This window comes from Amblyomma americanum, chromosome 3, assembly GCF_052857255.1.
Source record: "Amblyomma americanum isolate KBUSLIRL-KWMA chromosome 3, ASM5285725v1, whole genome shotgun sequence".
Taxonomy (NCBI): Eukaryota; Metazoa; Arthropoda; class Arachnida; order Ixodida; family Ixodidae; genus Amblyomma; species Amblyomma americanum.
The window spans coordinates 109,158,746-109,230,681 of NC_135499.1; the positions used below are offsets into that span (position 1 = coordinate 109,158,746).

Consider the following 71,936-nt stretch of genomic DNA (forward strand, 5'->3'; position numbering starts at 1 on the left):
CATTATGGACGCAAAAGAATTCTCAGTTATAAAGAAATGCAGATATCCATGCAACTATATAAACTGGAAATTGAAGAGACTGTAGCCTATGTATCAGGATGGAGTGTTCTACATGGTCGTAAGCTTTGGCGACGTCTAACGTAACCAAAGCCGCGACCAGGCGTTGACGACGAGCAAGGAGAATTCTGCTCTCAAGATCAGCATGTACATTCCATATCAAATACCGTGGCCGGAAACCGAGTTGGCACGAGCTGAGTATAGTTTTGTGGTCCACAATGGCTCACACCCGAATTAGTAACACCTTTTCTATCAACCTTACCACGTTTTATGTTAAAGAAAGTGGCCTAATGTTATCCAATTCATAGCCTCCACCCTGATTTTTAAGTAAAGGGATCACCTTGGACAGCTTCCACACAGAAGGCATCCAAGCGTATTTGAGAGAGTAGTTTATTAGGTGCAATAAGGAGTTGGGAGACTCTTCAAATAGAATCTTGAGCATCTTTGCAGTAACACCATCAGGACCAGGAGCAGCAGCTGGCAATCTCTGGACAACTTGTGAAAGCTCTGATAGATTTACTTGTGAAGCCTTATCATTTGGCACGACTGGTGCAAACAACATTGGGCGCAAAGGTAGTAAAGACGAGAACCGCTTTTGCAGGCCTGTGGCAATTAATTCAACCGCCTGGATAGCTTCTTCAGGTAGGTGACATAACTAATGACTGAAAATTTTGAGAGGACATGAGCTGTTTCCTAGACCGTAGAAAACCGAATAGTGCAAGTCGATTGCCCGCCTTTGACAGATAATCGAAGTGTTATGAGTTATATTTTCACTTTTGACGAGAAATTGTGCGTTTAAAGGTGGCTGCAATAAATTTATAATCACTCCAGTTAATCGGGCACTGGTTATGAAGAAGCTTTTTCTATGCTACCTTCCTCCGCCTGTAAATCTCTTGTACAGTCCGCATTCCAGCAGTTAGAATTCCCTTTTGTTGGCCTCACCAGGAACTCCGACTTTTTACGGCTTTCCTCTATAGCCAGACATATGCTTGCTGACTGGTCGGCCTCGGCGATGTTAGACACTGAAGCAAGGGCAGAGCGCAACGCCGTCTGAAATTTGTCATAATTTACATGTGACCGCAACTGAGAAGACGCCGGAGTTACATGACATATGATGTCAAAATGAATAGGTATATGGTCACTTGAGGTGCCGCTATCAACAGTCGACCAATTCGTTACGCCAAATTCCAGGACTAATGAACGTGAGATCTAAAACAAATTGAGTGTGTGAGCGAAGATAAGTGGCCGATCCTGAATTTAAGCACATCAGGTTGTGATCAGAAACCCAGTCCCAAAGGCGGTTGCCGCATGTATTAGTCCTAAAACCCCACGACACATGGTGAGAATTGAAGTCCCCAGCCACGAGAACTGGGTTTTTACAGTTAGCGAGTAAAAAATCCAGAGGTCTAACATCCTGGACACCATTGGATAAATAACAATTTGCTATTGATAATGCAGAGCACCCAGGAAGTAAAAAGTCTAGTGCCAAAATCTCAAAGTCAGGAGACATTTGTTGAAAAGATACCATATTCCTGTGGCAAAATTTTGAAGAGACTAAAGTTAGTAAACCCCCTCCTCTAGAAAGGCGATCTAGGCGAAATGAACGGTAATTTTTCATATGAAAATGTTGGTGGGTTTAAAGCCACGTTTCTTGCAGAATTATGACATCTGGATTAAGCTGGGTAGAAATGCAGTGTAAATCTGTGGAAACTGAAAGAATAGAGCGACCGTTCCACTGCACAACTCGCAACGACGCTATGGTTGCGAAAGCCTAGCAGCAGCAACTGCCGGCTCCAAAATGGTATCCTTGGGTTTGGTGTCAAGCTGCTGCTTCTTCGATTTGGGCTGGGTGCACAGAGAAGACAACGAATGAGACATGGGGGACCCGCTGCGCTTAAGAACTCGCGCATCAGGCTCCACCATCTCGGAATCATAGATTATACCAACATCCCTCGAAGTACCCGAGGTAGGTACAGCGGAAGGGGCAGAAGTTAGTTCATGGGGCTGTGATGCTACTGGAATTGTAGACCGGATAAGAGGAGATAGAATTGCTGTCGAAAGAGGTGCCAAACCGGCCTGCACGGCATGTGTAAGCTGAGTCGCTAGAACGTTTGTAAGGCACTCCGACACACTTGCGACAATCTTTTCTACCATTTTAGACATGGAAGCCTCCACAGCAGCCGCAATTGCCTTGGACAGCGTTGAGTCTAACATGACACCTTGCCGAGCGGTCACACCGGCATAACCGTGGGCGCGTTCTTTGACCTCTGAAATAGCGTCACGGCGCGAACAGCGTTTTCTGTCAATTATCTCCAGAATTTGGATTTCCTGAGCTTGAGAGGGGCAATGTGAGTAGTTTGCAGAGTGGGAACCACCGCAAAGACAACACTTCTCATTCTTCTCAGTGCAGGGGCTCGTTGAATGACCATCCCCACATTTGAAACACCTCAAGTTGGATTTGCAACCGCCGGCGCTATGTCCATAGCGCCAGCAGCTGTTACACTGCAGAGGCCGAGATGATAACGTATCTACCCGAAAAATAGAGGCCATGCCTTGATTTCAGAGGGGCAGGAAGAGCCGGCAAAAGGTAGCAACCACAGATTCAGTGGGCATCCGCAAGTTGTTTACATACCGCTACAGCGGTGCACAGCAACAACACCTGCAGCCGACCGAAGCTCAAGAGTCTCTGCCGGAGACAGGGAAGAGTCTACGCCTCGTACAATACCTTTCGTGCACGCCAGATGGAAAGCGATGAAGGAACTTACCCGAAGGGAGGCAAAGGATGAGGAGTTTAGCAAATCTCTTACACAGGCGAGGTCTGACGATCTGCACAGAATCCCGCCGCGTCCAAACTGGCGTACCTCTGAGATCGACCCATAATGAGAAGTCTCCGACTGGAGAGCAGCCCGAACAGCACCAGGGTTGTTCATCTTGATTACACCACCATCCTTAGGCACCAGCACGACAGGGATACTGCCGACACCACTGCGCAAAAAAGCTTCCAACGGCAGGAGATCAGGGGACAGAGAAGCTGACTAGAGGGAGCTCCCCTGGCCGGGAGACTGGGTGGACATAGCCCGGGCTAACTGCCTTACCGCGCAAAGACGCAGAGAGAAAAGGCCACAACCAGCTACCCGAAACTTAGCCGATCGATCCCAGCAGAGCAGAGCTTACGATCATCTCAAGCAGCGGTGACTTCTCTTGTTGTTGTTGTTGTTGTTGACCTCACACAATGGCACATACCCACAAGGGGGATTGGCCATAACCAGGCGGTGACTATTTAAATGACCAGTTGCATGTGGCAAGCATGGGATGACCTACTCTTCTTCCCAGGGCGACATCCCAATGTCGTCTTCATCGGCGTACCCTGTGTGCACACAGATGATTGTGATAATAACAATGTTTCATTTGCATCTTGCATATCAGATGGTAACGTGGCGGGAAGAATGCTGCATGCAGGCAGCTTGACCATCCCACTGTTCCTGGTTTCTTTATACCGGCAGAAGGCGCACATCGAAAATATATGCGCGGGTCTGGGGACTGGCATGAGCTGAGCCACAGTCGCTGCCACGTGCAGGCAGATGAGGGTTGAATGATGTGAGAGCAAAGATTGAAACAACAGACGCGCGTCGCAACAACCTCTCCCGCCCACGCACCGACGCTGGCTGTAACAGATACCCCCAGTTCCCACCCGCCCCACTGCTGAATAAAAGACAGTACTAACCCTTTGTAAAGCAGCACCGTTACCCTTACTAGAAAAATATGCCTAAAGTGAGCACGTGCAACAAGAGCGGAGGAGACTTTCGAACAAATGTGTTCGAAACAGCTAGGACATGCTAAATAGCAGGCTGGTTAACTAATATAGAATTGCTATCTTTTTAACTAACTCTGGAAGGCTCTTTATGTATTGAGTGGCGTGTAGCCCATCGTAAGTAATATCCATATCAGTTTTTATAATTTCAAAAACGCGATTACCCTCGGCGCTATGGTCCAACGAATTTTGGATATTCTGACAACTTCCGTGCACTGCAGAGGTTGCTTTCCCTGCAGGTTCCTTGAAAGCGCATGATTTGGCGCCATATAGCCGAAATTTGTTGGTTCACAGCTCAGAGGGTAACCTTGTTTTCGGAATTTTAAAAACTGATATGGATACTACTTACGGTGAGCTATATACCTCTCAGTAATTAAGGAGCCCAGCAGTAATAGTTAAAAAGTTAACTTTTCAATATTAGTTTACCAGCATGCTAGATAGCACATTTTAGCTATATTCTCCTGTACTCCACTCCTGAGAATGCTATGTGGAAAAAGGGCTCGTCTAACTCAGAAAGCCTATCTTTAAAAATTCTGAAGTTTTAGGTGAAACACCCTGTTAAGCGCCCACTTGCAACTGATAATGTGTCATTTTCGACACACCGCAGGATGCATTTGATAAGCGGTACAAGGCTACTGTGCTGTGGTGCAAAAAAAAATGTGGTAAAGATTGAATCTTCCTGTTGAGAAAAAAAAGGATAGGAGAAAAAAAAACCAAAACAATAGCAGAGCGTCGTTTCGATCCACGGACCTCTGGATTATGGGCCCAGCACGCTTCCACTGCGCCACTCTGCTGAATGGAGGATGTACGCACTAATCCACTGCAAAATACAGGAGGGAAGGCCGATACACTCCATTGTACAATAACTTTTCATGTGGGACTTCATCGAAGACCTTCGAGAAGTCCAAAAGCAATGGAAACGACGGAAATGGGCGCTGCACAATGCTTAGCCATCTCCAGTTCATAAAACCTCGTGATGCTTGGGCAGAAAAAAAAAGAAAAAAAATGTAGCAGAGCTTCGTTTCGATCCACGGACCTCTGGGTTATGGGCCCAGCACGCTTCCACTGCGCCACTCTGCTTTTTTTTTCTTTATTGCCTGGCTTTGGCTCATAACATTTACCCAAAAAACACTCAACAAAAACCACACAAAACACTATGTACATAAGACACTGTCGTGGTCAGCCAGCATGAGTCTGGCTTCGTCATTCTAAAATTCACGAAGCATACAGAGAGGCTCTAGCCTCGAGAGCCACTCTGGAGGCTCCGCAGCGGCTTTCTGGATGGCCAGAAAGCAGTCCATTTTTTCCCAAAAATAAATTCGGGCAGGTCGTGCGTCTTTGTCACAATAATAGCCTGCCATTCTGGAGCGCCATATACAGTGGAGGCCCAAGAGCATTATGAGATCAAATGGTACCCCATCCTCATTGTCAGTGCTTAAATAACGAATTCCCTGCGCGTCAAGTGGTAGCTCTTTCTTTATTGTCCTTTGTAGCACATCCCAGAAATAAACCCCTTCCCAGCAATGCACAAAAACATGGTCTATTGTTTCCGGCTGTTTACAAATTAAGCAGTTCGATCCCCACTGTAAAAAGAAATCCTTTCCCTCCAAAATCTTTTTAACTGGCAGTGTCCCGGTGTGTAACTTAAAAAAGAAGGTCTTTACTCCTGGTGGCACCTGCATTTTCTTCTCCATTTTTAAAACATCAGCTCCCGGACCTCCACTGTACATGTCCCTTTACATGGGCTCTGGAAAAACAATATCACAAAGATCGTGGTACAACTTTTTTCTTTTAGTTTTATACAAATAATCGCTGGAAAAACGCGCTGAAAGAAACCTAACACTTGCTACAATCTCTTTGTAGTAACCAAAAATTCCACCCGCGACCTCTTCTGTGGAAACAATAAACTTGGGCAGCAATCGCCGCAGCCTCACCTGGCACACGGTGCGCAGGGACGGGTCTGAGACATCGCGAAAAAACAAGAAGCGGTTCACCAGCTGCCTTAAAAAGAGGTGCCCTAGCCCCAGGCCCCCGTCTTTTACCCGCCGGAAAAGGTTTGTTCGGCTGCAACGTTCCCATTCCGAACCCCATATAAAGACGGCAAAAATCCGGTGTAGCTTTTGAATGTTCACCCTAGAGCAATGCAAAACTTGCATGACATACCAGAGGTTGCTAATAAAAAAAAGATTGCAGACTGTAGCTTTGGCGAAAATTGAGAGATTGGTGCCTTTCCATTTTTCAGCTCTGTCACGTGCTTCTTTCGTTTGCTGTTTCCAGTACAGCTCGCTTTCGCGATAAGCATCGAGCGGAACGCCCAAATACTTGCCCGGGGTCGTCGCCCACGGTACGTTGGCGAAATGGTCCGGGTGGGATGGCCACCATTTATGCCAGAGTCCGAGGCATTTGGACCAATTAACCCCGCAACCGGTGACTTCACTGAACTCGCGTACACACTCGACAGTTTCGCTTATGCTTCCCTGATCAACCGTGAATACAGCAACGTCGTCAGCATACGCAAGCAGCTTAACTTCAGCAGCTTGTAACCTAAAGCCATTAATACTATTGTTTTCTATTATTTTCCTACACAGCGTTTCGATGCAAATACAAAATAAGAGAGGGCTGAGGGGGCAGCCCTGACGCACCGAACGCTGCACGCTAATGGGAGCCCCCAAACACTTGTTAACGATCAATCTTGTCGTGCAGTTTCGATACGACAGGACTACACCCTCGCGAATAAATGAACTGACATTCACATGGTCTAAAACGGAAAAGAAGATTTCGTGAGGAACACAATCAAAAGCTTTTTCGAGATCAATCTGAAGCATGGCCACTCGCCCATTAATATCATCGCAGCTTTCAAGTACACTGCGCGCTTTGTGAATGTTGGAAAAAATCGATCGCCCTTTTATTCCGCATGTCTGGTGAGGTCCAACAATATCCGATATCACTGTTTGCAGTCTTCGCGCCAATACCTTCATAAAGATTTTGTAGTCGACATTAGTGAGTGCTATTGGTCGGTATGCGGTAACAGATTGCAATTTCTCTATATCATCAGTTTTCGGAATGAGTACTTTATGGGAAGTCCCAAAAGACGGAGGCAAGAAGTTTATTTTATAGGCTTCATTAAACATTGTACACAGCACCGGGGAAATTTCATGCTTAAATTCTTTATAAAATGCCGCACTGAATCCATCTGGTCCTGGTGATTTCCCGAGGTTTAATTAATCTATCGCTTGCGCTACTTCGTTTTCAGTTATTGCTAGTTCCACTTTCGTTTTCTTTTCTTCGTCCAGCTGTGGCATTGCACCAAGAAACTGATGCTTAAATGCGACTGCGTCTACCGGATGCCATGAAAAAAGCTTCTCGTATAATTCTTTAAAGGCTGCTTTGATGTGGTCAGTGTCTGCCGATAAGATACCCCCCCCCCCCATTCTATTTTATCGATGTGATTACTTTCAGCGTGGGTTTTTTCTAGACCGAGAGCACGTTTTGATGGCGCTTCGCCAGCAGCTGTGTCTTCCGCCCTCGCCCTCACCAGTGCTCCGCGATAACGCCGTTCATCCATGAGCTCTATCTTTTGCTTGGTTTTCCTGACATCTTCTATCCATTGCCCATACGCTTTGCTTTCCTGCTTCAGCAACATTTGCAGCAGTGCCCTTAACTCAGCTTCGTCTTGTATTTCCTTATACCGGATACAAGTGGCCCTTTCTATTGCTTTGATTTTTAAAGATTCTTTGCTTAGCTCCCACTGTGCCAAATTTTCAGGTTCTTGCACGGGTTTATTTTCCCTATTTCATCCTTTACTGCTCGGTAGTACACATCGTCGCGAAGAAGCGTGTTGTTTAGCTTCCACATATCCCATGATAATGCCTTGCTTCGCTTGACACTTCCGAGGCAGCACTCAACTAAACAGTGGTCTGAGAAGGACACTCCCAGAACTTTGTACTGGCTGTATACAGGGGCAAGGTCAACTGATGTAAAAATGCGGTCCAGCCGTGCATGGCTTGAGGCCTGAAAATGGGTGAACTTCACTGCCCGCGCACCCTCAAGCCATTCAACCACATCCTCGAGGTTCCCGTTATCAATAATTCTGATCAACACTTCAGTGCTGTCTCGGAACCAACGGATGCTTGACTTATCGCGCGCATTTAGGACACAATTGAAGTCGCCTAAGACGATGAGCTGCCTCTCCATGCGAACGCGCTCTTGGAGGCTTTGGAAAAAAGCAACTCTTTCCTCTACCACATTCGGTGCATACACGACAACACACGAAAAATAAGCTTGCACCTCTAGCCCCGGGATCTTCTTTACAAAGAGCACGCAACCAGCCGATGTCCCCACTGCATGACTGACGACAGCAAAAAATCTAGCCGTGAAACGTTGCACCATGCTGTCGGTTCTTTCGTTGCCGTCCACTTTCGTCTCTTGCACGGCCAATACATCTATCTCGCGCTCCGTAATAAGTCGATACACCTGGCCTTGTTTTTTCCTGGTCGCCAGGCCCCGGACATTCAGCGTAGCGACTTTAAAGGCGGAGGCGGGAGCCATTTTAACTCAAAAGGAAGGACCCAACAGCATGGTGCTTACCTCCCACGTCTAGCGCGCGGCTAGACGCCACTGTTGCCGCCGGTATCATCTGGCGGAAGAACATCGGCCTGCTCGAGGAGTACCTTGTCGCCGGCCCGCTTGTCATCCGAAAGGTTCGGGCGCGGCCGGAACTTCGGACGCCGGGATTGAGAGATCTTCGCAGGGGGTTCTTCGACGCCGGGCGCTACCACCTTGTCCCCTTTGGGGCTAGTCTGGTCGCGGGGACGCTTCGCCGGGGTGGTGACGGGGGGCGTGACGCTAGTGTTGCAGGCGCCGCTCTTCCCGTGGTCGTCCTTGTTCGGGTCGTTTGACTGGACGGCCTGGGGCTCTGTTGGGCTAGCCCCGTTCCCAGCTGTCACGTTATCGGCACCGAGGGAGTCTGCCGTCGGCGGTTGGCTCGCTGGTTCGTCGGCCGCCTTGCTGCTATCCCGGAGCTCACACACGTGGCAAGCGTCGAAGCCGACTTGCCCGCCTCGTCCGTGCCAGTCGCTGCTTCCTCCGCCTCGGCGACGTCCATGAGTTCCGCGGTGTCGTTCGCCTTTCCGAGACCGGTAGCCGACGCGTAGGTACGGACAAAGTCCACGTCCGCGTGTCCATAGCGCCGGCACTGGGAACACCTGGGCACCTTGCAGTCGCGGCGAACGTGGCCCGTGCCGTGACAACGCAAGCACTGCATCGGTCGCCCGGGCACAAGCACGAGGGCCAGCTCACCGGCTACTCGCAACTGGTGTGGCAAATCATCCACCTTCATTCCCGGCTTCAACTTGAGTAGCACGGTCCTGGTGGTTGAGCCTTTCTCCTTCATCCCTTGGACGCGCCAACGCTCTCGCGTCACCTCCGTCACGTTTCCGAACGCCGCGAAAGCAGTCCGGATGTCTTCGTCGGCCACACCGTGCAGCATCCAATGCAGGCGCCGCTTTACCTGCTGATCCTCCGGGTCGAAAATGATGCACCGGCGTCCTTTCACTTGTAGCTCCTTCAACGCAGCAAGCTTTTTCGTGGCTTCAGCACTGCTGTGCGTCACCGCCCACACATGATTAATCTGATACGCCCCCAACGCCACGACGTCGGGGAGCGCACCAGCGTTGGCGAGGGCGTCCCGAAAATCTTTCACCCTGTAGGGCCTCTCTCGCACGTCACCGTGCAGAAACACCGTGTTAAGCACACGTCGTGTTGGCAGAGTAGGCAGAACAATCTCGTATTCCTTATCTGCGTCGGCAGCAAGCCTGTTGCCGCGGCCAGCAAGGGCCGCTATCGCCGCTCCGCCGGAGCTCATGTTTGTGCGTCCGCACCGAACGGTTGCCGGAAGTAGAATGACTGCGCCACTCTGCTGATTACGCTGCGCAGCAACGTAGCCTATATTAGAAGGCAAATTGTAGTACAGATTGAACCACACTTTTAAAAAAAAAGGAAAGAAGAAAAACCAAAACAATAGCAGAGCGTGGTTTCGATCCACGGACCTCTGGGTTATGGGCCCAGCACGCTTCCACTGCGCCACTCTGCTGAATTTTTTTTTCTTTATTGCATGGAAGAACTTCTGTAGAAAGGAGAAAACTTCAATCAGACTAGTTCGCGTCTCAAGTTACCGGGCTGCTTAATATGAGCCCCCCATAGCCCTAACTCACCACTGCATCCCCATCAAAACATCAAAATTCAGGGAGGCACACACAAGCATCTAGGCACAGCAGCCAGCTTGGAGGTTCATCGCGAGCAGCATATACACTCCTCACCAACGCACACTGTTCCCGAAACACAGATTTGGACGATCTTGGTGGCTCGGCATGTCTGTCCATCATACGGCTTTTCCAAAGACTGAATAGTCCCATCAACACAAACACGTCATAAGGCACAACAGAGTTTTTGTGAACAGGCAGAAATCTAATAGTGTATGGTGTAATTTCAATGTCCTTCTTAAGAGTTCGTTGTAGTATGTCCCAAAAGAACATGGCATCACGGCACAGGATGAAGCAATGATCAATTGTCTCAGGCACGTTACACAGACGACAATTCACATTCCAGGTTACAAACATCCCCTTGTCATTAAGAAATGTCTTGACAGGCAGCGTCGCTTTGTGTAGTTTGAAAAAGAACGTTTTAGCGGCTGCCTGAATGCACATCCGCCTAACACGCTTTAGAACACTGATGTGCAAAGACCCCAGATAAGGCTGCCGATACAATGGTGTAGGGAACAAAGACTCAGTGAGAGCCTGGGTCATCTGCTTTCTCGAGAGGCTATACAGGTAATCTAAAGAGAAGCGCACAGTGAGAAAATTGAAAGTGTCAGCAACCTCCTTAAGAAATCCCCATAAAGTCCCCTCACGAGCCTGCACAGTCGGTGCGAATAAGTAAGGCAAATGAAAACTAAGCCGCCTGATGAGCACAGCTACCAGAAACGGGTCGTTTGCCGATTTGAAAAAGAAAAAACGGGAAACGAGTTGATGCACGAACAGGTGAACAAGGCCCACTCCACCACCCTCTAAGGGAAGGAACAAGTTGTCACGCCTCATCGGCTCCCATTGAGAGCGCCAAACGAATGCTGCAAATATTCTATGTATTGCTTGCACCTTCCTCCTCGCACAATGCAGGACTTGAAGGACATACGCGAGCTTTGCAAACAAAAAAATGTTACAGACCTGTGCCCTCGCAAACACTGAGAGTTCCCTACCCATCCAAGCCTGTGTTTGCCGCCGTAGAGTTACAGTTTGTGAATCCCAGTAGGCTGTACTGTTGCGAACTTGGTGCAGCGGAATGCCTAGGTACTCAAGAGGGCTACAGTTCCAGCATATACCACCGAAATGGCTTGGCCTAGTTCCCCAATGACCCAACCAAAAGCCTTTGGATTTCTCTAAATTAAGAGCCGCGCCTGATACATCGCAGAACTGTTTAGTCAAGTTTAGAGCCTCGAGTACACTCTTTTTGTCAGAACAAAAGAGGGCGACATCATCAGCGTAAGCTAAAACTTTAACTTCACATTGAGCCACAGAGAAACCGCGGATAGCTGCGCTGTAATTATACTGAGACTGAGGGGTTCCAGATATAGGGCAAACAACAATGGAGACAGTGGACATCCTTGACGAACAGATGCTTCTAGTGGTACTGGTTTCGTTAGCTCCTGATTAACAATAACCCTTGTATAGGAGTTCTTATAGCACAGCCTTATGCCTTTGAGCAAGACGTCACCAATATTTGCATACTCCAAGACCGCGAACAAGAAATCATGCCGAACTTTATCAAACGCCTTAGCCAAGTCAATTTGAATCAGAGCTACTTGGCCTATCTCATCTGATAGTGTCTCTAATACTGAACGTGCAATATGGATATGTGTTTGAATACTGCGGCCTCTAATACCACAGACCTGATGCGGACCTATCAAGTCCATAATGACGAGCTGCAGACGACTGCTAAGAACCTTGGCAAAAATTTTGTAATCAACATTGCAAAGGGAAATTGGACGATATCCCTCAACAGTTTTCAACCGATTAGTATCTTTGCTTTTGGGAATTAATATTGTGTGCCCAGAATAAAAAGTGGGAGGCAGGACATTCACATCATAAGATGCTTTGAAATCTTCCTTCAAAACAGGCACTAGACAAGGCGAAAATGTTTTATAGAATTCACTAGTAATACCATCTGGCCCAGGAGATTTCTGGCTCTGCAGGGTAGAAATGGCTGATTGAATTTCATCCAAAGTGATAGGTCCCTTCACTATAGCACACTTCTCATCATCAAGTCGAGGGAAGTTTCCGAGCAAGGAACTGTAATCGAAACCCTGACTTGGATCTTCGCAACTGCCAAACAGCTTCCGATAATAGTCGAAGAAAGCAGCAAGAATACCAGGCGCATCACTGTATGTGCAATCACCATACTGTATTTCCAATATTTCCTTCGCAAGAGCATTCTCTCTTTCATCACTCAGGGCCCGACGAGAAGGTTGATCATCAAGAAACTTTCGGCACCTAGATCGTATCAAGGCCCCCTTATATCTGTCTGTCGCAAATTGTTGAAGCTGTGCTTTTAAGTTATTAATCTCTTCGAGATAGGCACCCGGGCTTACCCTCTCTAGCTCATGTAGCTCCGTTAGGGTGCGCCCAAGCTCACGAATGTGGTGTCTCTTCAGGAAAGCGATTCTTGCTGAGGCCTCAATTGCCAAGTTTTTGATCTCCTGTTTAAACAAGTCCCACTTTTGAAAAATGGAAAGATCACGGCGTGACCATACGTCCTTCAAACAAGTAGGTACAGCACGCTGAAAGATTTCGTCTGAGAGCAGACAGTTATTCATCTTCCACAACTCCCATCGAGGGTGAAGTACATGCCGAGTGTACTTTCCTATCTGAAGAGACGCCATACAGTGGTCACTGAAGAAAATGGGCCGCACCCAGTAGCCAAACACACTTGCTAATGCGTCAACAGAAACGTAAATTCTGTCAAGGCGAGCATTAGAGGAAAACTGAAAATGAGTGAAATGTATACTGTCGCTTTTTTCCTGCCCCACATCCACAAGACTATATTCAGAAACCAAATCGGTAAGTAATGCAGCACTATGGTCGTATCTCTTACATACCACTGAACGGTCCTCATCCCTACAAACGCAATTAAAATCTCCCAACAATATAATTTTGCGGTCCGTGCACAAATGTTCAACTAATGACAGGAAAAAAAACCTTGTATCGCGCTGCTTTGTGGAGGCATAAACACAAATAATCCGGCACTGTGTGACATTCCTTGTGTGCTGCGAGGTTCCGCGTTCCACGGCGCGGCGTAGACGGAGACCCAGATGACAGCGGCATCATCAATTACCCAGCCATGCACTTTGAGTGACGACCAGAACGAAGGGACCCGCCGCCGTGACAGCGGCATCATCAATTACCCAGCCATGCTCTTTGAGTGACGACCAGAACAACCGGACCCGCCGCCGCTGCCGCGGGGAAGCAGGCTTTATCCTCCCCAATTTGCGTGGCCGTTCCAGGTGCGGCCCTCCCGGGCACATTCCAGGACAAGGGAGCTGTCAGCGGGCCAGAGCGCGCCGTACCACAGCCGACGCTATGCGCTACCGCGAAGACAACATTCTTTCCCTCCTTCCCCTTTCGACGTGGGCTATCGCCGGGAAGGCACCCACAGCTTCCCGCCGTGCCTCGTGAACAAAAGCGCATTCCCAGAAGGGCCGTGACGGACACCTGTCATGGCGGACAGGCAGTACTCGCCAAGAATGGGGAAAGACAGGCGCTAGTGAATTAGCTCCGAAGAGAGAGCCTGTGTATACTCTCACTTGAGAGAGAAAAGTGGCGTTTTTGGTTGTTTATTTAGTTTGTATTGTTAACAGACTCTGGGTTCGAGGCTAAGCCCAACCCAAGGGGTTGTCCCCCTCTCGCATGTTATTTTGGATTGGAGAATTGATGCTTTGGGCGGGCCACTGGAAATGACCGCCCTTAGTCCTTTGTTAATCAAGTGCTTAAAAGCACATGTAAACGGATGCAGTCCAGTCTGAGCTGGGGCTCCATGCTTAGCATGTAATGTGATGCTACTTAGGCACTAACCTGCCCGGTCGATGAGTAAAGTAGTGCAAAGTTTGTTCTTTTGTAAATTCAGTTCTGCTTTTTTCCAGTTTAACTCTCTGTATATGTATGTTGTAAAATTATGCTCTGCTGTCATCATCTACAAGCTCGCCTCCTGTTCATCTTCCAAGCCGAACGACACTAGAGGAAGGGTTTGTGAACCATCCTCGAAGAAACGGACGACTATTGAAATTCTACTGCATACACGCTCAGGACGACATCGTTAGCGAAGAGGGCCTTCAGGGCCGAAGCCCGACGGCGTGCAGCTTCTGCCAGCAACCGCTCGAGCCCAACTCCGGAGCCACTCCATCGCCCCCATGAAGTCGTCGGCACGTAAGCTCGGACGCCCCAGCCTCTGATGTATAATCTTAATCATGTGTAATTATTGAATATACCTGTTTGTTTAAACTGAGCCATACGGTGTGTCTTTGCCTCTCCGTCCCGTGTGGACCTGCGCATTATGGGGTCATCACACTGGTGTCAGAAGTGGGGTCTCAAAAGCAAATGTCCTCTGAATGCTGCGACATTCATGACTTCAAAATTGTAATCAAAAGGGAATCACGGGACTGATTGTGGGACTTTTACCCCCATTTGAGAGGCTTGAGGCACCGGAGGGCTTGAAAAAAAAAATGTCTTTATCTGAGGGAGCTCCCACTCCACAGCCGTCGCTCGGAGCAAGCATGCTGGCATTAGGAAGCGTCATTCCGACGTTTACGGGAGATAAGACAGGGGTTCCAATCTGCGATTTCTTTTCCATGCTAGAAGAGATTGGGAAAATGTGAGGATGGTCCGATGCTCAAATGCTGGGAATGGCGAGGTGTAAGATGGCAGGAGCTGCTCATGATTTTGCATGGCGAGACGAAAAAGTAAAATCCACAAAATCATTTGCGGAATTTAAGAAGCTCGCGTTAGAGCATTTTGACACTGAACCACGTCACGTGCGAGTACAGAGGTTCCGTGACGCCGGACAGATGGTAGGGGAGGACGTGCGAACGTTTGCGTCGCGGCTTCAGCGCTTAGCGCGCGATACGTTAAGCAGGGAGGAGGAGGGAGACCAGCTTAAGAAGAAATACGCGGAGGATATACTTAAAGAGGAAATGACCGCTTTGTTCGTGGCTGGTCTGCAAGACCCCGTGCGCCGGTTCGTGCTCTCGCGGAAGCCGAGCAATTTCGACCAAGCCGTGGAGGCCGCATTGGATGAGGAACAAAATGAGGCGTTAACGACAGCCGCAGCGAGAGTACGCGTCATAGAGAGAGCGGTGCTCAACCCTGAGGTTGCTCTCTTGACAGAGCGGTTAGATCGCTTAGAACAGCTGCTATCTCAGCAGGTAGAATGCCAGGTTGAAGCGCGCGCTCAACAGCGCCCATTCGCTGGAAACCGGAGACCGCCACAAAGCTACAGGCGCGGTATGCGAGATTTTGAAGAAATCGTATGCTTCGCTTGCCAGGGTCGCGGACACATCGCCAGGTTCTGCCAAAACGTGCGCCGTGGGGAGCCACAAAGAGAAGCAGGCGAGACACGCCCTAAGCAAGCCTACAGCGGGGCTCCAGATACCGAGACAAAAAACTAGTTAGTACTTCCCAGCCTGAGGAGCGTGGGGAGGGAGCAGTGGATGATGAGGTGGTGGTAGTTTGTGTGGCCGACGAGGCATGCCCTGTTGTGCGTTGCAAGTTAAATGGTTGTTGCATGGAATTGTTGATAGATACGGGGTCAAAGGTGACATTGCTTAAGGAGAGCAGTTTTAACACGCTTCGAAGGAAGGGGGACCGCGAGGTGTTGGAAGCGTCTGGTGGTATCGCAACCAAATTTGTAGGCATAACGGGGGATCCTCTTGGCATAAGTGGACTCTACCGGTTACACTTCTCTCTCGGCGGAATTGCATTGGAGCACCCCTGCTACGTATGCCCGGACACGGTGTCTCTGCCAAACGGAGTGTCAGGTATATTATGGCAGGATTTTTTGGGAAAAGGGAAGGTAGTAGTCTCATTCTCTGAGGAAGAGGTTAATGCGGGCGGCTCAAAAGTTCCGTTTTTGAACAGGAGAGGGGCTGAGATTCGCATTACCGATATTGACACCCGTCAAACAGTGGGATCATTGGAGAAGGTATATTCGCGGGTTGCCGTCCGGTTGGTCGAGGAGGCGGTCGTCCTTCCTTGGTCGGAGCACATTTTGTACGCGTTTGTGCCTTCAGATGTAGAGAGCGGCGCCGTGGGAGTGCTTGAGCCGGTCGACTCTCTCAGCAATGGCCTGAAGGCAGCCGCGTGCCTCGTGACAATTAATGACGCCCACAGAGTGCCCCTACGGGTGGTTAACTGTAGCCAGCAGCCACTGAGCCTTCCCAAGAACAAAACATTGGCTTTCTTCACCTCTGCGATAGAGCAACGTGAGCCCACCGATACGGTACTCGCAACTGTAGAGCATGCTAGTCCTTCGGCTGCTCCAAAGGTGTCGTTCGATCTTTCTCACGTAAAATCCAGGGAGAGGGAGGCTCTGGCTGGTTTGCTGAACGACTACTCGGAGGTATTCGCCGCGTCCAACCTGGATTTGGGCTGCTGTGGCGTTATAAAGCACAGGATAGAAACCGGCACTTCATCGCCCGTTTACCAGCGTGCGTACAGGATTCCTTACTCCCAACGTGAGGAGATGGAGCGGCAGGTGCAGGACCTGATTGATCGCGGCATTGTCGAACACTCAAAGTCACCCTGGGGAGCACCAGCACTATTGGTGGAAAAGCCAGATGGCTCGTATCGATTGGTAGTGGACTACCGCAAACTAAATGCCGTAACTCGCATCGATCCATACCCCATCCCCAATATACAGAAGACGCTTTCTCAGCTGGGCTCTGCCAGGTACTTCACGGTAGTGGACATGGCGGCGGGATTCTGGCAGATAGCTATGGATCCGGCAGATGCGGAGAAAACGGCATTCAACACGCCCTCAGGGCACTATGAATGGAAAAGAATGCCGATGGGTCTGGCCAACAGCCCTTCTGTCTGGCAGAGAACCGCTGATGTTATCCTGGCAGGTCTTCTGGGGAGGCTGTGCTTCGTGTATATGGATGACATTATCATATACAGTGACAGTTTTGAGAACCATTTGCGCGATATTGAGCAGGTTTTGGTGCGACTAAGAGGAGCGGGTCTCAAGCTGAAGCCCTCTAAGTGCCAATTCCTCAAAAACGAGGTGAAATACCTCGGGCACGTTGTTTCAGCTGACGGCGTGCGACCGGACCCTGAGAAACTAAGGTGTGTCTCGGATTTTCCATCCCCGACTAGCGTCCGCCAGGTCCGGCAGTTTCTCGGCCTGATCGGTTACTACCGAAGGCACATAGAGGAGTTCGCCAAGCTCGCTAAGCCGCTCACCGCCTTAACAGCCAAAAATGTCGCCTTTCGCTGGGACGAAAACGCGGAGAATGCTTTTGGGGCCCTGAAAAGGAAGCTAATGAGTGCACCGCTGTTGCGCCACCCGGATTTTAATTTGCCCTTCGTTATGGCCACAGATGCGTCAAAGTTCGCAGTGGGTGCCGTGCTATCTCAGGTTATCGAGGGCAAAGAACATCCCGTTGCTTTTGCTAGCCGACAGCTGAGCCCCACAGAGCAAAAGTACTGAGCTACGGAAAGGGAGTGCCTCGCCGTTGTCTGGGCAGTAAAGCACTTCAGATGCTACCTTTACGGCCGCAAATTCAAGCTAGTCACAGACTGCCATCCTCTGAAATGGGTGATGAGTGTCAGGGACCCTAGCTCGCGACTCGCTAGATGGAATCTACACCTGCAGGAATACTGCTTTGAAGTTGAGCACAAGTCAGGAAAGACGCATCTGAATGCTGATGCACTCAGCCGCACAGCTGCCGTGCCAGCTATAGATAAGTTTGTCCCCGTAGTCGACCCCGCCGAATTACGCACAGAGCAGTGCAAAGATCCTGACCTGAAGCGAATAATCGAAAGCTTAGAGGGCGCACCGTCTCACCCCGAACAGCTAGGTTATTTCATTGGCAAAGACGGCACCCTGTGTCGGCGCACGAGGCCAACCAGGAAAGGGAGACCAGAGAAAACCGCTTGGGAGAGAGTCGTCATACCTCGGTCGTGGACAGAAAGGGTTCTTCGCGCGTTTCACGATGCGCCATGCGCCGGTCATTTTGGCGTAGCGAAGACACGCAGGCGTGTGGAGCGTTTGTACTTTTGGAGTGGCATGCGACAGGATGTTAGAGACTACTGTGCGAAGTGTCATTCCTGTCTCGAAAGAAAAACACCCGAGGGACGAAGACCAGCTCCAATTCAGCCGTTCCCTGAGGTTTCGGCTCCCTTCGAGCGGACAGGTATGGACATAATGGGCCCATTGCCCACGACCACTTCCGGAAACAAGTACATTTTAGTATTTGTCGACCACCTTTCAAAATACGCGGAAGCGGTAGCACTCCCAGATCAGAAGGCAGACACGGTTGCAAGAGCATTTGTCGAACAGATCGTGCTCCGACATGGACCCCCGAGGCAAATCTTGACAGATCGGGGAACGAACTTCGTGTCGCAGCTAATGAGGAGAGTTTGCGAGCTGCTTAAGATCGCTAAGAAGCAGACAACACCGTACCATCCGGCTTGCAACGGCGCGGTGGAGCGACTGAACCAAACCGTGGCCGGGCTCCTGTCGCATTTTGTTTCGCGCGACCAGCGGGACTGGGACTTGTGGCTCCCGTATGCAATGTTTGCCTACAATTCCGCAGCACACGAGAGCACGGGCGAATCGCCATTCTTTCTTCTCTACGGCCGAGACCCGGACCAGCCTAGTGAAGTGCCAGAGGGCCCCCGTCGTGTCCCATACGCTTCACTGGACGACTATAAGGTTGAGCTAGAATCGCGCTTGCAAGTGGCGAGGGACATCGCAAAGGAGTCCTTAAAGAAAGCGGCGAAGCGCAGGAAGGAGGTGCACGATCGCAGTGCTAGAGACGCGCCGTTTGATGTGGGGGACAGCGTGTACATTGAAAACTGCCAAAGGCAGATTTGGCTAGCTCGTAAGTTCCAGACGAAGTGGAGAGGACCGTGCGAGGTTGTCGAGAAGCTTTCTCCGGTAAACTTCAGAGTCCGAGACGTGAACCGGCGTTTGATAAGGATACACGCAAATCGCCTCAAGTCGGCACCGGTTCAGTATTCACGAAATGAGGAAAGGGAAAGCGCGGATTTTGATGGGGACAGAAGTGAAGCGGAGCGCGCAGATAGTTCGCAAGAAACGCCCTCTCCTGCATTTGTTCGGCAGGCGCCCGAGGTGACGGCCGGAATGCCACAGGATTTACTTCATGCATTGCTAGAAGAAGAAGCGCTAGGTTGCCGCGCAGATAACGCCAGGAGAGGCTCCTGCCACGAGCCCTCGCAAGTCCCAAAGCAGACAAAGGGGCACAGACTTACTTAGTATGACTCATGAAGGCCGATATCCGCTGCGAAATCGGAAAGCTAAGTCGGACTAATGGCGTAAACAGAGCGGAGTTGTGAACTGGTTAGAATTGTGTAATGCCGCAGCTCATGACATTGCTATATGCGTATGTGTTAAGTTATCGGAGTTAATAGTTAAACCTTTCTGTCAATAAGTAACACCTTCACAGGAGAGCATGCGGAGCGCATGCAGAACCTGCCCTACTTCCTTTCGTTATCTATATTTTTGTCTGTGCCGTGATCGTGCTAGAAGTGGGAGCTCCTTTGTAACTGTGGTAAATTTATTTCGTCCAGTTTGGACTAGAAAGGAGAGGCTTGGGTGCTGAGTTTCATGTTTATCTGTAAAAGAAGATCAGTGCTGCCCCTGGAGACGCCAGTTATGAGAGCGGAGGCATTGGTGTTGTGCAGTGGTGTTGAGTGCAGCGAAAAGTGTTTTGTCGGACGCACTGTGTGAGGCGATTCAGAAAGACAAGGGGAGCTGCAGGGACTCAAATGTTCGGAGAACATTCTTCTGGAGGGTGAGCGAGTGTGACATTCCTTGTGTGCTGCGAGGTTCCGCGTTCCACGGCGCGGCGTAGACGGAGACCTAGATGACAGCGGCATCATCAATTACCCAGCCATGCACTTTGAGTGACGACCAGAACGAAGGGACCCGCCGCCGTGACAGCGGCATCATCAATTACCCAACCATGCTCTTTGAGTGACGACCAGAACAACCGGACCCGACGCCGCCGCCGCGGGGAAACAGGCTTTATCCTCCCCAATTTTGCGTGGCCGTTCCAGGTGCGGCCCTCCCGGGCACATTCCAGGACAAGGGAGCTGTCAGCGGGCCAGAGCGCGCCGTACCACAGCCGACGCTATGCGCTACCGCGAAGACAACATTCTTTCCCTCCTTCCCCTTTCGACGTGGGCTATCGCCGGGAAGGCACACACAGCTTCCCGCCGTGCCTCGTGAACAAAAGCGCATTCCCAGAAGGGCCGTGACGGACACCTGTCATGACGGACAGGCAGTACTCGCCAAGAATGTGGAAAGACAGGCGCTAGTGAATTAGCTCCGAAGAGAGAGCCTTGTATACTCTCACTTGAGAGAGAGTGGTGGCGTTTTTGGTTGTTTATTTAGTTTGTATTGTTAACAGACTCTGGGTTCGAGGCTAAGCCCAACCCAAGGGGTTGTCCCCATCTCGCATGTTATTTTGGATTGGAGAATTGATGCTTTGGGCGGGCCACTGGAAATGACCGCCCTTAGTCCTTTGTTAATCAAGTGCTTAAAAGCACATGTAAACGGATGCAGTCCAGTCTGAGCTGGGGCTCCATGCTTAGCATGTAATGTGATGCTACTTAGGCACTAACCTGCCCGGTCGATGAGTAAAGTAGTGCAAAGTTTGTTCTTTTGTAAATTCAGTTCTGCTTTTTTCCAGTTTAACTCTCTGTATATGTATGTTGTAAAATTATGCTCTGCTGTCATCATCTACAAGCTCGCCTCCTGTTCATCTTCCAAGCCGAACGACACTAGAGGAAGGGTTTGTGAACCATCCTCGAAGAAACGGACGACTATTGAAATTCTACTGCATACACGCTCAGGACGACATCGTTAGCGAAGAGGGCCTTCAGCGCCGAAGCCCGACGGCGTGCAGCTTCTGCCAGCAACCGCTCGAGCCCAACTCCGGAGCCACTCCATCGCCCCCATGAAGTCGTCGGCACGTAAGCTCGGACGCCCCAGCCTCTGATGTATAATCTTAATCATGTGTAATTATTGAATATACCTGTTTGTTTAAACTGAGCCATACGGTGTCTCTTTGCCTCTCCATCCCGTGTGGACCTGCGCATTATGGGGGTCATCACAACTGTACACCTGAAATTGTGAGATCACAGCATATAAGTCGCCCCTCGTCATCTATGCAATAAGACATGGCTGTCATCTCTAGCGTGATCGCCAGGAATAGCATACAACCTCCGGTTAAGCCTCTCGCGTGGCTAACAATAATGCTGTATTCCGACAAAAAAGGCTCAAGAGCAGCTGCTGTCTCTTCATCAGAGGACAACTTTGTTTCCTGGATAGCGGCTACACACACACTCCATTTATTTAAGAGATGCCGTACCTGCTGTTGCCTCCTACGATTACGCATACCCCTAACGTTAAGGGTAGCGACTTGATATGCTCCGACGCTCGCCATTTTGGTGCCAGTCTTAACAAACGCCATCCCCTGGAATGTGGTGGCCCGCCGCCAAATTGGCGGCCTCTCGGGCAGACATCGCCCTCCTCTTGAACACCACCCTTCCCGTGGCCTCTACACATTGTGCCTTCTGGTCAGCGCCATCGATACATACCTCGTCAGCATCTGCAGGACATTTCAAAGGTGCGGTGCTGTCCATGTCTTCCTCTGAGACAGCCAAGGCCTCGGCCCACGAACCCGAGGGGAGCACATCACTCGCTGCCACACTGACAGCCGACAGAGAACCTGACACGCCAGAGATCGACGCCACACACGTCTCACCGTTACCCTCCAACGACGAAGCAGAATCAGCATCAGAGGAGGATCGGCGAGCATTCACTGGCTGTATCGCCTCGACTGACTCCACAGGAGGCATATCCGGACGTTGACCTGTGGCAACAAGGTGTTCCTGTGCAGCAAGCACAGCAGTCTCTAACACTCACGGGGGGGCCCGGGTCCGGCGGTTTTCGTCCTGGAGGCGTGGATGCTAGATGGCCAGTCGCTTCATGTTCCGTGTTGTTTTGAGGTGTTGAAGTCTTCTGTTCCCCATCTATTCGATGCTCATGACTTAGTTCTCCGGTCGCGTCCACAACCTCAGACACATCCATAATGTGTTCTGATGCCACGTCATCTTCCCGTGACCACTGGCCTTGACGCAGCCTATCAGCGTAACTCAAGACACAGTTCTCCGCAGTATGGCCAAAGCGTCGGCACTGAGTGCATCGAGGCGTGCGACACTGGCGCCGGACATGTCCAACCCGGCTACATCGGAGGCACAGTGGAGGTCTCCCTGGGATAAGGACTAATGCCTGCACTACATAAACATTAAGTGTGTGTGGAATGGTGCTAGCTGACACTCCATCCTTGAGTGTGAGGGAGAGTTCACGGTTCGCCGTTTCCATATGCTCCATCCCTGGGCACCGCCACTTTTCACGCTCCACAGACTGGACCGTGCCATAAGGCTCTAATGCTTCCACAATCCTCCGGTGTTCCATATAGCGGGGAAGCCAAAGGAGCTTAACCTTGACGTTCTTAGTATCCGGGTCAAACACCATGCACCGCAGTCCTTTGACAGGAAACTCCGCTTTGTTAACAAGCTTCTGTTTGGAAGAACTACTCTCGCAGGTAACCATCCACACGTGGCTCATTTGGTATTGACCAATGCACAAAATTTCCTGGAGATCCAATATCTGTGCGAGTGCGTCACGGAAGTCAGGTGCTCGGCACGGGCGACCCTTAAGGTCAGCATGCAGGAAAACGGTATTAAGGACAACATTACCGGTTGGCAATCGGGGAAGGAAAACTTTGTACGAGTCCGTAGTGTCCTGAGACGTCGGTAGACCTCGGCCAACGGCCGATGCGCTGTTTCCAGCATGGAGCATGTTCAAGCACAGCCGCTCAGAACGGCTTCTTCCTCTTCTTCCCGACTGCGCCACTCTGCTGATTACGCTGCGCAGCAACGTAGCCTATATTAGGAGGCAAATTGTAGTACAGATTGAACCACACTTTTGAAAAAAAAGGAAAAGAACCAAAACAATAGCAGAGCGTGGTTTCGATCCACGGACCTCTAGGGTATGGGCCCAGCACGCTTCCACGGCGCCACTCTGCTGATTACGCTGTGCAGCAACGTAGCCTATATTAGGAGGCAAATTGTAGTACAGATTGAACCACACGTTTTGAAAAAAAAAGGAAAGAAGAAAACCAAAACAATAGCAGAGCGTGGTTTCGATCCACGGACCTCTGGGTTATGGGCCCAGCACGCTTCCACTGCGCCACTCTGCTGATTACGCTTTTTTTTATTGCCGGGCTTCGACAGAATACAACAAAAAGCATACACGGGTAGACACCCAAACTACAAGAAGGTAGCCTACAACCCCCAGCGGGCCAGGCCTTGTTAGTTTAAAATTCCCTGAGTTCCGTCAAAGGTTCGAGCTTTGAATGCCATTCAGGGGGAGATGCTTGTGTTTTCAGCACCTCGATGAATTTGTGCATTGTCTCACGGAAATACAATCGCTCTGGCCGCGCATCCGGGTCACAATGAAAGCCTGCCATTCGGGAGCGCCATATGCTATGAAGGCCCGCGAGCATTACTAAATCCAACGGCATGCCGTCTTCTTTTGCTGTAGGCAGGAATCGGATTTCATACGGATCCAATGGTAATTCTTTTTTGATGGTCCATTGAAGGACGTCCCAAAAATATACCCCTTCCCAACAGTGCATGAAAACGTGGTCGATTGTTTCTGGTTTACATATAAGGCAGTGGGATCCCCAAGGTAGGTAAAACCCCTTTTTTTCTTGGAAAGATTTTACAGACAGAGTCCCGGTGTGAAGCTTGAAGAAGAAATTTTTTGTTTCCGGTGGTACCTGCATTTTTTTCACCCGTTTCAGGACATCTCTGCCTGGGCCTCCGGAGCATATTGCCCTGTACATTGGTTCCGGCAATAACACGTCACATACATCCTTGTACAATGTTTTCCGCTGAACACCACTTAAATAATTTTTAGAAAATCTCGCCGTCAAAAACCTGACGCTAAACACAACCTCTTTAAGAAAACCAAAAATACCTCCAGTCATAGTATCCGTTCCAGCAATGAAATCTGGCACAGCACGCCCGAGCCTGACTTGGTATACGGTACGTAGAAAGGGATCTTTAACGTCTCGGAGAAACAAAAATCTGTTTACTATCTGCCGTATGAACAAGTGCCCCAGACAAAGTCCCGCTACCTTAACTCTCCTGAACAAATTTGTCCGGCTGCACCTCTCCCATTTTTAGGCCCATATAAAGATAGCGAAAATACGGTGCAGCTTTTGCACATTTAACCGTGAGCAGTGGAGTACTTGCATCACGTACCAGAGCTAGCTTATCAAAAACAAATTGCACACAGTTGCTCTTGCAAATACAGAAAAATTAGCACTTTTCCATTTTTCGGCTTTCTCACGCGTTTCTTCAACCTGTGTTTTCCAAAAAGGCTCAGTTCCCTGTAAAATTCGAGTGGAACACCTCGGTATTTCACGGGTGTTGTCACCCAAGAAACGGTGGCGAAAACAGCTGGAGTTGACGGCCATTCTCCGTGCCAGAATCCCAGGCACTTGCCCCAATTCACCAAACTTCCGGTAACCTCACTGAAACCCTTTACTGCTTCGATTGTAGTCCTTATGCTATCTTGGTTAACGCAGAAAACAGCAACGTCATCTGCGTATGCTAAGAGCTTCACTTCTGATTGCTGTACACGAAAATCATGAATAGCCTCGTTTCCTATAATGTTTCGGCAGAGGGTTTCTATATAAATACAGAACAGCAGGGGGCTGAGGGGACAGCCCTGGAGTACCGATCCCTGCACGCTAATGAGGGCCCCCAAGGTCTTGTTTACTATTAACCTCGTAGTGCAGTTACGGTAAGCCATGGCCACACCCTCTGTTATGACAGAACCAACGTTAATGTAATGTAGAATTCAAAGCAGCAATTCGTGCGCCACACAGTCAAACGCCTTCTCAAGGTCAATCTGAAGAACTTCGACCCGAGCATATATTGTGTCAACACACAAGCACGCACCTAGCCTTGTGAATATTCTCAACATGGAACGCCCCTTGATCCCACACGTTTGGTGAGGTCCGACTATTTTATGCATTACGGTCTGTAGCCTGCCTGCAAGAACCTTCATATAAATTTTGTAGTCTACATTTGTGAGGGCTATGGGCCTGTACGATGTTACCTGTCTGAGTTTTTTTGTTTGATCGGTTTTTGCTAGGAGCACAGTATGCGAGGATGCATATGATGTAGGCAGAGCATACATCACATACGCTTCATTAAATACCACTGAGAGAAGCGGTGCTAGTTCCTTCTTGAAAGCTTTATAAAAAGCCGCGCTCAGTCTGTCGGGCCCCGGCGACTTTCCCGAGTTTAATTTATCAATAGCCTGTTCCACTTCTTGTTCGCTAATTGGCAGCTCTAATCTTATTCTGTCTGCGTCATCAATACGTGGCATGGCACCTAAAAATATGTCCTTAAATCTTCCCATGTCAACGTGGCTCGAAGCGAAAAGCGCTTGAGAGTAATCAAAAAAAGCCTTTGCAATGCTGTCATCGTCAGATGCAGTGGCACCGCCCATTGAATTTCCGCGACATGGTTTCGCCGAGCGTTCGCCCTTTCCATTCCTAACGCCCGTTTTGTGGGTGTTTCGCTCGCGGCGAATTGCTCAGCTATCGCGCGCACAAGTGCGCCGCGATATCGCTCTTTCTCTATCGTTTCTACCTTTTGCTTGGTTTTTCGGACGTCTTCACTGAAAACACCCGGTGCCTTGCATTCCTGAACTAATAACTTGTCCAGTAAGGACTTCAAATGTGCCTCGCTTAACCTTTCTTGAAAACGTATGCAGCTGACCCTTTCTATTGCATACTTTTATCTGCTGTTTGCAACTTTCCCATTCTTCTCCAGCTGGCCGATTGCCATTTACGGTTATTTTAGTAATTTCCTGTGCTGCAAACCCGGTGAAAATGTCTTTCAGAAGCTTATTGTTTAATTTCCAGAGGTCCCACTGGAAAGAGCTTTTACGTTTTACCGCGCCTATACTGCATTTCACCAAGCAGTGGTCCGAGAAAGTTGCAGGAACAACATCGTAGCTGTGACACTTTGGTGACAGGTCGACCGATACATATATTCTATCAAGGCGGGCATGGCTACTTCGTTGGAAGTGCGTGAACATCATGCCGCGCTTGTATACCATACATTCAGTCACGTCCTCCAATGCAATTTTATCGATCAAGTGACGGAGAAGTTCGGTGCTTTCATCGCGGTGGGACCGCGTGCTGGCTTTGTCAGCCGCGCTCAAGACACAATTAAAATCTCCCAACAATATCAGGTATTTTTCTGTGCGTAAGAAACGCTGAATGCTCTAAAAAAAGCTGCCCTATCCTCGCCCACGTTAGGTGCGTAAACGCAAATTAGTCGCCATTCAGAGCAGGCGAAAGCAAAATCTACTACCACACAATGACCCGAAGGGCACGATGTGTACGCCTGCACCTCGAGGCTAGGCAGCTTTTTTATAAACACAATGCATCCGGCAGATGTGCCGACGGCATGGCTCACCACCGCATAGAATCTTGACGTAAAACGTTGCACGATGCTCTCGGTGTCTTGTTCTTCCCCTTCCACCTTCGTTTCCTTAACAGCAAGCAGATCGATATTATGATCTGTTAACATGCGGTGCACTTGGCTCTGCTTCCTCTTAGCGGCAAAACCTCTGACATGGAGAGTTGCAAAAGTCAAGGAGGTTGCAGAAGCCATATTTAAAAACGTGTGAAGACTCCGAGAGCACCGTGCTCACCTTTCACGTCTAGCACGAAGCTAGACGCCGTTGCCACCACCGGAGCCGTCAGGAGCGGATGCCTGGTTTTGCTGCGGAGGCAGTGGAGGCGCCTTCTCGGCGACCCGCTTGCCTGCCGCAAGGTTGGGCGTTGGCCTGAGTGTTGGTCGCCTGGACTGGCCTGCTTTCGCTGGCGGCTCCTCAACGCCGCCATCTGCGGGCTTGTCCCCTTCGTTGTCGGTCGGGTCGTGAGGTCGCTTGGCTGGGGCGGCAACGGTCGTCACACGGGCGCCGCTCTGGTCCATCTGTTCCTCGCTGGTCGGTGGTTGGTCGACTTTTTTAGCCGGATGACTGGTCCCGTCGCTGGACTACGCTTCATTTGTCCAAGCAGGAATTACCGTCCCCGGTTCCTTCCCACCGCCGCTGGCCGTGTTTCCGTCGCCGCTGGGGTGCCCCGAAGACTCCGTCGTCACCGCCGGTTTCGTCGTCACATCGGTTCCCTTTGCCGCCTCTTCTGTCTCAGCGACGTCCATAATGTGCTCCGTCGTGTCGACTCCCATTGCCAGCCCGGTTGCCACTGCGTATGTGCGGCCGCAGTCGCTGTCAGCGTGGCCGTAACGCCTGCATTTCGAACACCGGGGCACTTTACACTCTCGCCGAACGTGGCCCGTGCCATGGCAGCGCAATCACTGCATCGGTCGCCCCGGCGCCACAACAAGGGCCAACTCCCCGGCGACAGGTATCTGGTGAGGCAGATCGTCGACCTTCAAACCAGGTTTAAGTTTCAGGAGCACAGTACGCGTTGTATATCCCTTGTCGTGGACGCCATGGACGCGCCACCGTTCCCGTGTAACTTCGGTTACCTTCCCGAACGCAGCAGAAGCCGTCCGGATGTCTTCGTCGGCCACGCCTTCCAGCATCCAGTGGAGCCGTAGCTTCACTTGTTGGTCTTCCGGATCGATGATAAGACATCGCCGTCCTTTCACTTTCAGTTCCTTGAAGGCGAGAAGCCTCTTGGCTCCCTCAGCGGTCTTGAAAGTCACAGCCCAAACGTGGTCGATTTGGTACGCCCCCAAAGCCACCACGTCAGGGAGCGTACCAGCCTGGGCCAGCGCATCACGAAAATCCTCGACCCGAAAGGGCCTAACACGAACATCACCGTGCAGAAAAAGTGTGTTTAAAGCCACACGTCCGGTAGGCAGCTGCGGCAAGATCACCTGGTAATCCGTATCGTCGTTTCCTTCGATCCTGTTTCCGCGGCCAGCAAGGGCCGCTGTCGCCGCTCCGCCGGAGCTCATGATCCCGCGTCCGTCACGCTCGGTGGCCGGAAGTAGAATGACTCTGCTGATTACGCTGCGCAGCAACGTAGCCTATATTAGAAGGCAAATTGTAGTACAGATTGAACCACACTTTTGAAAAAAAGGAAAGAAAAACCAAAACAATAGCAGAGCGTGGTTTCGATCCACGGACCTCTGGGTTATGGGCCCAACACGCTTCCACTGCGTCCCTCTGTTCACTGCATTCCGGAAATCATAGTCTCTATTCGAATGGAAACCTTAAACCGGTTTCGTAAATGGATTAGCTGGGCCTCCTGATCTTAGGCACGGCAACGAGTGTCCTTCGCACAGATGCAACGGGTGCCGGTCGCTGAATACCTGAGGAAGTGAGTGACCTTGACAGCAGCGGCCGAGCTTGAAAAACTCCCGCGCCCGGTCTAACCGGCAGCGCCAACACGAGGGCGTGTAAGCCTGTTGCTGCTACTTCCTGTGCTTAATAACGGCGAACGTCGTCTCAACGGCTTACTTTTCTCCATTCGTATTGCACGAAGACGGTGCAGCTCGAAGAGAAGGACCAATGTAGCCTAACAAAATCCGTTCGCGGTGCCGCATTATCTACAAAAGGTTTGCTGGTAAGAAAAAAGCCTGCCTGTCACATATTTAAATACAAGCATTATTAACAATGTTTTTTAAATTGTAGTGTTATAGAAATGGTTGCTCGCATGCCCGCCGCCTTTTAAGCGTGGTTTGATTGCACTCGTGGTGCTCTACATGAGTTATTTTCTGGCAGTGTAAATTTATTTGTTTCTTTCATAGCTTGGATAGCATTGAAAGTCCTAGCTGCGGTATGTAGTCCAACAGTGCTTTTTTTCGATACTGCTGAACACGTTTCTATTCTAAATTTCAATAAAGTGTTGTATTACAGCATGCTGCCACTAATGCTATTCGAGGCTGTGACTTCACCATGTGCCTGAATGCCTTCTGGTGAGCCGTTCCAGAGCATGTGCTGCAGCAACAGTGCCGAGGCTTCTGCGTCAATCTGGGCAAGTAGAAATCTCATGATGGGATGCTCTGGCCGCAGGAAACTAAAGAGTTTCTTGTTTTGCTCTCTTCTTCATTGTCGTTCAGATACCGCATCAATTTTATTCTTAGGGAAAATTTATTCTATCCCTAATAACAATGGTGTTTAGACTTTCTATAGATTTTTAACTGACACTGTTGCCTTCCTACATATTTTTTACATTTTCATTGTAGATAAACTCTTTATATACAAAAGTATGCTAATGTTGTATGGTCATAAATCTACAGATTGCCTCTACACTGCCTAGAGGATTTTTATTATCTAAAGACTACTCTACAAGATTTTATTACAAAAACTGTATAGATTTTATGAAAGTTTATAGACTGGCTAAAGATATTTTTTGGTAGGCAATGGCTCCTTCTGGGTGCGTTGATCCTTGACCTATGACAAGACTAGCGTTTTTGTGGATACAGAGGTGTCTTTCTTTTCCGTTATAGTCAACTACTACTCTGTGTTCCTTCAAAAACTACAGTTTTCCTCACGCTGAGAGCAATGCTCGCAGCCTAGAGCAGCAGTGGCCAGTGACGACATACATTCTGTCCCAGAAACCGAGGCCGCGGAATCTCACCTCACACAAGGCTGCAAATTGCCTTGCCCCAGCGGACCTCTCTTCGTTTCTAAGCAACGTGGTGTCAGGGGTTGTGCCACCGTTGTACCACGCGTTATGCCAGCCTGTCAATAGCCGAGTATAATTCCCAGAAAATAAGCCACATCTGCACCGGCCACGTAGGCTAGGGACTTAAAAACTCTGAAACGGTTTTCAAGCTTATCGGCAAAGGTTCTCAGTGCGTAGAACGAATGCTTTTGAGCGTTCACACAAGATATGTGTCCTTCAAACAAAACCAGCGATTTATAAATGATATTTCAAAAACAGATTTTTTTTATTTTCAATCGAATTCCTGACCGCGTATTGACTTTTTTATAACTATTTTTCAACAATATATAAGGCACGAGTCCGGGAAGGTTACGGTGAGCGACACTGATCACAGCGCTGCTTTTGCTGCAAGAGTGACGTGACGCTAAACCTTTGTGAAGGGGTTAGTCGGCTGCTTACACTAGTCCCTATCACTATTCAAATCATCAGCTGAAGCATAGTTATGCTCTGGAACCCACCCCCTCATGTAATACCCGTTGTATGGGGCCTTGAAGTAGTCATAAATAAATAAATAAATAAATAAATAAATAATCTGGTGTTGGTTTTCAAGTTGTTTCATATTACCTTTAAGGAAAAATGAGGAAAAGTTGGTGTGTAGGGTAAGTGTGCGCCAATGTTGTATATCATCAAGAGAAAATGAGCACTGGACATGACTAAGAGAAGCAGATACGCTGAACGAAAGCTGAGCCAGCACTTGTACTGTGATTTAGCGCCTGACGGCGCACCGACATCCTCTGCTTTTGTATACCTTGTGCGTATGTGAGCGAGAGAGAGAGCATTTCTATTCTTCCCAAATGGGGTCCATCGTAGCACACCGACGAAGGGGCTTTGTTTCGCGTAGCACCTGTTTGCACTGTCTCACCTTGGTCATTGGGTACCGTCATTTTCCAGGCGACAGTTTCGGAGCAGTGACTTCGAGGATATGCTTCACCAGTTCACACAGCACATTCTCAATCTGATTGAATCTAATTTTCATTGACTGGTAATTACAACGCATGTGCTCACAGGTACCGTGGACGCGGAATTTTGCTGATAAGGCTCACTACCACGGTAGAATAGAGAGAGAGGTGATCTGACGGCGGAGCGAGGCGCTGCCAGTTAGTGTTTCTTATATGCATGTCGTGGCCGTAATTGGTAGCACCAGCATTGGGGGCCTTTTTTTGTCGCTCTTTTTGCTGGTGCCTCTAGGGGCGCCCGTTACACAGGCGCTTTGTTTCGATGCATATATCGTGCTCACCTGCTTTAAACGATGCTGACCAGTTGGAGGGAAGTATCAGTATACTTCATTCCACATTTCGTGCCATAATTCGACTCGGGGCGCATGAGTGACCACTTAAATGATGAACGTATCAGCTGACTTCTCCGCACATAGCTGCATTCTACTGTAAGTTCGAAGTTTAAGTGAAACGTTATTAATGTAATGGGACTGACTGGTGCAAGAGCACTAGGTAAGCAAAACCCTACACAGCTGCCAACAAGCACGCCATGTTTGGAACTAGCTAGCTGTCGCGTGTATCGTGTCATGGCACACCTTTAAGTGTTTGATAATCGAATTGTGAATTATACATGCGATGTATTAAGCAGAAAAAAAATTGTAGTCGCTGTTTTCATTTTTTTTTTGTCTTAAGAAAACTAATATCGAACATTATAGACAGGTCGCTGATCTCGTTTGAAGAAGCCGGCATCCGTCTTCTTGAATGCTTAAAACAAAACTTCAAATACTGCAGGAAACATAGAAGAGAAACACAAAACCAGAACCAGCACCGCATACGTTTGTCATTCGGTTCTTGTTTGCAGGAGATACTTTCGGGTTGGGATATTAATAAGAAAGGTTTGCGCAGCCACCGGCTCACACTCGCTTGCGCGTCGCCTGCTCAGCAGACTGCGGGTCCCTCGGCGGCCGGAAATGGAAGCATTTGAACAGTGAGTGGTAAGAAAGCTTCGACCTGATCCGAATTAGGCGGCTATAAAAATAAATAAGGCGCATATCAAGGTGGGGGCGTTTTGAATGCAAGCTAAGCTCGCAAATTATTCATTCGTGTTCTTCTGCTACCTAGCAACGGCGGAGAGGATAGCCCCTCGAAACACGTGCTGCCCCTAGCGGCGGCGCTCACTTCCCGTGGCAACAAGTGGCCGCTCTCTTGCCGCACAGCGACCGCGCCGTCGGATCTCCACTCTCTCTTCCAGCGTGCTCTCTACGTTAATCAGACAGCAGAAACCAGCGATAACAAATGAAATGAAACCAAGGTGCCGAACACGTAACTCTCAACTTCTCCTGCATCTTTAATTGGCGTAGAAAATCCGAAAGCAATTATATTTTTTTATTTCGTTCCCTGTTTCTCTTAGCCGTTCGTACAGAAGTAACGGTTCGTGCATTTGAACACTATGAACACTGAATATTTTTAACGCCTTTGAACGCAATGCGGCAACAGAAAACGCTTCCATGAAACTTGTGGCTGGTCGCACACAACGTAAACTGACCAATCTAGACCATGGTTAGAGCTAATTTCTAAATACCTTGGTCGCTGCTACAGGTGGCGTGAGTATTATCCCTTGGTTTTTTTACCTGCAGCTTTTCGGTATACGGAGGGTGTGGAGGCGGATGCAGGATTCGCGTGGCTAAGCGCCTTCAATGGACCAGGATGTCTGTAAATGGCTAAATGATTTTCATCCGCAAGCATTTCTCTTGAAAATGCGTAACGATGGAATTTCAGTTTCTATATCTTCTCACAGTGTGCGTTATTAATTCAAACAAAATGCGCCCGACCGATAGGAAGGCGGCTTCGGTTACCTCCTGCCATTCTTCATGTATGCCATGTACCTTATCACCATCCGCAATTCACTTCGTGCCTTGTTAAAAATAACATCATATGGTAGCATGGTAGCATAGGTAGCATAAGGTAGCATAAGAGGGTTCTCGCACAGTTTCCGCCCTCACCATTCGACCATGCTCCTACGTCGCACTCGCGCTAATACAGGACGTACTACGTCGGCCGCTATGCGCGAGGCTGACGCTGCTTAAGGCTCTCAAGGTTCGGTTGCGCCATCGACAATACCCTAACTTTCTGCTGCCCACTGCTACGTTTGCCTTCTCTTGCAATCCACTCCGTTACCTTTAAGAACCAGTGGATATCTTGCCTTCGCATTACATGCCCTGCCCAAGCTGATTTCTTCTTGATTTCGATTAGGATGTCATTAACCCATGTTTGCTACCTCACACACTCTGGCCGCTTCCGCTCTCTTAACGTTACATCTATCTTTTTCCTCCATAGCTCGCTGCTTTGTCCTTAAGCTAGAAGTGCGATCGCTAGGTACTGAACCTTGCCAGACACTCGACACATCCAAGAATACAAGCTTGCGAAGCAACAACAGCATTATACTGCCCGTGCGGACCTGCCTTGAATCAAACCTCCAGGTTTCAGCTTACGGAACCCCTTCGTCCATTTGGGCTGAGCTCGTTGCAGTTCAAGAAGCACACTGCTCCGTGGTCGCCATAACTACGCTCCCTGCGGCCCGTGTTGTCATCCGCACTGACGCCCTTCAAGTTGTCCGGTTCTTACGACGTGTTAGCCGCTGTGCAACGATATGTCAGGACATCCACCGGCTCGCGGCAAAAACAGCAGCCAGTACGTATTGACTGGGTCCCACGGGATCTGCTCACCTCTCAGCAGGGCAGATTTAATGACAACTTTACCCTCCTTTCATCAAGAAAGGAACTCCTCCGGCGACGCACACGTGCTCTCATCCCTCCGTGTGCGGTAACCCTCCCCCGCGGTCTTACCCGTTCAGAGGAGGTTGCGCTTAGGAGGATCCGGGTCGGGGTTGCCCTCACACCTGCCGTCACTCGGAAGCCGCCTCAGTACCAAGATTTGTTTCCTCGGTCATGGTGTTCGATATGTAAACACGAGGACATTGCAGCCGACATTCATCACTTATTGTGGGACTGCCCAGCTCTCAAGCCTACAGGGATCTGGCACCTGAAGGTAGCGGGTCTTTCACCAAGCAACCCTGTTTCATACATTGCCTGGACTCAAGGATCGTACCATAGTCCTCTACTGGACTTCATCAAATCATCTCGCCTTTTTTCATTAATTTAATTACTACTACATGTTTCATCACACCTTCACCCATCATTGAGGCCCTGGGGCAAAAAATTTCGCTTAAAAAACTCAACTGAACCCTTTTGGTTAGCCTCCACATTTCTGCCCCATTGATGAGCACCGTTAGGATACAGCTGTTGTGTACAGCTGTTGTACTGTTGTGCACATGAATGCCCGTGACAGAAGAAGATTGGACATCCGTCTCTCTAGCTAAGCTAGTAGAGCACCAGGTGCGATATTCGGAGTTCGTGAGTTCGAATGCCCCCGGTGGCATGTGGTTGTTTTCTCTAGAGCTTGCTCATAAATTATGCCTAAAATTATTACCATATTATATTCAACTGAAGAACACCACACATTTTTAAAAGAGAACACCCCCATGCTCCTTAATTTCCCCACTAGACGCCATAGTTTCCGTGACTGTTGTTTCTGTCATGTATGATAACATACGGTTTTTTTAGTCGCGACCGCATGAAACATAGCATGTTCAAGCAAGGCTCTATTTTTCTTCATATATTTGTTAACGTGAGAAGTTGGGATAGATGGCACGCATTCATGGTTAACGAGCGCAAGAAAGAAAGACGAAAACGAAGAGATGATGACGACAGCAAAACACAAACGCTATATATTCCATATATATTATATTTGGTGCCCTATGCGATCTATAACTATAGAAAAACAACGACGCGTTGCCAATGCACCGTGCAAGAGGCATTATGAACAGAGCGCGTCGCCAGATCAAGTTGTGTTTCAATGCTATTAATGCGGAAAGCTGGGCTAGTTGGTATGTCCTCATTAATTAAAAGACTAGCGCATAAAACTAGGACACAGTAAGAAGAAGACAGGACGAGCGGTCGTCCTGTCTTCTCTGTCTGCGTCCCAGTTTTATGCGCTAGAATTTAATTAATTAATAATTGCGTTTAACTTGAGCTGAACCCTTTTCGTTAGCCTCTGCACCGTGGGTGAGTACCGGTAATATACAGCTGTTGTATTTTGTTGTAAATATAGGAAGTTCAACTTTTTATACAGATTTAGCGCACACTACACATTAGTCATCTTCTAAGTTAAATATCCTGTAGCTTCGTGTTCTAAGACTCCGTTCGAAGAGTAGGACAGTACCTCTAGAGTTATCATAAAAGGATTCCTACTTGGTGGGCCTTTTCCAACTTCTATATAGTTTAATGTCTCCTTCTTTTCCATTGAATTAATTCAGTTTTTTACCTGTCGCTTAAAGATTAGTTTCTGTGCCCTTGTTTCGTGCCTGCTTACTGAGTAGTTTTAAAGTCCTTTCCCGCCACTGTGAGTGAACACTCTTTCTATATAAGTATTTTAACAATCTAGATGTTAACCTGTTATCATCGTCCAGTGTCCTAAGGCGTTCTTCATATAACATTTTACTCTGAGCTTCCCGGGCTTCGAACGATGCGCCACTAATTTTCCCTATACTGCCTTGACGATGGTTTTGCCATGTGCACCCAGTAGAAATCTTCCATCAGCTCTCTGATTTATTTCTAGTCCCGACTGAAGTTCTGCCCTTACACACAAAAGGGCAGTTCCAAATGTAAGTGCTGGTACCATTCTTCCCTTTTACCTCTCAGTACCCCATACTTGTACTCCCATAATGCCTTGTTCTTCATTATCGCGGCATCTCTTCATCCTATTGCCCAAGGAACCTGTTCATGCTTCTCCATGTATGTGTTTCCTTCATTTGCCCATACAACGAGATATTTGCACTCTGCGCTGACTGGGTATTTGATGGCCTTGTAAGCATCTGATCACTAGAATTGTTGTTAACATCAGACCTGACTTAGATGCGCTAACAGTGAGGCCTAAAGCGTCTCCTTCTTTTTCACAAGAATTGACCACTGTGCGTGAAACTCTTCCTAGCTACCAGCTGTTAATACAATTTCGTTCGCATAGATTAAGCCGAGGAGCCGCTGCTCTACGATGTTTCCATCTGCCTGTATGAGAGACAGTAACCTCGATTACTTTCTTGCAGCCTTCTTTCTATATATATCATACAAGCCATGAACAGCAACGGTGAAAGAGGACAACCATGCCTCAATCCTTTGTGCACTTCGACTGTTTAGTACTTCCTATCGCTTCATGTGAAATTTCAAGTTTATTATCTCGCTATATTTCTTTTAGGAAATGAATCATCTAATTACCTATATCTTCATCTTTCAGCATTTTCCCAGGAATTTCCTATTCACGTTATCGTATAGACCTCTTACGGCCACGAAGGATAATTTAGAAAATCTGTCCCCCCCCCCCCCCCCCCCCCCCCCCCCCTCCAAGCTATTTCTTACAATTAGGTAGGCATGAACAGGCTATCATCCTAGCGCCTACTGCTTCTCAACCCGTTCTGACGTTCTCCGCGTATCTTATATACTTTATATACATGTCTGAATTTTAATTTCATTACCTCCACTACCAGCCTGTATACAACTGACGTTATCATAGTCGGTATCAAGGATTTTATGTTTGTCCTCTCTTCTTTTCCTTTATAAACCTTTTTGATTATACTTTCACGCCAACTTTCCAGAAACTCCTGAATTGTTATAACTGATCGCAACGTTTTTAACGACGTTTCCTTTCTTCCTGGACCAAGCTAGTTAAAATGATTTACTGGAACTTTGTCTGTCCCGACGTATGTTAATTTTGAAATATTCACTCCGCCTTTTTCCAGTTTAGATTGCGGAGCTCTAAGCTCATTTAAAATTTGCTGTCCTGTGCTACTTCCTCATTTGGCGAGATTAACCTATCGTCGCTCCTATATGAGTCTGCTATAACGGACGTAATGTAGTTAATAGCGTCGGCTTCCTGTAAACATCTTCCTTCGGCATCTTGAATATGTTTTGATTCGTTTTACCGAGCCAGGTTATATATGGTAACTTAATTTCCTTGGACAACATTTAGTTGCACCACGAACTCCAAGCATGCAGCGATCATTGAACTGCTTTGTTTTACACTGGGTAAGGATTACTACTTCGATTATATGTTGGGGATAAAATTCTTATTTTGGTCTATTTGCTTTGGAGAAACCTGCGCCTTCTTTGCTTCTTCGTGTTCTCTTGAAGCCACCCATCGTGGTTTGATGGCCTTTTTAATTGTCGCATTCCAACAATTTAGTGGCTTCCTTTTTTCTTTCCAGTGAAAAGCCACTTGTTTCATTTTCGTACTGATCAGTTGTCCCGATTATTGTTCCACTTTTCCATGGGCCGCTTTACTTTTTCTTCCTCGACGCTTGCAGCTATCAGCGCTATTTCTTCGTCGTTTAATTTTAAACTCCATTTTGTGTTCTCTTCATTTATCTATTGATCAGGGATTAGATCTGCAGAATAATAAATTTAATACCGCTTCCCAAACTGTGCTCCACCTCTTCGTCAGATTCCATTTTTGCGAGCACGCTAGATAATCCCTGCGACATTAGGAAGTCATCAATTATCATCTGCCTGTTCCAGAATTGCCAGGTGATTTGTCCTTCACATTTAGTTTCTTTGCAATAACTAGGTTGCGCCTCTCACAGATATCTAGTACTAATTTCCTGTTAGAATCTCTGCATCCATCCAGATCCTCGATGCGGCCATCGATGTCCACCGATAGAGTAATATCGGCACCGTCTCTAAAATATTTTGTATCGACATTGAGACACTTAACTAGATCTTTGTTTTCTTGGCTACGTTCCCCTATTCCCTATAAATATGAAATTTTATTCTTTCCACTTGTCTCTGGTTATTTTATGATCTATTCTCTCTTTTGCGTCACCTTCTAATATGGTTCGAAAAGTAAGAGTGCTACTTTACTTGAAGTGGCACTGCCATCTGCAGCGCAGCTACTGCAAATATAGAGCTGGTCAGATATGTGAATGTATAACCAGTCCCATTTTGTTATAGCATTTTTTATAGACATTAAGACATTAAGACATTATAAGACATTATAGTTATAGATATTAAGACATCTTAGTGCTTTGGTAGACAGGTTTAGTAAACCTATGCACCTGAATTTATTTCCAATTCATTAGTGAAATTTCACGCCCGCTGGACTGCGCAGCCATTAACGCGTTCCTGATGTTAACGCTTGCGTACGCCCCTTACCAACTACAACGAGAAATTGAAATTTCCACATTGAAAAATTTGGTGATATTCTGCGGAAGTTTCCCAGCGTCGCCGCCAGGCATTCTATTATTTGAGAAAGAAGATTTAGATTCCAGAAGAAAATATTGCGGAGAGAAGTTAGCACACTTTCCCTTTAAATGCGGTTCAATTCGTGTGACGTCCAAGAAGTTCACCCAGACAAAGTCATTGCTTATGTTTATGAGAAACGTTGTTAAGAATGCTCACTTGCGGACGGAGGCGAAAGTCCGAAATTTTCATGGAATGCATTCGTATCTGTTAATCAGGGTGGGTGTGAAACGGCCTGTTGCTTAACAACAGCTACCAATGGTGGCAAAAGGAGGCGCATTTATGGACAACCGTGGCGCATTTCGTGTCGCACAGCATGTAATGCGAGCGGTATGATATCGAAATTTGGGAGCGCGGACAGGCGGTAATTGTGGAGAAAGAGGTAGGTGGCGGACGAATCCCATAAAAACTGCAGCATTTTTTCTTGAATCGTATTTTTAGCATCTTTACCACAAACTGATTATCAGTAAGAATTTGAGATTACAATCTTATATAGATAATTATTTACAAGAAGTCTGGGTTTAGCCACTATGAGTGGCTCTGTTCTGTCACTGTGGAGAGAGAGAAGCTCTTTAACTGAGAAATATGTTTTAGCCGGCACTTAAATGCGCTGAATTGTTACCCTGCATAGAGAAAGGAGGGGGGGGGGGGGGCGGTTCAGAACACGTCCACTTACTATTTCGCAATTTAAACATGCCAAAATAATTCTTATCAGATATTATTTCCAATTCAAGCAGCCACTATTGCTTCTGAGGAGCAGAGAGATTAAGGCAAGCATCACCGTGCGCTAGATAGCGCGCGAAAGGTTCTTCTTTGACTGCACAGCGCCTTGATTTTGATCAAAACCCATCCGCCACTTTTCTCTTGGGCACCCGTTAAATGTTGTTGTTGCCTCAAAAACGATAGCACATACCAGCGCCTCGTCTATACTATAGAGGAGACGCTGCACATACACACGGTGAGGGATTGGCCAGGGTTTTGTGCAGAGCCAAAACTCATCCAGATTTATCTCAAGCCTCTCATAAATACAGAGGAATCTGAGAGAAAAAAAAGATAACGAATTTTGAGAGATGTTGGGAAATCGAAGTCACATCGACGAAAGAAATCGGTGCGGGTTGAGTAACTAAATTTTAAAGCACTAATCAGAAATAAAATAATTTTGAGAGGAAAGTAAAGCCATCGAGAAGTTGACACAAAATTCTCCAGGATTCAATACCCGTCAAATGCTCTAACACCTTCCTTTTTCTCACTGATTTCTTTTTTTCTATTGCTGGGTCTCCACTCCTGCTCATACTTTATTTAAAAACTTCAGTTTACTGACCACGTGACAATTTTGCGCTGCTCGGATCTCGATAGCCGGAGGAAAAAGACGACAAAGAAGGACGTGCCCGCTGAAGCCTTCTGCTCAGTGTACCATACAGACGTGATATCAAGGCCGCTTTTATTAGAGTCTCGAGTCAGAGAGTTTTCCGAGACAGATGGAGTCAGGTATTAATGAAAGTGCGCCTTCTGGAAACGATGGCACCTCCGTTCGCAAATCCTCGTCCTCAGGAGATGGCACGAAGTCCGTCAGCCACGACTGGACCACCAGCAGCGGCAGCAAGGTGAGGTTGTCATCAAACCTACGCGCGACCAAGAAGTCACTAGAAGGTCCGATTACACGCGCGAACGCAACGCAACGCCAACGAAACGCTGGTAATGAATCCCATTGGTATGTATAAGCTAAAAATTCAAATAGTCATTTCGGGGAGTACATATTGTCATATAGTGCTGCGATCTACGCCCGGATCTCGTTTTTTTAAATATCTATTTTATAACTCAATTCTTCTTTATTTGTAACAAGTCATACATGTCCATAAGAGAAGCTTACTGTTTAAATAAAGACAGTTATTCAGCGTGTTTCGTGTGCCCACAGGTCGAGCAGGACACATCGAGTTCAAGCAAGAAAAAGAACGCCCATTCGGCCCTCGTGCTGGGGTCGCCCTCCGACCTCAGAGCGGACGAAGAGCTCCACCAGTCCGCGAGGGCGGCCACGGTGGGCGTCATCGCGGTGCTCTTCCTGAGCATGCTGATGCTGCTGCTGCACGTGGGGCGCAGATACCTCGAAGCCACGACCACCGAGGTAGGCTTCGAGAACTACTCCATAGTAGTGCCGGAGACTGAGCTGAGGACGGCTGTCACCTGGCCGACGCTGAAGGAGACGCCCTTTAGGCCGCCGGCCACAGAAGTGGAAAACTCAACCACGGAGGAGGCTACGGAAAGCGCGCCTGAAGATTTACCATCGAACGTAACGGAGTTCACGGGGGTGCCTACCTTGGAAGAACTTACCGACGACTCATCACCGACGTCGAACACGAACTCATCGGCCACAGAACCAGCAACGGAGTCAATAGCGGAATCAACCGACGATTCGGCGGCGACGGAACCAACAGCACAGTAGAGTTTGCCCCAGAGGATTTAATAGCGTGCGCGTGACGGCGGACATGGCGACCGACGTCATCGTGGCCCGACCGCCATGTCTGCAGGTGGTGTATCGTAGACGAGCGAGTACTATCGCGACAGTGTGAATAAACGCGTTCGTTAAAGATGTATGCTTTGTTTCCTTTTGTGCTTAGCGACGGCTTCAACCCCTCCGTCTTAAGTGGACCTCAGGCGTGGAGCGCAGTGTTGCGATGACAGGTAGCCTATATTAAAGATGAATAGGCCCCTGCTGTTATGTGCTTTTCAACGATTTCACTTTCAGCACCTGATTTACTCCTCATTTCAGTAGACTTGCACGGTCGTTTGTACGAGTGCTTGTTTTTAGCAATGAGAACATGTTTTTACCTTAATGAACATTTCAGCCCTTGACTATGGCGTCCCCATAGCCTGAATCGCTTTGGGACATTAAACAATCATAGACCAAACCAAACCAACCTTTTGTTTGTTTCTCCTCCTCTTTTGTACTGCTTTCTCTTGCTAAGAGCCCGCCCGTTGTGCCTTACTGTATATCAAGGGTAGAATTGGTAGCGCAAAAAACACAGGGACACAGAAAGACAACACCACAAAGCGCTAACTTCCAACATAAGATTTATTTCGTGAAAGATGTACCAACAAGCCCAAGTTTCTACCCTTCTGACTTTCTGTATATGTTTACATTAGGGGAGGAGAGAGCTACTCAGACTGGCTCCCCAACTTTTTTCCCGGCTGCACGGGCACGACCTTCAGTACTCCACACTACTACTTCCGCCCTCCCCCTCCCCCCCCCATTCCCCATGTTCATAAGCAATAATATTAATTTCATGTCGGTCATGCGCGCGCTATTAGGATCCTCTGGGCAGGACTCGACTCTGCTGTGTCAATGCCGATTGAGTCCTCGATCGATTCTGTTATTGACTTTGTTGTTGGTTCTGGGGCCGATGAGTTCATGTTCGACGTTGGTTACGACGAATCGTCGGTAAGTTCTTCCAAAGTAAGCGCGCCGGTGAGCTCAGTTTCGTCTGCTTCAGCGTCGGCCGGGCGATAGGCGTCCTCCGCTCAGTCAGTTGTCCCCCCCCCCCCCCCCCCGCCCTCCGCCCTTGCTGAAACACTGTCAGGGCAGAAAATTGCGTCTTCAATTTCACCCGCTACATAACCCGTTTCTTAAACGCGTTTGTGCGCTTTCTCCCTACCTCTCCCGCCAGGACGGGGCCATGCGCTGGTTCAGAATTCCTGGAATGATCGAAGACTAAGCAACGTTTTTGTGTCAAGGAAACGTTTTTGTGCCACAGCCCGTGTGTGAAGTTCGCTGACCGTTCTTCGAACGACGACTGAGAAAGGCCGCGCCAGTGTCGGCGCCGCGTGCCGCATCAAAGGGAGCCGTCTGGTCCCTACTTCCTCCTTGCTTGCGGCGGACGTCCTCGTTTACACCGCGCCGCCTCGGGCATAATCCGCCTTGAAAAAGCCTAACCAGATACAGCTGTCGACATGTGTGCGTCGTCAAGGGGTAACGAGACTTCGGCGATGCGGGAGAGATACAGCTGGGTGGGGACCGAGTGCTGGGCGACCAGGAAACGGATTATTCCCTTAACGACTGTGTTCTCTTTGTTGCTGTCAACAACCTGAGTCATCGCCTAGTCGGCACATATTTCTAGCATCTGTGGTGCCGTGGGTGGCGTGGGGAACGGAAGTCGCATTTGTGTTGTTTGTGTGGTTATTTGAAACCTCCTTCCCAAATGTTTTAATCAGAACTTTTTCCCCAATCTCTGATCAGTGGGCGGACCTTATTTTCCTTTCCCTAACCACTGATTGGCGAGATGGGTCGTTTGTTATCTTATTGGTTGCTGTCCCCGCTAAGGGCGGAGACAGAGGGTTTAAAACCAAGTGCTCTAGGTTGAGCGGGGGCTGAATTCGTCTGATCCACGATTTAGTCATGTAAATAGTTTTCTCCTTGCTTTGTTTCTTCTCGTTTTCTTACCTATGTTGTAAATAAATAGTTAACCTTCTCCTTTTCTTGAGTAATGTGAATGTTTGCGAGTAGAACCACCGGGTCATCAAGAAACTCCGATTTCATCATCAAGTAGTTTCCTCTCATCGCCACCGGAAGGGGAAACTCATCTCCGTGTTTCCGTGTAGTCAAGTATGGGGTCCCCAACGCTATTTCACTAGCTCGTAAGGAGTGGTCTTCTTTTCGTGGGTGCCCGCAGCTAACATGGCGTACGTGCTCATTATACGTCGACCGAAAAAGGGATCATATCATCTGCCACACTACTCTGCTACCGCGCGTTTTCTTCCTGTTTAATTTTGCGTAAACAGGTTTTCATGCTAGATTCGAGACTGTATATAGGAAGTGACCTATAGGAAAACTTACCGCAACTTCTGGGACACCTTTCCCGGTTGCTTTATTTTCTTGAATGTCAAGGGTGAGTGTCTGTGAAAAATAATTCTCCTTTTAAACAGTAATGTTCAAATAGGGGAATTATATCTTGTGCAGTGATTTTAGGGAGTAAAATTTAACGAGAGTACTTTTTGCGGAGTTGCAGGGAGTTTTCAAACCGAAAATTTCTAACTTTTTCTGAACTGTGACAGTTTTCAAGCCGCTATAGGAAAAAAGCGCCAGAATGATTTTTGGATAGCAATAATATAATTTTTTTGATACGGCATGTACATAAGTGTTTTCAAAAAAATATTTATACCTAAAGGCTTGCGCGCTTATGGTCATGCACACGTTAAACGTAGGAGAATAATATCAATTTCATAAACGGTGCTGCGATTACAACGTCATTTGCAGCTTGCGGCCAAGTGGCTCAATAAAAGTAAATTTGTTAGACTTCACCTTGTATTTGTCACTCACTTATACTAGAACGCCTCTTTGTTCTTCACGATATTCCGCTAGAGAAAAAATGTTTTTTTGTGGGGGAAAGGAAATGGCCCAGCATCACATATCGGCCGACACCTGAACCGCGCCGTAAGGGAAGGGATAAATTTGGGACTAAGAGAAGAAAGGAAGGATGAGGTGCCGTAGTGGAGGCCTTCTGAATAATTTCGACCACCTGGGGATCTTTTACCTGCACTGACATCGCACACCACACAGGCGCCTTAGCATTTCGCTTCCATCGAAACGCTGCCGCCACGTTCGGGTTCGAACCCGGAAACTCCTGAGTAGCCGAGCACTCTAACCACTTAGCTGCCGCGGCGGGTAAGGAAGAAAGTGCTTTTGTTGTGAGAGATAAACAAAAAAATAAACGTCCACATTGCGCAGTTTCTGCTTTTTCTTTCATTGAAAATTAAGATTGGCTTATAAGGAAAGGAAATCGCGCAGTATCTTTGTCATATATCGTTGGCCACGTGAACCGCGCCGTAAGGGAAGGGATAAAGTAAGGAGTGAAAAAAGAAACGAAGTAAGAGGTGCCGTATAGGACGGCTCCGGAATAATTTCGGCCACCTGGGGATCTTCCACGCGCACTGACATCGCACAGCACACGGATGCCTTAGCGTTTTTCCTCCATAAAAACGCAGCCGCCGCGGTCGGGTTCAAACCCGGGAACTCCGGATCAGTAGCCGAAGTAGCCGAGCGCCCTAACCACTGAGCCACCTCCCTGTGTTTCTTCTTGTGTTCTGTACCTCCCTTTCTAAATACCGTTTCTTCTTGTGTTCTGCAACTCCCTTTCTAAATAAAGCTGTTACAGCTCACCGAGGCTGCAGGATACGCCGACAATACATTTTTATTGAAGTACACACCAAGCAATGATCTGTGAAAAATATGCGCAGTTCCTAATAGACGCACTCACTACATAACAGGTCAGTAAAAACTTATTTGGTCGTTCCAGCGACGGCGGCGGCGCCACACGGCCTTTTGCGGAAGCAGCGTGCCGGTGACACGGCCGGTCTGGAGAGGGGCGCGCACGCTCTTTCATACGGCCTTCCCATTCGCCGCAGACGCAATGCGAGTTTTTCTCCGGGAGTTACTCCGCCCGCCGCCGCTAGAGGCGCGACGACCCCACCGCTAGCTCCCCGCCTGCATCTGCGGCGGCGGGTGGCTTTTGCCTGGTTTCGCGCTGTAGCTCGCTGGTTCATGGTGAGCGCAGCACCGAAATAAAAGAAACACAAAATGCAGATGCTTAAACTTGCTATCTGCAGCACAGTCCACATGGCGCACAGATTCTTCGTCGCAAACTTTGTTCGATGAAAACATTGAAAATGAGGAATGACTCTTTCATTTTTCAGAACTATGTCGAGCATTTGTGGTTTTAAGTCGAGAAGGAAACACTCTGATCATTTCCTCTCGTATATGTCATGGTCCGTGATTAAATGACAAGTTAATATATTCTAAGGGGAAGATCCATAATGAAAGCTCAGAGAACGAAAGTTTTGTGCTCGTCCCATAATAAATGTACTATATCGCGGAAAAAATTCTGTACGACGCTTGAACCGTAAATCTGATAGCACCGTAGCGGGTGGTTTGAGACCGTACTTGAGTCGCTGAGCCGTCAAATAAATTGCAAGATTGCTGGGAGGTGTATATAGTACTTAATTACGTAGATATCATTTTTCGTACGTCCTCAATGAACTTATTTTCACCTTCATATACATCACAACTTCCTTAAACGAGAGGCATGTATCAATATCTCAAATAAATACTAATTACTAGTGCGCGAGCAAGGGTCATGAAGCATTGTAAAGAATTCTCTGCTCGAAGCCAATGGCCTGCGGGCGGCCTTTCCACTTTTGTTGCCAAACAAGAGGCCACCAGATTTCTCTGGAATGACTGTAGCCAAGTGCAAGTCTCTCTTCATGTTCAAAATTGTCGTAAGCGCACTAGGCGTCTAATGGTTCAAGTTCCTGGTAACCTTTCAATTTTGCAAGGCCGAGAGCGACCGTCATTCTTACCTTCGTTGACTGAGCACTTGTTTTGTCGCTGCGCCGGCGAACTCCATGCTTTCTGTTTAAGGACACAAGGTAGCTCCAATAAACAGTTTTCTAGTTGAACGCAAGCTTCCTTGTCGCCATTCTGGCCTGACTAACGTTAACAGAACGTAACAGAAGCAACCAGTACAAGCTGCGTATGCTGCCACAGATATTGACATGTACTGAGTATTGCAATTTCAGAAAGTATGTATCTCCAATGAGCGACTTCAGCTACCATATAGAGCGCCATTTTTTGTTCTCCACGTATATTCAACCTGTGGCGTGTCCTGAAACTTCCTAAAATATTTGGTTTAGATATCATATTGAAGGACATCAGATTATAGACTTGAATGCCCAATGCCGTCTGTTCTCTTAAATTCAGGGGATTTTACTAACATTTAAGCATTGCAAATGTTCATTTTTAGTTCTTTACATTGTAAGCTAAGCCAGCTGGTATAACGCGCATTGCTGTGAGGTTTAGTGGAGCTCCGTTAAGTTGCGGAAAACTTCTTTTTGGGGTGCTACTTTGTTTCCTGAATGACGTGAGGAAAGTTCATGCTCACGGGAGGTTTATCGAAAGCGGTGACGAGGCTACAGATATGCAGGAAAATAATGCAAAGCTGGTAGTCATCGCCTCTCAGATAAGTTTGCTCGCTCGTAAAGGCCGAGTTTATTCAGGCAGAGCGCAGTTCCTAATTTTGCTTTCCTGGCAGTTGGTTCATGCTTGTAGTTACTGTAAACAAGTGACTAAATTTTCGCGTTGTCATGGGGTGGGACGGGCTGTCGTGAGACGGCGCCAAACTTCAAAATGCCTTTCCAAGAGGATATCTTGGACGTCGCGTGCTTGCAACGTGCTCTGCTCCAGCAGCCAGGGTTGGGTTTCGTCTACAACCGTTTCTTTCGCAAATGACATGACGCGTTTTCCTGGGTAGCACCGTGAATTCTTGCTAATGCCGCTGTTGTGCAAACTTGAAGCAGCGGCGCTTGAAATTTCAGCACCTATATTTGCTCTGCAGAATCCTTTACTCCTTGAAACTCGCCATCCAAGTATTATATGCCGCATATCATTCTATTCACTCAAAGAACCTGCCGGTAGACGAACTATAGAAGCAGAAAGCCTTGCTTTTTAGCCAAGTATAAGGGTAGAACGTGTTGACGTCTATGCTCGAAGCATACGTTCGACCATACACAGTCGGGCTCAAGTAGTGAGCGCGCAAATGTTAATCCGTTGATTCAGATTTCGCCCATGGGAAAGGGGCTGACTACGCGGTCTTTGCGTAATGCGTAAGAGGCAAAATATAAAGGCTTGACAGTTATCACTGGCGCGGGCCGAATTGGGAGCGAGCGCGCGTTCTCCTTCGGAGTGAACAGCGGTCGCAACGGCGGAGCGGTGGAACAGTGGCGACACCACCGAGGTGCGGCGGTAGGCGGAAACAGACCCCATTGCGAAGGCCGTAAGAAGAAAAGCTCGCGCTCCCCTCGAGACCGGCCGTGCCGGTGATCGCTCTGCGCGGCGCGTGCGATCGCAGTGGTTTGCAAGGCGAAGATACGTGTCAAAAATGAAAATATTCTGTTGTTATACATTGCTCGCACATTCGAAAAAGCAAGCATCTTTCTGCCAACACGTAAAAAGTGCAAAACGCAGATGTTAAGTGCATACGACAGGTTGCTAAGGCAACCTGTCGTATGCACTTAATGAGATGCACTTAAGGAGATGTCGTATGCACTTAAGGAGATGTCAATTTTATCTTCATTTATCTGACATAACGTGCAAAGTGGCTGAATAACCGCAAACATTTCTTATCGAGTGTCGCCTGATTACTCGCTCACAGCTCTTATCTACCGCTAGACGAAAACACATTTTTAGCGATATTCCGACTGTATTATTAAGCTTGAATGACCCTCTGGCTGTCGTTCCAAACATCAGTATACACTGCTTCTTCTACTACCGCATATGTGACCAACGTACGCTGCAGATAAACTATATATAGTCGAATACAGCTCAATCTGCCGTGAAGCTTCGCCCACATCATTGTGAGAAAATATAGACTTCTCGAAAACATTTTCTTTTTAACTAAACAACCAACTGCTTTTTTTAAAATTCTGTCCGCATATAAACACATGCCTTATTTATGCTGGTAAGGGCCGCATTTGTGGCACCAAATATAGCGTCAGACTGTCTGGGTGGCTTAAAAACTGCCCTGTAGAATTTCATTTTTGGGTAAGCGTCGAAAGCGACCAAAATCACGGAAAAACATGACTCCTTTACCCGGACGGAGGGGTTGATCACCGAAAAGAAGAGCGCGGAAAGAAAAAGAAAGCGAAAGCACAGAAAAATCACTGCTCAAAATGTTTGTTGCACTTTACTCTGATGACTTTGGCACACATTTCACCCATCAGAACCCCCTTTTCTCCTCCTCTCCTTCCCCAATGCAGAGTAGTACTAGCCAGGATATCAATCCTTCTGGGCAACCTCTTTGCCTTTGTTTCATTAATTATATATATCAGGTGCGAGCTAGCCTAGCTCATGTCGATAAAAAATTATTTCGAGCCTGTAATGCAGCCAAACTCAAGCATAGGCTGTCATTAATAACTGAGAATGACTAACTGCTGCTTATATAGGCGCTAAATCGCACACGGAAGATGCCACAACGTCAAGAAGCCGCTTTGATTCTACTATGCGCCCACCATGGCAGCAGAGCCATAACCGCCTCGTCCGCCATGTCGTTCTGCCGCCGCGCCACCTATAGCAGCTGCAATGACCGAATATCGTGTGAAGTCCAGCGAGTCCAAAAGACTGCACATCCTTGAATTTTGTACAGCATGTTTTTTGTCGGGCGCGGTCGGCAATGTTTTATTCAGAAACCAATTCACCAAGAACAGCAAAACTAGAGTTATAACGGCTGCGATGCACTGATTGGTCCCGATTTTAGCGAACACAAGTAAAGATTCTCAGCAAGAAGAGTTTGCGATCTGTACACAGAAGGTTAGCCAATGAAAAGAGAATCCTTATCTCGCTGCTTAGCAGCCGCATACATGCAAAACACTCGCGACTGTTCACCTGAGAAAGCACGGAAGCAGCATAGAAGTCCCCCCCTTGTCATAAGTGCGATACGACAGGGTAGACATGTCCAGTATTATTTATGCCATCATCAGCCTTCATTCACACTTTCTTTTTCCTCCTCTTCCCTTTCCCCTGTGTGGAGTAGCAGGCCAGGGCCCTCTTACCACCGGCCGACCTCTCCGCCTTTCTTTCATTAAAATTCCCTTTCTTCTTCTTCACTCAGAAATTGTATGAACACTACCAGAAAAGTTTTTCGGGTGGCTGGCGATAATACTTTAATCAGGTACTCACAGATCAAGAGCGGTTTTCGTCGACTTAGAGGACAGCATAGTTTCCTGTCGCATGGAAACACTTATTGCAAGGGAGAGGCATATGTCGTGGTGCCCAGATGAGGCGCGTTTGCGGGGTATGATGTGTGCGATGCAGGATACGATGCGTGATAGGGGAGATGCGTCCCTGTGAGGATTGGGGACAGGACGTTTGCTTGTCGGCGATGATAGTAATTGAACTGTGTTTTCAGTGCGTACTGTTGCTGTGGTGGCTGTGTAATCTTTTCGGTCAGCCTCCGCAGTCGTCACTACCATTTCCATAAGAATTGTCACGTGGTTCCTGTAAAGGGTTTTTTGTTTGTTGCCCCAGACAGCGCTAAGGGCGTCTGCCCCGCATACCGCCTACCCTCGTGGAATTCCAGTGGCGTGTTTCTTGGTACTGGGCCGCCCTTGATCTCCGCTTTCAGTTCCGGGGATATCCCTTATAGATTCACAGCATCCATCATTGGAGATTGGGTATTCGAGATGCTGCAGTATGCGCCTTATGTACGGGCGGTGCTTGAGCCTTTAAAGCTCAATGATTGTGTGGGCTTCAGTATGTACCTGGATTGCACTGTCCATGCCTAGTTACAGCAATGTTCTTGCTGCGGAGTACACGGTATACCGGCTGCGATTCTAGCCGGTCTAGACATAGATTATCCAGTGATTTAGATTTAGTTTGAAGTCAAGATTTCAGGATGTTCAAGATATATCTTGAACATTCTGAAATCTATGGCTGTAGCCAGAGATCATGGGGCACAGTACACTATGAAAATGGTTGCTGACATCGAAGACGATGAAGAAGTTGATCGAGAGCGTGCGGCATGACCCTCCGTCAAGAGGCTTTCTCAACTGGGGCAGGGCCTCAAGGCCAGCCACCCATGACAAGTATGCGTACACCGGTCGGCAACCAGGCACCCGGGATCATAACACCCTAACGAGACCAGCACGAAGTTGGAGATGCTCGTCCAGCGGCATCGGCCAACGTGGTGCCCATCGGCGTCGAACATCGGCCGTGGGCCCCGCGCAGAGGCGCCGCCATCGCGGTAGCCGAAACCAGCACCACCGCCTTCAAGGGAGCGTCCGAAGCCGAACGCGCCGTTGCCCACGGCGGCCTCAACCCTTCCCAGCTTGGCAAAGACCGCTGCCATCCCGGTTGCTCGTGGGTGTTGCACATTGGGATGATTTCCGGCCTGGCGCTCATCGTGGCCGTATATTAATATTACGTGTCGCGTGGTCGCTTCACAGGGTACAGACAGGTGCCCGCACTCCTCGAGCCTTCGTCTCCTACGGCTTCTGGAGCCCAAAAAAACGACGGCACTAAGTGCCGGTACAGATTCGTGGACGACAGGAATGCCGCATGGGAAGAACCTGGGGTGCCGTCTCCAAGCCATACGCAGTCCTCCACTGTCGTGGCTTCGGCGGAGAAGCACTAGAAAGCGAGCCCTGCGACTAGACTGACTAGAGGTCACCATCAAAGCTGTCCGCCGAGGCCGAAGGCAGCGCGAAAAGAAAGGGCCTCGTATCGTGAAAATGAGAATTCTGGGCAGCAAAAAACGGGGACGACATGTTCACTAACGGTAGTTGCATTTTTGAAAAATATGCCTCAACCTGACCATTTGTATGTACACAGCTTGTAGCGAAACCTCATCGCCGCCGCGCTCTGTTGAGAATGCGTCTTGTGCGGTGGACAAAAAACGAGTCGTTGTTTATGTTGTGTTTTTACTCGCATAGTAGAATAAATAGAATATATGGAGCAAATTAGAGCCTCGCTTGAAAATTCTATGTTTCTTGAGGTCACTACTGAAATAAACGTGCAATATTATGTGCTTTTTAACGAGTCGAATGGCACGAAGCGAATGGGACGGTTGGCGGTAAGATCTGTGGTGTACATGATGCAAATGAGAGTAAGGAAAGGAAGACGTCCTGGAATCGGTCCGGCGCACTTTGATAAATTGAATAACGAACACCCTGAGGAGATATAGTCTTGCCCGATATCCTGGAGAGGCAATGCACCAAACTGAAATTCATTCTTACCCATCGCGAGGAGAATGGCATGGGGAATTAAAATTGCTCAGCCGTTAACAGCCATCAAGGCCTATTGAAGGCTCAGAGGCCCGCGAAGAAGGTATGCGGCCCCGCACACCGTAGAATCAAAAGCTACAGGTGAGAAAACAAAGGGACAATACGCATGGTACCGGTAACAACAACCAACTTGTTAAGAGATGAACACTAGAACATGGTCATTTTTAAGCAGTTTACGTTCTGTGTAACGAGCCACGAGTCTATGGGCAGCGTGTTCAGTAACCGCATCGTAGCCAATAAATAGCGTTGGTCATGCTATCGATTCTGCATGCACAAACCGTTCTTCCCGGATGAAACGACTGAGAGAAACAAGAAATGAAATTAAAAAATTGATCACTGTAGGATTTTCCTCGCCAGTAAAAGACGCAATGGGCCACATACACACACACACAAAAGAAAATGCAGGAGAAGTTGAGAGTTCATTGTTATGCACCTCGCTTTAATTTGATTTGAGTTCGCAGGTTCCTGCTGTCTGATTAACGTAGTGAGCCTGTGAACCTCTCAGGGTGGATGGCAGTCAGGGCTCGTTTAAGATAATGAAGGCTGCTGTCATTGCCATGGTTGACTTCAGCACTCAGGAATTCTTACGGAAGTACGGTCCGGTAGCAGCCCATATTCAGGTGAACGCCTGAGGAGGCGACGGCCGCTTCGCTGTTCGTCTTCGGTTGGGACGGCTTCTGGGGCTTTCTTGTGATCTGTCTCCTTGTCGCTATGTGCGATTCACCATGCTGCTTGTTTTCCCTGTGCCGTTTGAATTTTCTGTGTCTGCCCAATCCTGTCACGGCCTCTAATAGAGGCCAACAAAACGTAATAAAAATACATAAGAAACAGAAAAAAAAATAAATAAATAAAACTGCTACATCGGGACGGCTTGGGATGCTTTGGTGGCTCCCACGGTGTGAGGGCGACAACGACATCCGTTAGCATCTGCACCAGATTTCACGTATAGTGGTGACAGCAGTCCAGGCAGTGAGCAAGACAGTGAGTGAAAGCTATTAAAAGAAACTGTTTATTGAGCCGACCTGTTCCCCCAATAAGCTGAATGACTCGGTGCTGGCGAAACCAATAAGCGTGCTCGACGGTCGTCGAGCAGAATCCCTGCACTTGTTTGCCGCGCTCAATTTAAAGTTGGCAAGGGTCCATTGAGGTAAGGAACTAAAAGCAACTACAACAATCAGGAAAAACGTGGAAGCAGTTGCGTGTGGCCGCGATCAATCGGGAAAAGTCTGGCTGCACCTGGCGTCACAAACTAAACGATGAAGCAGCCTGCCGGTGGCTTTGATCGAGAACGAAATCAACAGTACGAAGATGCATGGCAAATATACGTAAGATTTTACACAATTTTTAAAAATACGCTTTTTGTGTTAGAAGACCTCTTTTTTGGTCATTGCATTGGCAGAGGTTCAGCACATCAGAATGTAGGTCCCAACAATGAAAACCAACACTTAATAGTTAACTTGTAGCTTATACTATTAGGTGACTTAATTATCGAGAGGTGTGTAGCCCCGCGTAAGTAATATTGTCGCCTAGTGGCGACTGCAATCCGGAGAGCAGAGCGACAACTAAACAAGCGTGCTGGGTGGTCGTCGAACATAATCCCCGCCGCTCTCGGTCGTGCTGAATATAAAGCTAACAGCGAACTTCCGAGATAAAGCGTGCCAAGTTACAACATTCTGCAACAACGTAGAATCGGCTCCGCCTGGATGCGATCAATGGAGATAAATTTGGTCGGGTCTTGCATCACAAGCAAGGCGAAAAAGTGGCGTGCCGGCAGCTTCGAAGAATGAACAAACAAACACTGGAAAGATTCGTAGCATTACTCCCCTCTCAAAAAAGCATCAAAGTGAAGATTTAAAACATAAGGCGAATAGAAACAAATAAAACGGATTGTGCAAAAATGAACACCTAGTGGGGAAACACAGCGTCTATTAGTACGCAAAATTGGGCTTTAGACGGACGACATGGATAACTTCTGGTCGTACGCGGCATCGCTGGGATGCCGTCATTTCGTCAGGGGCGACTTCTATGTGCAGTTCTCCTAGCTGACGAATAACCTTGTAAGGGATGAAATAGGGGCGCAGGATGTTTTCACTAGATCCGCGATGGGCGCCCAAACCCAGACACGGTCTCCTGGCGTGTATTCCGCGCTGCGTCTTCGTAGGTTGTATGACTGGCGTCTGTCCGCTGCTGGTCTTTGATCCGCAATCGGTTAAGTCTTCGGAATTCTTATGCGCGCGGAAGCTAGAGGGCCACGTCGACGTTATCGTCTTCGCTGGGTGAAAATCGACGAGACTGTAAACGACGCTGAAGTTCCTTGAAGGCTTCTGCTTGCGGGGCCTCTCATTTAAACGGCACGTCTGCTTTCGTCAGTTAGGTCAGGTGCTCGGCGATGCGCGAGAAGTTTTTCACAAATCGTCGGTAATGTGCGCACTGTCCGAGAGAGAGAGCGAGATAAAACATTTATTATTTCATTGAAGTGTTCTACGAGTCAAGTAGGCGGACACCTCAGCTCAGGACTCCGGTGGCTTGGGCGGATGCTTGGACCAGCCTGATGATGCGACACCGGTCCTCCAGGCCATTGCTGGTCAGGGCTGCCTCCCACTGCTCGTATGATGTCTGTAATGTTTTTAGATGAGGTGGTTTTTGGGGACAATTCGAGGAAATGTGAAACAGCGTAGGCTTTTCGCCGCACCATGGACAGAAGGGGCGGTATTTGGAAGGGTGAATGAAGCTGTACAAGTACAGGTTAGGGAAGGTATTCGTTTGTATTCGCCTCCAAAATGTGGCTTCTTCTGTGGTGAGTTTAATATGGGGAGGGGGATATATTCTACGATCTAATCTAAGCATCTCCAGCCGTTCCCCATAGTTTGGTGGTAGAGGGGTGAGGTACGGGCAAGGATCCGCTCGGTTTGTTAGCTCACGAGCTAGATCGTTTGCCGCCTCGTTGCCTTCAAGACCTGAATGGCCCGGGGTCCAAGTAATGTTATGAGGGCGTTGAAGTGTAGGTGAGAGGCCCGACGGTATGAGTAGAGCCGCTGTCATTTTCGGACTCTCCCTGTAACGTAATATTGACAGGCTCGCTTCGAGTCAGTTATTATGTGAGCTGATTTGTCCGCCAGATCACAATGCCTTATGACAAGGGCGATGGCGGAGGCTTCCGCCGCGGCAGGATCCTCAGCCCGGAGTGAAGCACTCGTCAGTAGTTGAAAATTGTGGTCAAGGGCGATTGCAACAAAGATACTCGGTTCAGTCTACGCCGCCACGTACACATAGACTGCTTTGCGATCTCACTCTAGACGCCGGCGTAGATGAGTGACCCTAGCCTCCCGTCTGCCTTTGTGGATTTCTGGATGCGTATGTTTTGGGAGCGGAGCCACCGAGATCTGTCTTCTTATGTTTGCAGGTAGGGAAGATTGTCGCCAGAGCTCTTGTAGATCTCGTGGTGTACCAATGCGCTGAAGAATGGCTCTTCCGGATGTGGTCTAATGGAGTCGGGCTCTCTGCGATGCTAAGACCGCATCTCTGATCTCCTCAAAGGCGTTGTGGACTCCAAGCTTGATTAGACGTTCGGTCGAGGTGCTTGGAGAAAGGCCGAGAGCTGTTTTGTACGCGCTGCGAATGAGAGTGTCGGCCTGCTTAAGTTCTCCCTTTGTGAGATGATGATACGGAAGGCCGTATGCTATTCTGCAGATAACCAAGAACTGTACAAGACGAAGAGCGTCTTCCTCGCACATGCCTTTCTTGTGGCGTGTTATACGACGAATCATACGTGTAATTTGGTGGGTGGTTGTTTTGAGATTTTTTATGGTATGTCCTGCGTGTAGGTTACTTTGAATCCAAAGCCCAAGAATTCAAATGACCGAGACCTCTCAAATCTGTTGGCCTTCTACATAGAGATCTATTGGTCCAGAGTTTTTGTAATTTTGACCGTGCACCCTGATTACTTCTGACTTCTCCGGTGCACAGCGAAGGCCACTACTAGCGACAAATGTTTAGACAATCGATGCCTCTTCCTGTAGGGCTTGTTCCTTCTATGCAAGGGATCCCTTAGTCGTCCAGATAGTTATATCGTCTGCATACAGTGTAAATACTATATCGGGTAATTCCTGCAGCCGACGAGCCAAACCTGTCATGGCAATATTGAATAAGAGGAGAAAGATGATTGATCCCCGCGGAATGCCCTTGTTTGGCATTGGTATGGCATCTGATCTGGTATTTCCAATTCCAATTGTTGCAGTGCGGTCCGTGAGGAAAGCTCTAATGTAGTTAAAGATCTTCTGTCCACATCCCAGGGAGTTCAGTTCGAGGAGGATAGCTATGCTCCGCACTGTCCGAAGAATCTGCGCACAGCTTTCTTATCGGCCGGCGGTGTAAACAATGGGATAGGAGCTGTTTTTTGCGAGTGTGGGCGTACTACTTCCTTGCTGACGATGTCGCATAGAAACAGTGGCTCTTAATAAGCTAAGTGGCACTTCTCTCCTTTCATGGTGAGGCCGGAAGACTTAATGGCGTCTAGTACTGTTCGAAGCCTTTTTAGGTGCTCATCAAAGTTCAAGGCGAAAACAACGATGTCATCTAAATATACCAGACAAATTTGCCACTTCAGGCCTGCCAGCACTGTATTAATTGCTCACTGAAACGTCGCTGGTGCGGAACAGAGACCAAATGGCATCACCTTGAACTCGAAAAGACCATCTAGAGTGATTAATGCGGTCTTCTCGCTATCTCTTTCATCGACCTCAATTTGCCAATAGGCGCTTTTGTGGTTCATCGATGAGAAATACTTGGCATTGCAGAGCCCGTCCAGTGTGTCGTCTATGCGGGGGAGGGGTTAGACGTCCTTTGTTATGTTGTTCATCGGCGGTAATCAACGCAGAATCGAAGTGCGCCGTCTTTGTTTCTCACTAGAACAACCGGTGCCGCCCATGGGCTGTTTGAAGGCTGAATGACGTCGTCGCGAAGCATTTTTTCCATTTGGTTCCGCATGGCTTGTTCTCGCCGCGACACACAGTAGGGGCTTTGACGGTGAGGTCGGGAGTGCTTGTCGGTTATAATGCGATTCTTGGCAATTGGCGTTTGCCGGACCTTCGGCGATTACGAAAAACACTTGCTGTAGCTTCGAAGCAGAATGCGGATCTGGTCTCGTTTGTTCCGTGGCGTGGATGGGTTTAGGTCGAATCTGTTCGTGTTATTTTCCTTAGGTGCATCTTTTAGGGCTCGATGGGAGAGGGCGCAGGCGTCGCGAACGTAGGACAGTTCGTCGAAGAAAGGAATACTCGTTCCTTTGTTAACGTGCCGGTATCCTTCGATGATTTTCGCCAGCAGCACTTCAGCTTGACCATTGCGGAAATGTGCAATGCCTCTTACGATGCCGATACCTCGCTCTAGAAGTAATTCCTTGTTCTCCTCGATGAGAGCTTCCATGTTCTTGGCCTGCGTGGCACCTACGGTAACCACGCCGCTTGATCAGGGTGGGGCGTTCACTTGTTCATCGACGACACTGAGGCCAACATGCTGCTCTGTGATTGTCATCGAAGGGATGGTTTCGTCCGTCGAAAGCGTGACGAGTTCGGATTGAAGGTCTATGAGCGCCTAATGTTCATTTCGAAAACCCATGCCCAATGTTACGCCGCGGGAACATTCCTATAACATTACGAAGATCGCAGGATAGGTATGTCCCTTGACAGCCACTCGCGCTGTGCATCTTCGTGAAGGCGTAATGAGGTGTCCTCCTGCGGTGCGCATTTGTGGGCCGTCCCAAGCGGTCGTGACTTTCCACAGTTGTGTAGCGAATGTTCCATTGTCCACCGAGTGATCTGCTCCTGTGTACACCAGACCGGTAACTTTACGGCCGTCGATAACCACTTATAAAACGAATGTCCTGGCTCTTGCTTTCGGGTTTATGAGTGGTTGGTACATCATGTAGTGAGCTTTTCGGAGTGGCGACGTCGTTTTGAAGGCGCGTTGTATCCTGGTCAAGCTTGTTATTGTATGCGGTTTCGGCTTGTGGGGGGCGGCGTCTTCATGCGGCATGGTCTGTAGAGGATCTTCGGCGTTTCGCTTGGGAGCAACCTCACCTCCACAGGTTGCTGTCTTTAGTTTCTCCAACGGGGCTGGGCGACCTTCCTTGCGGCTGCGTAACTGCGGCGTCGTGACACAAAGCGCGAGGTTGACGGCGATGGTGAGCGCGAAAGGCGGTTTGGCGCATACTCTGCTCGGTGCAGGTACTCGTCGATTTCTTGCCGACGTTGGCCGAAGCGTGGTTGTAGTGCATCTATGGCAGATCCTCGAAGACAGATACGTGCAGTGACAAAAATATGCCCGGCCTCACCGCAATGGAAGCACTACGGCCGGTTGTCGGAAGTCCTCCAGGCGTCGCATTTCCTGGGGCTTCAGCGTCGCTCGTAGGCTGTGCGGGCGGGGACAGGGAGGCGGCGTTCTGGAACAAGTGGTTCATGTGGGAGAGGACCTAGGTGTGTCTTTGAGGCTGAGGTGTGCGTACTTCAGCGGCGTACGTCATGGCCTAGGGTTCTAAGGCTGCCGGGGTGCCAAGTTCCTGTTTCACTTGTTTCCGTACGACGTCTATGAGAGTCGCTGCTTGCGCCTGTGGGAGGATGGCAGCAGTTGTCGTAGCTTCTCGAGAAAGTTTTCGCGGATAGCTTTCCGCAAGCTGTCGCTGGTGGTAGTCATCGTGTCCGAACGAATTACAGAGAAATAAGCAAGGCGGTTGTACTGAGGAGTCCGGACGTCGAGGGCCTTCTCAATGGTTCAGGCTTCTTGCATGAATCCCTCTACGGTTTTTGGCGGCTGGCGGACAAGGCTGGCAAGGAGTTATTTGACGCCACGCATTAAAATCTGAATTCTTTTTTCTTCAGTTATATTGTAATCAGATCGACGATAGAGGCGCTTCATTTCTTCCACCGAACCGCGTACGTGCTTGTTCGGAAGCTGAATCCTGAAGCCGAGGATTCGTTCGACTCTTTCTTTCCTCAATTGCCCACATGTCTCTAGGGAAGACTCGTGGTTTTGATACCACGTGCGTACTGAGCCACGCGTTTAAAATGATGCAACTATCTTCAGGGTCTTCGCCTAGGGAGCCATTGATTGTTGCCGGAATCCGCGGCTGCTGCAGGACGATGGGGGTTGACGTATGTGACGAGGCCATGGTTGACATTTCGGCGTCTTTTGGTTATCGGGTGCGGCCCGGCAGGGTCCCGAACTCAGGCTGCTCTCCCTGTAGACGCCGGCTGGCTCGGTTAACTGGTGGCTCGTCCTCTGGTGCGAAGCGCAGAGGGCTCGCGTCACGACTTGAAGGGGGTGTCCGGAACATAGACGGTTACCCAGAACCTCCACCAGATGTCATGTAGTAGTGACTGCCATCCGTAAAAATAAAGCAGCAATGGCGTCTGAACAAAACTCTTTATTTGGGCTGACTTGCGCCTGCAATGGACTGACTCACTCGGCGGCATCGTAGCAACAAGCGTGCTCGGCGGTCGTCGAACGGAGTCTCCGCCGCGTTCGACAGTGCTGAATTTAAAGCTGATAGCGAACTTTCGAGATGAAGCGTGCAAAGTAACTGCAAAATTCAGGAACAACGTAGAATTGCCTCCTTCTGGATGCGATCAATTCATATAAATGTGATCGCGTCTTTCATCATAAACAAAGCGATAAAGCGGCGTGTCGGCAGTTTTAAAGAATGAACATACAAACGATACAAAGATTCGCGGAAATATTCATATTAATTTTTAAGATTTCGAAAACGCGGCTTACCTCGGCGCAGTGATCCATCAAATTCTGTCTTCATAGCGCCAAAATACATGAGTTTTCGAGAAGCTTGCGCACAAAGCAGCCTCTACAGTGCAGGTAACTCGTCGAAATCTCCATTATTTGTTGGGCCGCAGCGTCGATGTAAACCGCGTTTACGAAACGCTGGGTGTTACTTACTGTCGCTGCACACCTCTCAGTAATAATGGAGCCTAACTGTAACAGGTAACAAGTTATCTTTTTAATATTTGTTAAACAGTCTGCCAGTTAGCACATCTAAGCTGTATTCTGATATGCTGCACCTCTGACAAAGCAATGCCGAACAAAGCGGCCCTCTAACTCAAAAGACCTTTTTTAAAAAATTGTGTAAATTCTTAGGTGAAACATCATGTATTTGGAATCCGTTCGACATACTCATTGTTTCTCTCTGAATAGACTTTTAAAGAATTTTAAACAGCTTGCTTCGTTACAACTGCACTGAGAAGTGATCCGCGAAGCCGTGCTTCTAACCGATGACTCATACGACATCACCGTGCGGAAAATATACTGCCGTGATTTGTCTACAAGGTACCCTTCGTGCTGAATAAATACGAAAAACTCTATGCGTTGATTTCTCTAATTTCTCGATGCCAGACTGCCAGTTATTTGTAACGCAATGATGCCGTAATTTTTACATATTTGTTGTTTCTCCCTAGAATTGTGCTTGGTAAACGGTGCTTTCCAGTTAAATTGTTATATTGCTTCTTTTCCTACCAAATGAATGCCTTGAACAATGTCTTTGCATTTTTTTATGTAAACTGTCGTCTACTGATGGATGCGAGGTCCCCGACTCTCTCAAGCTGTATGCGACTGCTTTCTAGCAGCACTCCCCCTCAACCTGGAGTTGGAAATAAAGGTTATTTGTGATTGATATTTAACGAGGTTATGTAAAACATACGAATGATACGTGTTCCAACACTCGTCACCCCATCGCAAGAATTTTCCAGCTAGCTTCATTAACACAGAAAATAACGGCGATTAAAAACGGCACTCGTCCTCTCCTGCCACAAGTAATACACTCCGACGCGCCCTAGTAAAACAGGTTGGTACTGCGTCCCGTCCGAGAACACTTCACCCATTGACAACCGGTTCGTTTACTTCCGGTGGCTGCACCCATTTCTCTCCCGCCATAACGCTGCCTTCCCGTCTCTGCTGTTTTTTGTTAATTTGTGCTATAATCAGGGAGGCGCCGCACTCTTTTTGCCACGGCGATGGAAGTGGAGGCTGCTGTGCCTCTATTGGAACCCGGTGGGTCGGCAGCAGCCGCCGAGAGGAAGCGCCTGCACCGCCAGAGTGACTCGAGCAGCCAGGGCACTGTTGTGTACTCGGTGCCAAGTGAAGACTCCTCGTGCTCGGCCGACGACGGTTTCATACCGGTTGTTTGCAAAAAGGCCAAGCGCAGACTGCGTAGACAAGCCGAATCGTCCTCATCGAGCACGTCAACGGTGTCCTCATCAAGAACGCCAACGATCATCACGGCGCGAAGTTCCTCAGCGCATACAGCCTTCTTTGTGCCGTTGAACTCAACGGACAACTTGAACCTACTGAACAGGCAAGCCATCTCTATTAATCTGGAGAGCCTCGTACCGGGAGACATTAAAGATGTCAGAATCAACCTGTTCAAAAACGTCATTGCCGTTGATGTGTTGGAACGAAGTTCACTAGAGAATTTAACCGCAATCACCAAACTCCGCAGCATCAGTGTATACGCCCCCTTATTCTCCAGGACAGCGGCACTACGGCTGGCGTAATCTACAACGTCGACATCGCCATCTGTGATGCAGATTTACCCATGTTGATCAAGCCGGCAACCAACGGCATTTCCATCATTCAAGTTCAGCGGTTAGGAAGATCTACATGCATCAAGCTGACCTTCAAGCGTGACTGCATACCATCGTACGTGAAGGTTCGGCACTTTCGTCATCCAGTTCGACCTTTTGTGCCTAAGCCACTTCAATGCAGGAAGTGCGTGAGGATCGGCCACGTGTGCGGCGTCTGCATCAACTCCATCGTGTGCCCGCGATGCTCCGAGTCACACAGCGGTGATGTTTGCCGCGCGACTACCTTGAAGTGTGCCAACTGCCACGGCCCTCATGACTCTTCCTCGAAAGACTGCCCCCGTCTAAAGACCGAGCGGGCGGTACTGAAGCAAATGGTACGAGACCATTCTACGCACAAACAAGCCGCCGCAAAGGTGCGACGACGTCGTTCGCGCCGCCGAAGGTCGTCAAAGACAGCAGTCACATTTGACAATAATGCCCCAAACGCAACTGCAGCTTGTCCGCCTCGACCTAAAACCGTACCAAATCAAGGGAGCCCGGCGCTTGGTGAGGCTGGACCTGCTGCCTCAGATGCAACTTGGCCACCACTGCCAAAGCCTTCTACGCCTACTGCGCCAGGGATGTTGGCGCACTCAGGGCAGTGTGCAGCGCCTACGACTGATCCAGCCAACAGGCACGATCAAGGCCATGGCCCAGATATGCAAGTGATTGCAATGCTAACGTCACTAATGATTGCCATGCGTGCTCTGCTTTCCAGCCTACGCACGCCAGCAGCAAATACCGCTCTTGAAGTGCTGGACGCGCTACATCCAGTTCTTGCGACTCTACAGTAGATGGCATCATGGCTCCTTCGGACCTGTCTTTTCAAAAGAAAGTCAAGCAAGCTTTCTTTTTCCAATGGAATGCTCGTGGGCTCCAGTCCCGGATTTTCGATTTACGGCACTACGTCTACGAGAATCACTTCCCCATTCTTGTGATTTGTGAACCGAAGACCCCGGCAATTTTGCGAATATACGGTTACGAGGCATTTTCATCACCCACGTGCAACAGATCCAGCAAAATCATCGTCTACATTCGACGTGAACTTACATATGGGCAACATTCAGTTCCTCCGAACGAAGACAATCAGTACATTTGCCTGACTGTGAAGAGCCGAGACCTGACGTTTACGCTACTGACGGTGTACTTGGCGCCATCAAGTCGTTTCGACGCCAGAAGGTTGAGTGGTTTGATGGCAGCTACACCTGCTCCGTGGGTTATTATGGGTGACTTCAATGCTCATCACACCATGTGGGGAGGCGTTAGGAACAGCGTTCGGGGGTTTTCGGATTTAGAAACCCAAGGCAGCGACCATATCCCAACCTATCTGATTATTATCGGCCATTCCACATTTTCCCCAGCCACGTGTAGGCAGCGCATTGACTGGACAGTTTTTAAATTACTTATAGAGGCTGCTTGCGCAGAGGGCTTCTCTACCGGTCTTGAACAAAAAATTAAGGAGGCCATGGAACACGCCACCTGCCCCTTTAACTCTGTCGCTAACTGCATCGATTTTGACTTCGCATTGCAGCGACTGCGATCTCAACGGCGCAGGGCAGAGCGTAGATACCGACGCACAAAGTCGCGCCTAGACCTAAGAGATGCTAGGCGCATACAGAAGAAGATTCAGCGCAGAATTCAGGCACTGCAAACACAACGGTGGAGGACATTTTGCCAAACACTTGATCCACGGAAGCCTTTGTCACGCGTTTGGAGGGTAATTCGGGGTCTTCGCACGTAGCCTCAATAGCGCTACCCGTTCAAATCCGTAGCGCTCCACCAAAGGCGCAGTGTGGTTTAGGTAACCGAAGATTTCTGCGCAAGAATAACAGGCCCTCCGAATCGAGGCGCAACGCTGCACTGCAACAATGTGCCACCCTCACGGGATTCTCGGATGGATGCACTATTCTCCATGGAAGAACTTGATGCTGCGCTGGCTTGTTTAGAAGGTCATCATCACCAGGGCCCGATGGTGTGACGTACTCCGCACTTGCCAACCTTGGCAAAGAAGCTCGACGGGCTCTTTTGGACACTTATAACAAGTCATGGACTGCTGGCATAGTTCCTCATGATTGGAAGACCAGTCGTCTGGTTCCACTTCTTAAGCCGGGGAAATCACCGCTCGACCTTTCATCATACCGTCCAATTGCACTCGCCAGCTGCGTCGGTAAAGTCATGGAAAGAATGCTGCCCACACGCGTGGAATGGTACTTGGAGCGATATCAGATTTATCCAACCTTCATGTCTGGGTTCAGACGGGGCCGCTCTTCTATCGACAACGTGGTTGACCTTGTAACGTCGGTGCACCACAGCAAAAGTTTGAAAAGACTGACGGTGGCATTGTTTTTGGATATCAAGGGCGCGTACGACAACGTAACGCAACAGGCCATTTTGGACGCAATGGAAGCTGCTGAGATCGGAGGCCGCACGTTCAGCTGGATTCGCAGCTATTTATCAGAGTGGTCATATTTTGTCCTGAATGCGGACGGACCAACGTCCTTACACCGAAATTCGCGCGGAGTCCCTCAGGGTGGAGTGCTGAGCCCAGTTGTCTTCAACCTTGCTCTTATCGGCCTGGTCGACGTAATGCCACAATCTGCTCAGATCTCGGTATGTGCAGATGACATTTGTATTTGGGCATCAGGGGTGACCCGTCCTCAAGTTCGTGTAAGACTTCAAAAATCGGCACCGATATTGACATCTTTTCTTCGCTTGCAGGACCTGAACATTTCGACCGAAAAGTGTTCACTTGTATCGTTCGCACGCAAAATAATGTTACGTTACACCATTCGCACCAAAGGCGAAGCCATTCCCTATGAGAGAAGCCACAGATTCCTTGGTGTTGTCATCGACAGGAACCTCTCGTGGAGTCCACAAATCTACGACATGAGAAAGAGACTAGTTTCGATTGTCCACGTCCTCTCCTTGCTCGGGGGAAAGTGCTGGGGCGCATCAGTGCGCTCGATGCTACAACTGTACCCTTCCCTATTTCTGGGCTACATGCGGTACAGTCTTCCGATATTCAGTTCCATTAGAAAAACAAATATCAAGACTCTTCAATGCGTGCAAGCGCAAGCTCTCCGTATCTGTCCTGGACTGCCTAAATGTGCATCAACAGCAGCAACAGTTCTTGTTGCCCGGGAACATCCTTTTACTACATACATTGCTGCTGACACCATGAGAACACATATTCGGCACCTCACACGGGTTCCCTGTCATCACCTCGCAACACTCCCAATAATTAGGCCGCGTACTGCATTCGCCAAAGTCATTGAAGCCCATCGCGCTTATCTTCCATCGCAGTTCACCCTTGCGTCAAGACCGAGCTCACCCTTATGGAGTCGTCATGAACCTCGGGTTCACCTCTATATTCCTGGCATTACAAAGAAAGCTGGTGTATCACTGCCCGCTCTCAAACAACTGACATTGAATCACTTGCATTTTTACCAAGTCACCGCATACATATTTACACAGATGGATCAGTTCACTCGACCAGTTCTGCGGGGTCGGTAGTGATACCGGCCAGATCCATCTTCATGAAAGTGAAGATGACCTATCCAACACCTTCAACTGGTGCGGAACTCGCAGCCTTACGGGCTGCGGTAGTTCATCAGTAAAGAACCTCCACATGACTGGACGGTTTTCACCGAATCTAAAGACGCCCTTCAAGCCCTGCAAGCTGCGCTACGCCGTGGGTCGCAGGAGCAACTTGTTGCTGAGATCCGTCTTCTGTACCACGGCACCGTTTCCAAAGGTCATGACATCATTTTTCAATGGCTGCCAGGACACTGCGGTATTAACGGCAATCACCAGGCCGATGCGGCTGCGCGTTCTGCTCACAACGACGGACTTCCAGCGCGGATCCCAATATCGAGAAATGACGCTGCGTGTGGCCTTCGCCCTTTGGCGCTGGAGCTCACACTTTCAGCGTGGAACACGGGAGAGTTTTGCGACCTCCGCCTCAAGGCACTGTACCCTGAACAGCGCCTTCGTGTTCCACGTAACTTAGAACGTCGCGATGCAACACTGTTATTCCGTTTATGGATCGGTGTTGCATTTACCAATTACTATGCTTTCCGGATGGGGATGACCGACAGCCCTGCCTGTGAGAGCTGTGGTTGTGAGGAGACCATCGCTCATCTTCTCTGTGAGTGCCCTGCATTTGCGAGTGCAAGACATACACTGTGTTGTTCCCTGGACCGCATCGATCCTCGCCCATTAACAGAGCAAAAGATCCTCGGTCCGTGGCAACAGCAGTCGACTGCCCGCAAGGCATACAAGGCACTCTTTGCCGACTTGAGAACGAGTGGATTGAGTGACAAATTGTGAAAGCGTGCGTGTGTGTGTGTGTTACGCCTTTTTTTCCTTCTCTCTTCCTCCTTTTAGTCCCCTAATCTCTTTTCCCCAGTGCAGGGTAGCCAACCGGAACCCCTTTCTGGTTAACATCCCTGCCTTTCCCTCCTCCTCTTTATCTATCTACCTCTCCCGCCAGTGCAATCCCCTATGCATGTTTCACCGCTATCATTGCGAGTGCATCATGAACTGCGATCTCAAAGCAAGACTTCTGCAAGTGACCGTTGTGTTGGTCTTCGCATACTACATACATGCCCTGTATGGAATCGACTGTGTGGAACGCGCGTCGTTCCCCCTCCGCTTCATTTATAGCGCTACCGGCGCCCGCGTAGACGACTGGAAACCAGAATGACCAACCGCTTGCCAGAGGTGTCGCCGGGACGTCATGCTTGCAGCGAATGGCAGTGGCGGAATCAATGTCACTCACCATGTTACCTTTGCACAGGTGTCGCATATATTTTTGAAAAATAATTCCAGAAACCTTCACTACGAGGCGACAATTGGGCAGGAAGTTAGAATATACATTTTATTATTATTATTTATAAATCAAGAATGGTCAAGAGCATTTGTTCTAAGCAGTGAACAGATTTATCGGTAGCCTTCAAAATCGGTGCACAAGGAGCGTATCTTCTGGAAATTATATTCAGCTATCGAGCACCTTGATGGAGAAAAGAGAGCAATTACGAAGTGTTCGGTTGTTATTAAGCGGACACAGTAGCGGCAACAGTGCCACACGCCCTCGACTTGGCGTTGCCGGATATGGCGCGGGCAGACTATCCAGCTCGGCCGCTGCTATCAAGGCCATTCACTTCCCCAGGTATACAGAGAGCGGCTCCCTTTGAGCCTGTGCGAAGGACATTCGGTGCCGAGCCTAAGATCAGGAGGCCCAAATATGCCTCTGAAGAAACTGGTTTACGCTCTGCCTTAGAATAGACACTACGTTTCTGCGGAGTGCAATCAGCAGAGTGGCGCAGTGCAATAAAGAAAAAAAAGCAGAGTGGCGCAGAGGAAGCGTGTTGGGCTCACAACCTAGAGGTCCGTGGATCGAAACCATGCTCTGCTATCGTTTTGTTTTTTTTTTGTTCTATCGGTTTTTTTTTCAACAGGAAGATTCTATCTGTACTACAATTTGCATTTGAATATAGGCTAAGTTGCTGTGCAGCGCAATCAGCAGAGTTGCGCAGTGTACAGCGGCCATGTCTGGCCGCGGAAACAGGTCTTTTGAAACTGACAACGAGTACGAGGTCATCCTACCAAGTTTGCCTACAGGTAGCATAGTTTTTAATACAGTTTTTCTTCACGCTGACGTCCGTGCCCGACCGTACCGCGTCGAAGATTTCCGTGACGCGTTGGCTCACCTCAAGTTGCTCCCTGACGTAACCGCCTTCGGGGCGTATCGGATGAGTCACGTCTGGGCGGTGACTTTCGAAAGTGCTCACGCTGTCAAGAAGATGCTCGCCGCTGGTGAAATGCAAGTGAAGGAACGTCGGTGTTTGATAATTGACCCAGCAAACCAAGACGTTCGAATGAAGATTCACTGGTTGCTTCCCCGAGTGCCAGATGAAGACGCGCGAGCGGCCTCTGTGCCGTACGGAAAAGTAACTGAGGCCAAGGCTGAGCGTTGGCGGGTACAAGGCGTCACCGATAAAGGGTCGACAACGCGCCAGGTGTCTCTTTCGCTGAAAGCGGGAGTCAAGCTGGACCATTTGCCGCATCAGGTGAGCATCGTTGGTGAATCGGCCCTGGTTGTGGTACCGGGCAAGGCCCCCCTCTGCTTGCGCTGCCGTGGCAAGGGTCATGTTCGGCGTGATTGCAAAATTCCGGGGTGTGGTGCGTGCCGTCGGTTCGGGCATGAGGAGAGTGAGTGTGCGCGAATGTAAGCCAGCGTGACCGGGCGCTCTTCTAACGAAGCAGCGTCCGAGCTGATGATGAATGAGCTTGACGGCGAAGAAGCAGAGACGGGAAAGGGAGGCAACGTTTTGGAGACACTGGTGCCCCATTCAAACAGTGTCGAAGAGGGGAGCGGGAGGCTTGAGCCTGCTTCCAGTGTCCCGCAAGACGGATTGCCTGATGAGAAGGCTGCAGTGTTGGAAGACGCCGCCGCCCGTCCTAACGAGGCTTCGGAGAACGCTGAAAGTCAGCAGGAGGAAATGGTGGTCTCCGTGGCTGCAAGTAGCAGTCAGGCTGGAAAGCGACCTAGAGAAAAGAATTCCGATGCGCCTCATACTCCTGAAGAAGGCACTGAAGAACCTCCGGCGAAAGCTGCTGGAGTGAGGCGTCCGTCTTTCAAGCCGCGGCCTACCGTTCCGCCCGACCGCGGCAGGCGGCCAAGCCGCCTCCGTAGTTCGGTCGACCGCGTGCAGCGGCAGCATCGACGGACAACAGGCAGCGTCGCCTTTCAAGTTTCCTAGTCAGCGCAACCATGGACTATTGTGAGTTCAGCGACGTAGCTGCACGTAGCTTCCTTGTTCACAAAGTCAACAATAGGCAGTACAATTTGCTTTAAAAAGAAAAGATGGAGGGGAAAAAAGATGCAGCATTACGTATAGCAACGCTTAACGTAAGAGGGCTAGCTGCAAAGCGGCGGCAGTATCAATTAAATCGCCTTCTACTAGAAAATTACATCGACATTGCGGCTATACAAGAGAGAAAAGTAGAATCTGAAGAGCAAACTGACCGCATGTTGTTACCTTTTCGATCCCGCTATGACATATGTGTGAGTCTTGCCGTTGGCACTTCTGGGAGTGTTTTGCTTTTGATGCGAAACTCAATTGGCATTGTTGCAGAGTGTGTAAAAGTAGACGCAAGTGGCCGTCTTATGGTTTGCATTTTTTTCTTTGCTCAGATGAAATGGCGAGTGATCTGTATATATGCTCCTAACAAGAAACAAGAGCGCAGAGTTTTCTTTGAGGAAATTGTGCCCTATGTCAGTGCACAGCGAAATTTTTTTTTTACTCGGTTACTTTAATTGTGTTTGTATGCCTGAAGATAGGGCAAGGAGGCAACCTGTGCGCGACCGCAGCGCTCTTTACTTGAACACGTTGATCACAGAGCAAAAGTTCTAAGATGTAGGTTTGCTGCTATCGAATTCTAGTCTGCTGCAGTACACTCATTTCCAGCGCGATTCTAACGCTAGACGTGATAGAGCTTACATATCCGTCGCCCTCGTGCCACTGTGTACACATTACATGGTGAAACACGTATCATTCAGCGACCATAGCCTGATTATATTTACATTAGGTACAAAACAAAGGAATTCGCGCTTTAACTTAGGAAGATGAATAACAAACTTCTCGAAGACGGGACCTTCGTTAGTAAGACACAAGATAGCATACGAGAAGTACTGACAAGTGGGGCTAATAGTTTTGTTTGCGCGTGGGAGTGTTTCAAAGAAAACGTTAAGATGAGCGCAATCAAACACAGTACTGCGAAACAACACAAAAAAACAGGCTGAGAAGCAATTACAACGCCAGCTGAATTTGTTACTCAGTCAAGAATGTGCGCAGCCTCGACTGCGCAGTAAAGAAACCAGAGAAGTTAGTACGCAGCTGGAAGTGCTAGACGATGATAAGTACAAGGGAGCAGTTATACAGGCACGGGCAGAAAAGCTTTGGGTTAGTGAAATGCCAACGAAGCGGGCTCTTGCGGATGAAAAGAGCTACGCAGCGAAAAATTATATCCAAGAGATAACGCTCGAAAATGCAGTCACGCGAGACAATGAAATGATTAAAAGAGCCTTTGTCGAACAGTACAGCGAATTATTTGGGTGCAGCAAAAAACTGGCAGAGGGTTTCGAAAGCACGGTTTTAGCGCTCATGCCAAAACGCAACGAAGAAAGGAAATCATTTATAGAAGCTCCAATTACAATACAAGAAATTGAAAACTCCATAGATAATCTTAGTCCGGGCAAGACGCCTGGTCCAGCCGGTTTGAGCGCGGCTTTCTATGAGCGGTTTCGAGAAGTGGCAGAGGCATTACACGCTGTTTTAATGGAGGCGTACGAAAAGAAAGAGCTGCCACCGTCTTTCCGGCGAGCGTATATAGTACTAATTCCTAAGAGTAATGATCGCGAGAAGCAGCAATATGTTTCGTCTTTCAGACCTAAAACGTTAAGGAATGTGGATTATAAAATCTATATGAAGGTGCTAGCAAGGAGATTGCAAACTGTCATCAAAGATGTTGTGGGACCACACCAGACTTGTGGAATAAAAGGAAGATCAATAACCACTAACATTCACATTATGAGGAGAATTTCAGTGTTGTGACGTTTTCTCAATGCGCGCAGTTGTGTTACAGGTTGATCTTGAAAAAGCTTTCGATCGCGTCCATCACGACACACTTTACAACATATTGGAATATGTAAACTTGGGCTCAGTGATTCCGGATGGTGTGAGAATGGCATACAAGGGGTGTTTCGCCAATATTGTAGTCAATAAAAAACTCACCGATAGTATCGAAATCCATTCCTCTGTCAGGCAAGGGTGCCCCTTATCCCCCTTGCTATTTGCCATCTATCCAGAGCCATTTTGCTTGAAAGTACTGTACAATGAAAGGGTTAGAGGCGTCCAGTTATTGTCAACAGAAGTGAAGGTGCTTTTGTATGCTGATGATATTGCTATTATTTGCAAGGACAAAGAAAGTGTCAAGGAGGCCCTGAATGATGCCACAGCATACTGAAGATGTACCTGCAGTGTTATAAACTGGAACAAATGCCTGGATTTCTGGCAGCGGGAGTGGGAAGACACTCCTTCCTTATTTCAAAATGTTCAGTGGTCAGACTTACCTACAAAGTATCTGGGCGTACCAGTTCAGCACTACAAGGACACTACACAGTATTGGCGAGAAGAAATTTAGCATGTCCGTTCGAAAACAACTAAATTGGGGGGCATGGATTTTTTCATTTTTGTTCGGGCAACAGTGTGTAACCTTTTCCTTGTCGCGAAAGTATGGTACGTGCTGCAGGCGATGTTCATGACAAGAATGTATGTTAAGAAGCTGCACAGAGTGTTAGCTGTGTATATGTGGGGATCAACATAGGAGCGCACGAGCTGGACAAACTTGTTTCGCTCAGTGCAGAAGGGTGGTTTGGGTCTTGTACACTTGTTTTTAAGGCAAGTTGTCTCGAGATTCATTTTCCTGCAGTTCCCCAACGTCTTGGAAAATGAGTAGTTTAGACCTGTCTTTTTGTTCACCTTCTGTTTTTAGTGATTTTAAGTGGGACGTTTTAGACCACCCGTTTGGGAGTGATCACCTACTAGTTTTTATAAGCCTATCATCCTCACCTGCAGTCATCCCGACCAAACCACGGCGATGGAAGCTACATCTAGCTGATTGGGCGTTGTTTAGAGAAAAGGCCAGATTAGAGGACATTTACTCAGAAACACTTAGCATAGATGAAATCAATGAAATTCTTACAAAGCGTATCATCGATGCTGCACGGCTAGCTATTCCCCTGTCCACAGGCGTGGTGCGCCAGAATCACAAGGTATGGTGGACGCGAGAATGTTGGGAAGCCAAAAAACAACAAAATAAGGCCTGGAGTGTATTTCGTAGGTATCCTACTCACGAAAATCTAATAACTTTCAAAAAGGCAAAAGCTAAAGCCCGATATATACGGCGGAACGCGTAAAAAATGTCTTGGCAAAATTATGTGTCGTCCATAAACAGCTCGGTAACATCAAAAAAACTGTGGGAGCAGGTCAGAAAAGTAAATGGCAGCTATTCCCCATTCACCCTTCCTCTGCTGACGGATTATGTATGAAATTTATGTATTATGTATGAAATTTAGTGTTGATCTCAGTGTTTGTTTAATGTGTTCTTTTTCTGTTTCAAGTTTGATTTCCACTCCTGTAATAGCCCGCCCAGGGCTGACAGTATGAATAAATGAAATGAAAATGAAATGAAATGAAATGAATTCAGACAAGTAATAAAGAACAAGCAGACATTTTGGGGCAACATTTTTTTATAGTTTCTAGTTCTTCCCACTGTACACAGTCATTCTTAAAATACAAAAACACAACCGAAAAACAAAGACTCCCTACGGCAGGCAGCACAAACGAGCCTTACAATAATTTGATTACACTTCAAGAAATACAGAGAGTACTGTCTATAGGTAAACAAACTGCACCAGGCCCCGACGAAATTCATTATGAAATGGTATCCCATCTATCTGAGCAATCTGTAGAAGTTCTGTTAAAATTTGTAACAAAATATGGGTAGTAGGGAAAATACCAGCTGCTTGGAAAAAAGCCATTATTGTTCCATTTCTAAAACCAGGAAAGCCACCAACCTCCCCTAACAGTTACAGGCCTATAACCCTTACAAGCTGTCTTGCCAAATCTTTTGAGAGTGTTATAAATATTAGAATAATGTTTATTCTAGAATCCCGAGAGCTTCTTGATGTCCACCAATGTGGTTTTAAAAAAACATGTTCCACAGTCGACCATTTAATCCGCCTGGAAAACACAATCCGAGAGGCCTTTATACACAGACAACACTGCCTTTCAGTTTTTTTCGATATGGAGAAGGCATATGACACGACCTGGAGGTTCGGGATTCTTCGCGACCTGGCAGAGCTTGGTATCCGCGGGAGGATGCTGAAATATTTGAGCGACTTTATATCCAACCGTTCTTTCCAAGTTCGTCTAGGCGCAACCCTCTCAAATAATTTTACTCAGGAAAACGGCGTTCCTCAGGGATGCATATTAAGTACTACATTGTTCATAGTAAAAATGAATTCTTTAACCAGTATAATTCCACAGTCCATTATGTACTCGGTCTACGTTGATGACCTTCAATTTGCGTGCACATCTTCTAGCCTGGCAACTTGTGAGAGACAACTACAACTCACAATAAATAAATTAGCACTTTGGGCAGACAGAAATGGATTTAGGTTTTCTC

At 48.4% G+C, this 71,936-nt stretch overlaps 1 protein-coding gene, 2 non-coding genes and 1 pseudogene across 3 annotated transcripts; 1 reads left to right on the forward strand and 3 right to left on the reverse strand.

Moving 5' to 3' along the window:
- Window positions 1-8,475: 8,475 nt before the first annotated feature.
- Window positions 8,476-27,249, reverse strand: LOC144126366 (uncharacterized). Its single transcript, XM_077660425.1, has 3 exons — window positions 27,006-27,249; window positions 8,895-9,811; window positions 8,476-8,766 (listed from the first exon to the last, which is right to left on the reverse strand). The coding sequence occupies exons 1-3, from the start codon at window positions 27,247-27,249 to the stop codon at window positions 8,476-8,478; spliced, it is 1,452 nt and encodes a 483-aa protein (XP_077516551.1).
- TRNAM-CAU (transfer RNA methionine (anticodon CAU)) lies at window positions 9,888-9,959 on the reverse strand. Its single transcript has one exon. It is a non-coding gene; the product is annotated as a tRNA-Met (tRNA).
- TRNAM-CAU (transfer RNA methionine (anticodon CAU)) lies at window positions 23,352-23,423 on the reverse strand. Its single transcript has one exon. It is a non-coding gene; the product is annotated as a tRNA-Met (tRNA).
- A 38,983-nt stretch (window positions 27,250-66,232) lies between the features above and the next one.
- Window positions 66,233-71,936, forward strand: part of LOC144126368 (uncharacterized) — an 8,419-nt pseudogene continuing 2,715 nt past the window's right edge.

Excerpts from the sequence above, each read along its gene's own strand:
- LOC144126366 (XM_077660425.1), bottom strand. The coding sequence starts at position 27,249 with ATGGACCAGAGCGGCGCCCGTGTGACGACCGTTGCCGCCCCAGCCAAG. Across the intron at positions 9,812-27,005 it reads ATCCGCTCCTGACGGCTCCG|GCTACGTTGCTGCGCAGCGT; the intron begins GTGGTGGCAACG and ends CTTCTAATATAG. Across the intron at positions 8,767-8,894 it reads CTTCGACGCTTGCCACGTGT|TCAAACGACCCGAACAAGGA; the intron begins GTGAGCTCCGGG and ends CAGGCCGTCCAG.